Source organism: Talpa occidentalis, unplaced genomic scaffold, assembly GCF_014898055.3.
Source record: "Talpa occidentalis isolate TD23 unplaced genomic scaffold, MPIMG_talOcc4v2.1 talOcc4.10, whole genome shotgun sequence".
NCBI classification, from domain to species: domain Eukaryota; kingdom Metazoa; phylum Chordata; class Mammalia; order Eulipotyphla; family Talpidae; genus Talpa; species Talpa occidentalis.
The window spans coordinates 105,996,497-106,050,545 of NW_023600993.1; the positions used below are offsets into that span (position 1 = coordinate 105,996,497).

The 54,049-nt window shown below is 70.8% G+C and overlaps 5 protein-coding genes across 6 annotated transcripts; 3 read left to right on the top strand and 2 right to left on the bottom strand.

Annotated features, from left to right (window-relative positions):
- Window positions 1-4,181: 4,181 nt before the first annotated feature.
- LSM14B (LSM family member 14B) lies at window positions 4,182-10,759 on the top strand. Of its 2 annotated transcripts, XM_037501057.2 has the most exons (10): window positions 4,182-4,332; window positions 4,607-4,770; window positions 5,419-5,554; window positions 6,218-6,334; window positions 7,914-8,081; window positions 8,166-8,243; window positions 8,314-8,475; window positions 8,593-8,743; window positions 9,938-10,110; window positions 10,345-10,759. In XM_037501057.2, exons 1-9 carry the CDS (start codon window positions 4,206-4,208, stop codon window positions 10,107-10,109), a joined length of 1,275 nt encoding a protein of 424 aa, XP_037356954.1. In that variant the 5' UTR covers window positions 4,182-4,205; the 3' UTR covers window position 10,110; window positions 10,345-10,759. The 2 variants fall into 2 exon arrangements, with proteins under 2 accessions (XP_037356954.1, XP_037356962.1); XM_037501065.2 differs by lacking the exon at window positions 6,218-6,334.
- Window positions 10,760-12,798: 2,039 nt separating this feature from the next.
- Window positions 12,799-16,350, bottom strand: PSMA7 (proteasome 20S subunit alpha 7). The gene is made up of 7 exons (XM_037501076.2): window positions 16,166-16,350; window positions 14,525-14,651; window positions 14,146-14,270; window positions 13,635-13,757; window positions 13,365-13,484; window positions 13,066-13,128; window positions 12,799-12,939 (listed from the first exon to the last, which is right to left on the bottom strand). Exons 1-7 carry the CDS (start codon window positions 16,259-16,261, stop codon window positions 12,847-12,849), a joined length of 747 nt encoding a protein of 248 aa, XP_037356973.1. The 5' UTR covers window positions 16,262-16,350; the 3' UTR covers window positions 12,799-12,846.
- Window positions 16,351-16,684: 334 nt separating this feature from the next.
- On the top strand, window positions 16,685-30,068 carry SS18L1 (SS18L1 subunit of BAF chromatin remodeling complex). The gene is made up of 11 exons (XM_037501126.2): window positions 16,685-16,819; window positions 21,876-21,952; window positions 22,490-22,574; window positions 23,570-23,714; window positions 24,130-24,327; window positions 25,049-25,213; window positions 25,461-25,565; window positions 25,932-26,024; window positions 27,624-27,743; window positions 28,246-28,373; window positions 29,067-30,068. Exons 1-11 carry the CDS (start codon window positions 16,751-16,753, stop codon window positions 29,091-29,093), a joined length of 1,212 nt encoding a protein of 403 aa, XP_037357023.1. The 5' UTR covers window positions 16,685-16,750; the 3' UTR covers window positions 29,094-30,068.
- A 1,414-nt stretch (window positions 30,069-31,482) lies between these two features.
- MTG2 (mitochondrial ribosome associated GTPase 2) lies at window positions 31,483-39,157 on the top strand. The gene is made up of 7 exons (XM_037501138.2): window positions 31,483-31,954; window positions 34,290-34,471; window positions 35,072-35,219; window positions 35,367-35,482; window positions 35,819-36,037; window positions 36,117-36,255; window positions 36,833-39,157. Exons 2-7 carry the CDS (start codon window positions 34,295-34,297, stop codon window positions 37,225-37,227), a joined length of 1,194 nt encoding a protein of 397 aa, XP_037357035.1. The 5' UTR covers window positions 31,483-31,954; window positions 34,290-34,294; the 3' UTR covers window positions 37,228-39,157.
- Window positions 39,158-45,301: 6,144 nt separating this feature from the next.
- On the bottom strand, window positions 45,302-48,325 carry HRH3 (histamine receptor H3). Its single transcript, XM_037501100.1, has 3 exons — window positions 48,073-48,325; window positions 46,976-47,142; window positions 45,302-46,217 (listed from the first exon to the last, which is right to left on the bottom strand). Exons 1-3 carry the CDS (start codon window positions 48,320-48,322, stop codon window positions 45,303-45,305), a joined length of 1,332 nt encoding a protein of 443 aa, XP_037356997.1. The 5' UTR covers window positions 48,323-48,325; the 3' UTR covers window position 45,302.
- Window positions 48,326-54,049: the final 5,724 nt, after the last annotated feature.

Sequence of the window (54,049 nt, forward strand, 5' to 3'; positions counted from 1 at the left end):
CACGCGGCACTGTGTCTGGGTCCACCCCGAGCCCACTGACTCCTGCTGGGGTGGTTAAGGGTTTCTGGTGCGAGCGAGACGGACCTTCCCAGGAGTCAGGCACCCTTGCCCCGAGCTCCCCTTCTCCCCTGGGAGAAGGTCTCGGTTGCCCGCGGGGACCCACGGACTGCCTGCGGGAACGCTGGGGGTCAGGCTAGAGACAGGACTGGGCCCTGGGGCTGCCACTCTGCGGGCAGCCAGGTGGGGGCTGGCCTCAGGTTACCATGGCAACTACCTGAGACCCATCCTGTCTCCTCTTGCTTGGAGCTACCCACCCCGGCCCCGCCTCTCCAAGCACCAGCTGGGGCAGGGCAGCTGGTCTGTCCAGGGCTGAGCCCCGATGCTGCAGGCAGGCTGTCCAGGTGAGCATGGGGCTTGGATCAGGGCACCGGACGCTCCTGTGCACCCCCGGGCTGCGAAGAGGCTGAAGCAGGGCCAGCTCCACTGTCCCGGCACAGCAGGGAGCGCATGGGTGTCCAGGGCTGAGGATGCCAGGCCCCTCCTAGACCGTTGCTCCACGATCGCCGTCCTGACCGCCAGCGGCCCACGCCCCCGGCTTGCAGACGCGGCCAGAACACCACCGAGGCGTGTCTTCCCCGGGTCCCCTGGTGGGCTGAGGGCCTGCAGGAGGGGTGCCCAGGGGAGGGGCACCCGCAGGGGTACCCTGGGCTTCCCATCAGGGCCCCTGGGCCACGGGGACCCACTGCCGGCAGGAGAGCAGGATCTGGTCCAGCTCAAGCCTCCCACCAGGGGCAGAGGACAGGGTGCTCAAGGGGCACAGGAACGCTGCACCCTCCCCTCAGAGCTGGGCACACAGTATGGGGCGCTGGCCGCGGCCAGGCTCTTGCACTGGAACCAGGTCTGGGGCTGTGGGCACAGGCTGGCAGCGCGGCCTCCCGGCACCGGCACCTGTGCCAGGAGAAGCAGGCGTGGGCCGAGCTGGCAGCCCCTTTATGGCGGGAAGAAGACACCCGGGCACGCAGCGCGGGACGTACGGGACCCCAGGTGTGGTCCCCACACTGTCTCCAGGCCGTGCGCTTCCCCATGGAGTTCCCCTCCACCCCTTTGAGACTCCTTCGCATTACCTCCTGCTTGCCCCTGCCCTGGATGCCCCCGGCATGTGTCCCGCTCACTCCTGCTTTGGGTGCTCCCAGCATGTGTCATGGGGGCCGAAACCCACCCACCACCAGAGGCACTGCCCCCAAGGCCCCCCATCCATCCCTGGGCCTAAAGCCCTGCTCCCCAGGCCGAGGCGGGTGGCCTAGTGGGTGACCCCGAGGGTGGGAGTCGCAGCCTGCCTCGGCCCCTCCCACACGGGGTCCTCGCAGGCCCCCAGCACCCCTTCCTGTGGCCCTTCACTGGGAGCGCGCCCAGTTGCCAGCGAGACCGCCCCCCACTGGTCCACCCGCCCTCCCTCTGGTCTGTCCACACTCCCTGACGCTGGGGAGGGTCTGGGGCTACCCCTGCGGGGCGGGGCCTGGACTCCGGCTGGGAAGCATGGTGGTCCAGGCCTGTGCCCCTCACCCCATCTCCTGAGCACAGCGAGCCGGGCGGCGGCACCCAGGGCCCCGGGAGTGAGAACTGTGCGCCCGCCTGCTGTGCCTGCTGTGCACCTGCCTTCCCCTTCCCCTGCAACCCTGCAGTCCGGAGGGCGCCCCAGGCCCTCACGCTGACCTGGGGGCACGGCCACCACACCCTCCCGCCTCCGGGCCCCAGCACTGCCGGCCCTGGGCAGGGGAGGGGGAGGGGGGAGGTGGGAAAAGGGGGCAAAGGGCAAAGATCACAGAAGGCGTGACCTCGGCCCCACGACCCACCTACGTGCTCCTGACCCTCCAGGGGAGCGGCCTCGGGCCGTGGGCAGCCCCAGAGGGCCCGAGCTACGGGCATCCTGCCCCCTCCATCCGGCGTGGGCTCCCAACACCCCTCCCTGCTTCCAGGCCTGCCCGGAGCATCCCGGAGAGGACACCCCCAAAGCCCGCCTGCAGGCAGCGTCTGCGGGGCCTTCCTGGGGCCCTGGAGGAGAGGAGGGGCGGGCCCTACCACCTGGGACCCGGCACGCCTGCCCTGCTTTGTGCCCTCTAAGCGGGGGCACCTGAGCAATCGCACGCAGCCCCGGGTGCAGACGGTACTCACCAGCGGGTCTCGGCCAAGGTCCCCTCGCCTATGGCAGGACACTGGCCGTGTGACCCCAGCTGAGCAGGTGACGAGAGGCCCCGAGTCCTATCCGCAGCCGTCCCCACGAGGGACGCAGCGGGCGCTGACGACGCAGCTGTGGCGGCGGGAACCCGGCCAGCTGCCGGGCCCTGGCGCCTTCACGCGGCTCGGCCATTACCTTCCGGGGCCCTCCGGTGCAGCGGTACGAGGGGCAGGACGGCCATGACCTACACTTGGCAGATGAGGAAACTGAGGCAGGGAGTCAGCTGCCAGGGTTTCCCGGCTTCTCAGCTCACCGCGTGTGCACTCGCCAGTGTAAGGCGGTTGCTGAGAGGGGGGCACCGTGCGGCCCAGAAAGACCCCAACAGTGGGGGTCAGGTTCACATCCTGGTCCCGCTGCTCCCTTTCCCCAGTGCCCAGGAGTAAAAGGGCATCGCTGGCCTGCGCACCTCAGTGTTGGCAGCCTCTGCCCGGGCTGGGCACTTGCACACAAGTCGATGTCCCCAGGGAACCAGGTGCTGCACCCGGGGGCCTGGAGCGCTCTCTGGGAGGATGCTGCTCTGGCCTGGGGGGAGCCCCAGGGCCTTCCCAAGACAGAACCAGATCTTGTGTGTGAAGATGCGGCCCCGACCCCCAGCAGGTGGAGGCTTGTAGCTTAGAGCCTGAGACGCGGGAGGCCCGGTACCCGTAACCTTGGGTGAGCCACATTCTGGACCCGGAAAGCGGGGGGCAGATGCTCCCTGTCCCGGGGACTGTCAGGCCAGGCAACCGCTGAGGCGTTCGAGAAAGCGGGTCAGCGCCGGGTCCCCACAGGTGCGCCTGGGAAGGGGGCCCGGGCTAAGGGCAGCCTGGCCCACTCCTGCACAGGAGCCCCGAGCCCCGAGACAGGACGGCTGGGGCGGGCCCACTCGGGGGTGCAGCCTCTGTTCTTGCCGGTGCCACTTTCCAGGAGCCGAAAAGCAAACCTGGGGGGGACAGGAAAGTCTCGGCAGGCGGACCGCGAAGACTTCCCAGCTCTTCTCCAGCCCCGGCGGCCCCTTCCCTCCCCGGGCGCTGTGGGGCGCCGCGAGCCCGGGCGGGGCCGGCAGCCCGCCGCCCGGCGACGCCCCGTTCTCGCGGGCCCCGCTTTGCTCCGCGCTGCAGGGCGCTGTCCCCACCCCTAGAGCCGGTCCCGACCCCACCCGGCCCTGACCGGACCCGCCGGCGGGGAGGCGGCCGGACCGCGCGGGCAGAAGGGGGGAGCCCGGGGAGGGGGCCCGGGGGAGGGCCCGGGGGGAGCCCCGGGTCGGGCGGGGCCCCGGGGCCGGGGCGGGCAGCTCTTCCGCGGGGCCCCGCCGGCCCGGCCTAGTCAGGGCGACGGCCGCCCCCGCCCCGGGTGCCCGGCCCGCCCCGCCCGCGGCCTGAGTCCGGAGACGCCCCCGCCCCGCCCCCGGGGACCCGGCCGGCGGGCAGCCGCCCCCGCCAGCCGGCCGGGACCCCCGCCCGCCGCGCCGGGAGCCGCAGGCCGGGGCACCGGCGCCGGGAGGCCCGGCCTGGAGCAGGGGGGCAGGGGCCGCCCCAGCAGAGCGGAGGCTGAGGCCGGGGCCGGGCCGGGCCGGGCCGGGCGCCCCCGACGGCGCCCGCGCGCCCCGCCGCGCCCCGCCCCCGCGGTGTCGCGCGCCCCGCCCGCGCGGGGGCCGCCGGGAGCCGGGCGGGGGCGGGGAGCCGGGGACGCCGGGCCGGGCGGGCGGCGGCGCGCGCTGCGCAGGCGCGCGGCTCGGCCCCGCCCCCGGCGGGCGGCGCGGCCATCTTTAAAGGGCGCCGGCGCGGCGGCCAATGGGCGGCGGGCGTGCGGGGGCGGCGCGAGCCCCGGATGTGCCGCGGCGGCCCCTCCTCCCCGCGCTCCTCGCAGGCCGGTCCCGCAGGCCTCGGCGCGCTCCGCGGGCGGCGGGCGGCGGCGGCGGGCGCGGGCGGGCGGGCGCGGGCGCGCGGGCGGGCGGCGAGGCGGGGCCGGGCCCGGCGGCGCCGCCGCCATGAGCGGCTCCTCGGGGACCCCGTACCTGGGCAGCAAGATCAGCCTCATCTCCAAGGCGCAGATCCGCTACGAGGGCGTCCTCTACACCATCGACACCGACAACTCCACCGTGGCGCTCGCCAAGGGTAGGCCCAACCGCCCCGCCCCCCGCCCCCCCCGCACCCCCCCGCCCCCGCGCCCGCATCCCCCCGGCCCCCGCCGGCGGCGCCCTGGGCCTCGGGCCGGCGTCCAGGCCGCGGGGGCCGCGGGGGGCCCCGGGCGCCGGGGCGGCTGCGGGGCGGCCCTGCCCCGGCCCTTTGTCCTCGCCCCGGGGGGCGGCGCAGGCGGGGCGCCGGGCTGGGGGGCGCGAGCGGCGGGAGGCGGGGCCCGCGGCCGGCCTGACGCGCCCCCTCGCCCCAGTGCGCTCCTTCGGCACCGAGGACCGGCCCACGGAGCGGCCCGCGCCGCCGCGCGAGGAGATCTACGAGTACATCATCTTCCGCGGCAGCGACATCAAGGACATCACCGTGTGCGAGCCGCCGCGGGCGCAGCACGCGCTCCCGCAGGACCCCGCCATCGTCCAGGCAAGGCGGCCGCGCCCGGGCGCTCCTGGGGACGCGCTCCCCGCGGGGCCTGGCGCTCTCGCTCTCCGGGGCGTCCCGCCTGCGGCACATCAGCGCGTGGCGGCGCGGGGAGCACCTGGTGCTCTGGCCGCGGCGGGTGGGCGGCAGCGTTCCCGCAGGTGTCCGCTCCGGGAGGACGCCCGCTGTGTGGTCCCAATGGGCAGCTCCAGCCCCGGAGGTTGCTCTGGGGCTCTCTCTGGAGGGGCGCCCGGTCTGCGTTCTCCCTGGGAGGTGGGAGCATGAGAGACAGGCTGAGGGGTGCGCTGAGAGGCCCCAGACCAGGCGTTTAGGAAGCTGGGTAGGTTTCCCAAGGAGCTCAGGAAAGGACCACACCAGAGCCAGGTCTTGGGGATACCCACAAACGAGGGACCAGCTGGAGGGGAGGAGGAGAGTACCCCAAAGCATGCGGTCAGGGGCAGGTAAGCGGCAGGACCGAGCGGAGAAGGGCATGCCTGCTCTCGTAGCAGAGGCTGCGCCCTGGTGGCCAGCAGCCAGAAGTCCCTGGAGGGGGCAGGGGTGAAAGTGGACAGGCCTCCAAGTGCCCTGGCACGTCCTGGGAGCCGGTCTCCGTGGGCCCGCGCTGCGCTCATTGTGTGTCTCGCCGCTCAGTCTTCCCTAGGCTCTGCGTCGGCCGCCTCCTTCCAGCCCCACGTGCCTTACAGCCCCTTCAGAGGGATGCCGTCCTACAGCCAGCTGGCCGCCAGCTCCCTGCTCAGCCAGCAGTATGCCGCGTCCCTGGGCCTGGGTGAGTAGCCTGTTTCTCACGCACCTGCCACGAGCTCCCATGCCGGGGCTCCAGGCCCGATGGCAGGGCGGTGTTCTCATCCCTCTGCGCGGTGTGCTCCACGCCACTCGAGGCACCACCCGGTCCAGAGGAAAGAGCAGGTGAGCTGAGTCAGGGCAGCCTGCACGTGCCGGCGCGCTGGGTGGAGGCAGCAGCGCGTCTGCCTGGAGGGGGGCGGCCTGGGCCTGCGCCAGTACACGCCCAAGTCTGCAGAGGGGCTGGGGAGGGCCCACGGCTGCGGCTCATGTCCTGCCATCAGCAGCGAGCCTCCCGGGATGCAGCCGGGTGGGCCTCTGCAGCCTGCGTGCAGGGACAGCGTCTGCTCAGCTTGGCCTGGATGGTTTTGCCAGGTGAACGCTGGCGCTGGCAGGCGACCCGCGCATGCTCCTGCGTGCGCTGTGTGAGCAGCCCGAGGCGGCGTCCGCGGCCCTCCTCCCAGGCCCTGCCGTCTCGGCGGCTCACCCCAGTGACGGCGCCGCTCAACCTGGCACACTGTCTCCAGACAAGTTGGCGGGACAAGTGTCTGGGGAGAGATGCTTGGCCCTTCCCAAGCGGGGCGAGGATCGGCACCGCGTGACTTACATGTGCACTCTGTTTTGCTCTTTCTCCTTTATCTTCTTTTAGAGAAGTTGGTAAGCCCTCCAGCCTCAGCCGCAGCTTCCAGCCCTAGTTCTTCTCCATCTCCACAGCCTGTTTCAGAGCTTGACGTGTCCTCAGAGCCACGCCCGCTCACTGTCAAGGGTAACAGCAGTGGGGAGCTGCATGCGGTCTTGCCGGCCCTCTGAGCCAGGGGTAGACCACAGTCCGAGTGACAGGCGGAGCAGAGCGCTGGCTGAGGCTGTGCGGCCCATCAGCCTCCGGTTTCCGGGGAAAGCTTAGGAAGAACCAGTGCCATGTGCTGTCCTGGGTCTAGGGTCTCCTCTGACACGTCAGTGAGGGCATTCCCTCGGGCTGCTGGCTCCAGATCGGCTGGAGACTGCCGGGTGTGATGCAGAGGCCTCCCTGAGTGACGCAAGCACTGCTCTGCGGGCAGGGTGGCTCTGTGGCTAGCGTCCAGAACCTTGAAATAGGAGAACGGACCCTTTTAAAAAAGCGAAGGCCCTTTCACACTGGGTGAGGCCTGCGCAGAGCGCACGTGGGCAGGCTGCCGCTGGCTAGAACTGGCTTGCACCTCCTGCCACGGCCCCTACCTGCCGCGGAGTAGCGGCACCTGTGGGGCTTCTTGGCCTTTGCCGAATCCCCTGTTCTCACCAGGACCAGAGGTCACGTGCCCGCGGCTGGAGGTGGCATCGTGCTTGCTCTTGCTGGGCGGGTTGCCTGCCTTGGCCGGGCGCATGCAGTACAAAGCCTGGGGTGCGCCTCCGGGTCAAGGTGATTGCAGGGCCAGCACTCTGGGCCCCATCCAGTTAGCGTAAGCAGGAAGCACTCGGGAGACGGCACTCGGGTGCTGTGCTGACTGAGAGGACGGGTCAGAGAAGGTGGCTCTGGACAAGGCGTGGCCTCAAGGCCCTCGCGCGCAGCCTGCCAGGCCTTCCTTGGGCCCTGTGAGCTCTGGCTCTGCTCCCCTGAGCTCTCTCTGCATCTCCAAGTTCGTCTGTGTGAGGGGAAGACAGGCTGTCATCTCCGTCTGTGCTGCGCTCCCTCACGAAGGGCCAGGGCTCGTGTGTCGCAGATCTCCGTGCACCTCCCCGGGGCCTGGGTGTCAGCGCTAGATCTGGAACAGGACAGGCCTGAGGCGCTAGCCCAGCCCCTGCTGCTGCCTCTGGGGTCCCCCAGTAGGGCCCCCCAGCAGGTGTCCAGCATTCTCCCCAACTCAGGCGGGGCAGCCTCGAACCTTCAGCTCTCCACGATGGGCCTCTACTGTCGGGAGGCTCTTGGGCAGCACGTTCTTTGAAGTCAGCTCGCTCTCGTCATCCGTAGCCGCTTGTGTCTTAAGCAAAAGGGAAATTGTTTGAGCGCTTAATTTAGAAGACCCCAGGCTGGGCAGGACTTGTCCTGCGTAGGCCAGAACGAAACACCTCAGGTGGTGAATTCCCCGATAGCACAGGACCACTGTGCCCCTGGGGCTGGCACTTAAGCAGCCCCCGCACACCAGTGGATGCTGCCCTTTGGCCGTGGTTCCTGACCCAACCTCCTGCGAGTGTTGCTGGCCTGTTGCGGGCCAACATGGGGTGTGGCCGGTGGGGAGTGTTGCCTTCCTCTGCTCTCTGTGGTTCCGACCAGGAGAGGGATGGCCATGGTCGGGCGTGCATGTGGGGGGCATGGGCGGGGTGCGGGCGGCCGCCTCCTCTGTCTTTAAATGCGCCACCCACCCCGCCAGGAGCTGGCTTTCCCTCTGTCCCGGGCGGCAAGAGCCCCATGGTGGAGCAGGCTGTGCAGACGGGCTCTGTCGACAACCTGAGCACCAAGAAGCAGTTTCCAGGCAAGGGCGCTGCGGGCACCCAGCTCAGCGCCCGCCCGGCCCAGCCAAACAGCAAGGCCACCATCGGTACGTCCGTGTCCCATGGTCTGGTTGGAGCCTCCCGCCAGGGCCAGGCTGCCGGCGCCGGCCTCACTGTCCCTTGCACCCTAGACGCAGTGCAGCCGGCGGCGGCGCAGACACAAGGCCAGGTGAACGACGAGAACCGCCGGCCGCAGCGCAGGCGATCAGGTGATGCCCCCGCCCGACGTGGCTGCCCTCGCGCCCCGTGCGTGGGCTCACGCGGGCTGTCTCCTCGCAGGGAACAGGCGGACCAGAAACCGCTCCCGAGGGCAGAACCGCCCCTCGAGCGTCAAGGAGAACACCATCAAGTTTGAGGGCGATTTCGACTTTGAGAGCGCCAACGCCCAGTTTAACCGAGAGGAGCTGGACCGGGAGTTCAAGAAGAAGCTCACTGTCAGAGGTGGGGCCCGGCCTCCCTGGGGGCTCCAGCCGGGGGCGGGCAGCAGGGCTCAGGAGGCGCGGGGGGCGTGCGGGGTCCCGGGAGGGCCGCCCCCAACGCAGCACGCTCCCCATGCAGACGACAGGGCGGACAAGGGGGACGAGAAGGACGCCGCGGTGGTGGCGCCGAGCGACGAGGGCCCCGCCGAGGACGGCCGCGTGGGGCCCAGCTGCTACTACGACAAGTCCAAGTCCTTCTTCGACAACATCTCCTCCGAGCTCAAGACCAGGTAGGCTGGGCCCGGCCCCTGGGCCCTCCGCACGGGGTGCTGCCGCCACCTTGCCCCGGGGGCCGCCGTCCCGGGGGTGCCCCGGTGCTTCAGGCTGGCCTGGCCGCTGCGACCTGCCACACGGCTGTCGGTTTTCAGTTCTGGCCTCTCGCTTTAGCCCCTTCCTGCCTCTTGGCTGACCCTGCTGGGCCGCCGGCCTTTGCTCCCTGCGGCAGCTGGTCAGAGCGCCCTGTCCTGGCCTCCACCTAGCTGCTGGGGGCTCAGCACCTGGTGGGTGCTCAGGTATTGCCCTTGAGCACACTCGGTAGTCACCAAGCCAGTGGGCTCGGAGCTGACCCTTGGTGCCTGTGGTCTACGCCCCACGTACCAGCCACGTGGCCAGAGCCCCGAGCCCGCGGCAGGACGTGGGCCGGGAGGCATTGCTCCCACGCCGTGTCCTGGCTCGGGGGTGGCTGGCGAGGCGGGACTGTGGGCCACGGGACAGGCCGTTGAGAGGCAGCTTGTTCTCACAGAGTTCGAGTGCGGGGAGGAGGAGCCTGGGGTGTGGGAGCAGGGCCGGGGGTTGGGGTGATGACTGCTCTGAGCCAAGGGGCACTGTGGGGGGTCTCCAGCTGCCGAGTGTGTCTGGATGAGGGTGGGCAGACGGGGAAGCTGGGTGCCCTGCTTGGGGACTTGGAGGAGGGCGGGGCTGTGCGCGGGCTCTGAAGGTGGAGCTGAGTAACGGGGAGATGCTGAGTCCCTGGTGTGGGCTGCGGCCACGGGCCACTTGGGCTGTTTAAGGAGGCGGCTGCCTTGAGCGCCGGGTCGCCCGAGGGGCCCACAGGTCCAGGCACTGACTCGTCCCGGCGGGCGTGGGCAGCACATGCAGGTGGTACTATTTCCCCGCCACCACTGTTGGGCACTCGCTCGGCCTGACCCGCACCCCCTCACCCAGCAGCTACGTGTGTCCGCAGGGCTCTGTGCTCCGGGTCTCTGCCTGGGCTGCCCGGCCCAGTGAGCCGTGCGTGCTCCTGAGTTGCAGCCGGAGCTGCGCCTGCCTTGGTGACAGGCCCGAGGGTGGGTTGTGGGGCTGCGCTGGCTGGACTCTTGGGGGGCAGTGGCAGCCTAGCCCTGGCCTTTGTCCCCTGGCCTTTGTCCTGTCCTCCCAGGGAGGCCAGGGCCCGACTCAGGCCACCGTGTGATGCTGTGATTTAGTTCCAGGCGGACCACATGGGCTGAAGAGAGGAAGCTCAACACGGAGACCTTTGGGGTATCGGGAAGGTTTCTCCGTGGCCGTAGTTTCCGGGGTGGATTTCGAGGCGGCAGGGGCAACGGTGCCACTCGTCGCAACCCGACTTCCCACAGAGCGGGGACCGGCCGGGTGTGAGGTGAGTGGGGCTCCCGTGTCCGCTGGTGGGCGGCGTTGGCGCGGCTTGTCCTGCAGCAAGGAGCGTGGCCGCCGGTTCTCGCTGCAGGGGGCTGGGCTGTCTGCGCTGCCAGCGGGGCCTTGGCTGCCTCTCGGGCCCCAGCGGAGTCTGCGTGTTAACAGGCTGTGGGTGGTTCGTGTTGCGGTACCACTCCCCGCCCCAGCGCCCTCACGCGGCACCCTGTTCTCTCCGCAGGCCCCTGCAGAAGCGGCTTGGACGTGCACCTGGGCCGTGGGCGCCTGGGTCCCGCCCTGGAGGGGCAGGTCCTCGTCTCCCAGCCGGGAGGGCTCTTGTGCTGCGGCTTAGCTGGGACGTCACCGAGCTCCACGGACTGGCCTGCCAGAGCCGCGTGGCTGGGTGTGCACGGGCGGCCTCTTGGAGGTGTCTCGGCCCATCTTTCCTTTCTAGTTACGCACAACCTGGTTGTAAGGTTTTGATATTTTGCGGAAACGTTTTCCAGAGCTAAAGATTGGCTCTTACTTTGTGACTTTTTGAACGCTTTGATTTTTAAAGTGAAGTAGATCTCATTTGGCAGCCGTGACGCCAAGTGCATCCCTGCTGCCCGCTGGGCCCGGTGCTGTGGCCTGAGCCCACCGGGGGCGGGGGGGCGTGTCGGGGGGGGGGGGGGGCAGGGCACCGTGGATCATGTTGTTGAGCGCCCAGCCCGCCCTGACGGGCCCAGCCGGTCGCTCCCGGGGGGTGGCTCTGAGCCTGACTTCTACGGGAGGGCAGCCCGGGTCCAAGCCCCGGGCACAGTCCCCCCAGCCCCGACGAGGGCAACACTGGCCGGGGCAGGCACCGCGCAGAGGCGCGTGCACGTGGATTAAGCCAGTCGTCTTTCGCGAGGTCAGTTGACTGAGCATATTTTTCTCAACTGTAAATAGGTTTTGTGTTTGTTTTACAAGTGGGTGGGGGGGCGGGACATAAACTGGCTGCATGTAGGCGGGCCGGGTCTCTGGGGGAGCATGCGCCCGCGGGGCGGGTGGGCGTCGGCACCCCGTCACCACGTTCTTTCCGTATCGGTAGAAATTTTCCTTCTATTAAGTTGTTGTAAAAGCTTCGGTTTATTTTTGTAGGTCATTATAGCTAAGGCTTAGAATGTAGTCGTGGGCTACGCCATGGGAGTGGTGTAAATTGTAATTATAAATAAACATGCACAAACCTTTACGGCTTCTTTCTTTGCTGCTCTGGAGTGACGCGTGCACTCTGCACTCCAGTCTGGGAGCGTGTGGGAGGCCGTGACCTGGCCGGGCCCCATGGTCAGGGGCCTTTGAAAACCATCTGAGGGCTGAGCCCGTGTGGTCCACAGTGCTGCTTCTCAGACCTGGCCTGCGGCTCCAACCTGTCTCCACACCGACCTCCCGGACAGACCTCAGCGCCGTCAGAGCTTTAGGGTGTGAGCCTTTTTGGGCAACTATCATTGCTGGCCCACGAGGAAACCACCCCGGCCACAGGTGGCCACGGTGCTGGTTCTCCACCGGTGGGACTGGCAGTCACGACGCTTTGTTAAAATTTGACCCTTATACTGAGCTTGACAAGTGTGCGGGCTGCTGCCTTGAACAGTGAAGTGCCCATGTAAGCCTGGAGCAAAGCCAGGTGGCACCAGGCCTCTGCCAGCAGCAGAGCCTGTGGGCAAAGGAGCAACACTGCCCTTCTCTGTCCAGGGGCAGCCTCGGAGCGTAGCTGAAAGTGCTGCTGCCTGGAGCTGGCCAGGCGGTAGCTATGCTTGGGCAGCACTGGACTCCTGTCCCCTTCCTAGGAAAGGAAGCTTCAGGTGCACCTCGCCAGCCAGCCAGCCTGGGGGGGGGGGGGGGACTGCTAGAGCCCAGGGCCACGTCCACACACCTGTGGCTGACCCCAGCCTCCCTTTGGTTTTGCTGCTCGCTTCAAACTGACCTCAGGGCCACCCACAGGCAGTGGCAGGCGCAGGGAAGGTGGGGTGGCGGGGCGTCGACCTTGTGGGGCTCCTGTATCTTGGGGTAAGTGCCCAGGAGAACTGGAGCTGTTCGAGGACACTCCACGCCAACTGCCTGAGCGCCACCTGTTGCTCAGCTGACAGCTGTTCTCGGGGAGGTGGTGCCCAGCAGCTCCGCATGTCTGTGGCAGAGGCAGACGTCTTGTGGGGTGCTGTGGGCCACCTGTATGTCCCCTTGGGGGAAGCATCTGTCTTCTGCCCGTTTCTAGACACCGTGTTCCATTTTCGAGTCCTGAGTGCGCTTTGGCTACATGGACCTGCAGACCCAAGGGGTGGGGGCGCCTGCCAGACGCATCGGGCAGGTAAACCCGAAACCAAGCACGAGACCAGCCCTGAGCACGGCAGCTGCCGCATGGAGCTTCGCGCCAGCCTTGCCGTGAAAGTGACTCGTGCTGTGTCCTGACGGCTAATACCTGGGGTTCAAGAAGAAACGGGCGTTAGCCCACGTGTGAGGGGCCTCGGAGGCCCAGCACCGCGGCGAGGCGTGCCCTTCCGGGCCTGCCTGCACCTCTGGAGGCGCCGCGCCAGTGCTGGCTGCCGCTGAGTGCTGCGGTGGGGAGAGGCGTGCGCAGCCCCAGTGGGCCCCCAAGAAGGTGCTGTGCTCTCAGGACGGTTACAAAAGACGGGCGTTTATTGCGGGACGTGCAACCGTGACAGGCGTCCGGGTGGGACGGGAACGTCGCTCGCGATGAGCGTTCAGAGCCACAGCCGAAGACCTCCGCTCACGAGGCTTTCTTTTGTTTTTTCTTTTCATTTTCTTCTTTTTCTTTTTCAATTTCAGCAACATACTTCTCAATCTCTTCAGGATTCAAAATCTACCAATTGAAACATTTACAGTGAGCCCAGCCCACAGTCACCGCTCCCCCAGTGTCAGCTGCCCGGGCTCGGCAGTCCCCAGTCGGGGCGCCGCACTGCCCACCACTCAGGACGCTGCCCATCACCTTGAGCGGCTGATCCCGCCGCATCACAGCCAGCTCGATGTTCTTGCCTCCTGACTGGACCACCTGGGAGTGGGAGAAGAGCGCTGGACACTCCCGCCTCTGGAGCAGGGCGATCTGGCAGGGCGACGCGGCCACCCCTATGCCAGTGAGGTTTGGCCAAGCCGGCCCCACTGGCCCCGCCCGCTCTGGGTAACCCCGTGCTGGGCCCTGCCGACCCGTCCTCGCCGCCCGCTCTGCCCAGCCCAGCAGCCGGCAGGGGCGACTCCACAATCTCATGCTCTTCCCTGCCGCGAGCTTACTTCCAGGAGGGCCTTGATGACCAGTTTCACGGTCAGATCGTCCGTTTCGATGGCCTCGTCAGTGTAATTCTTCTCAAGAAACTCCCGCACCGACTTGGCGCCCCTGCCGATGGCATTGGCCTGAAAGAGAAGTATGAGCGTGGCGCAGGCCGCACTGGGGCCTGTGGTGGTGGGCAGACCCTTCCTGAGGGGCACCTGGAGACGCCACACTTCCCCCGCCCGCGCCCAGCTCCCTGCCCCAGCCCCAGAGCCCGTTTTGCTGGGACTCACCTTCCAGGCGTGGTAGGTGCCCGAGGGATCAGTCTGATAGAGGCGGGGGGTGCCATCGAAGTCGAAGCCTACGATGAGGGCAGAGATGCCAAACGGCCGGCGCCCGTTGCTCTGCGTGTAGCGCTGGCAAGAAGGGGCATGCATTAGCCAGTGGCGGGAGCCAACCCCAGAGGTCGTGCGCTGGCGGGGCCACTGAGGCACCAAGCCCGCTGCCAGGTCAGCGGCTATTCAAAGGGTAAAGTAACCAATGCTCTCAACCCTCCTCCGGCCAGGCCGTGTCCTGTCGGATGCCAAGCGCCGGTACACGGCAGCCACAGCCACTCCCGGCCCAAGACGGCCGGCCCATGCCCACCTGGACAGGACAGCAGCTCTGGCTGTGCGGCTGACCAGCCACTTGGACAAGAGAGAAGCAGTCACTACCCTGCAGGAAGGGAATGTGCACAGGCCTAGCCACCAAGCAAGGACGTGCCCCCATAATGGACACTGCTTGTGCCCATGCAGTGCCACCTACCTGCTTCAGGCTGGCGATGTAGCGGGTGATGTACTCCACGGTGACCGGGTCCTCCACAGTCAGCCGGTGGCTCTGGCACTCCACCCGGGCTCGGTTGATGACGATCCTGGCATCAGCAGTGAGGCCTGCAATGTGGCAAAGAGAACCTCGCCCGGGCCCCAGCTTGGTGCACTAGGCCCACAGGCCAGTGTCCTGGGCGCCCACCACCGGCCCAGACCCACACTGAGGCCATTCCAAGTCATGAGAGGGGAGCCCCGGGGCTGCTGGGACTGAGCACCTGCACCTTGGGGGGACGTGGCTCTTCTGCAGCGACTGGCACCAGAGGCACAACAGGCCCCGCCCTCTAGGCGTGGCCCCAGGGCCGGTGGTGCCCACTCACCCGCAAAGGCCATGCAGACGTTGTCGTCCAGGGCACAGATCTTGCGCACCGTCCGCTCATCCTGTAGCTTGGCCACCGACTTCTTCTCCACCCCAAGGACGACGATGTCTCTTCCCCGCACGCCCACCTTAAACCAAGAGCCTGTGGTCAGGCCCTGTGCAGGTGGGCACCCTGCTCCCAGGGGCTATCCCCGCAGCAGAGTGCCTGGATGCCTGCCCGGGCCCACACGGCGCGGCTCCCAGCGCAGCAGCTGGCATGTTTGTATAAAGGGCCATGGGCCAGGTCTGGAAGAGAGGCCCCCCGCCGGCTGGCTGCCCCCGTGCGTCCTGAACTCCAACACCCCCACCCCTGGCCCCCAAGAGCAGGACAGAAACGGTAGATCCAAATAGAGCCCCTCCTGCCCGGGAGTGGCGCTCGTCTGCCCTGGGGACGCTCGTCGTCTGCCCTGGGGACGCTCGTCTGCCCTGGGGCTGTCCCCAGCCCGGCTGTGGGACGCTGAGCCTGGTTCCTGCCTCCTCCGGCCCCAAGCAGAGCCGCGAAGCTTGTCCACAGGCCTGGAGCCAGACCCGGGGCGCGCTAGCTGCAGCAATGCTGATCTCAGGGAGCCCCTTGGGGAGTTTCAAAGCCTCGGGATGCTTTCCTGGCGGGTTAGGCAGGTAAGGCATGGCGGCAGCAGAGGGAGGACTGGGGGGCAGGGACCTTCTTCTTTGCTCTGGGCTTTCACTTCAAACAGACTCAGACCATGAGCAGCCCCCGGGCGCCGCTGCTGCTCCCTGCCCGGCCGCCCTGGGGTCTGGCCAGCAAGGGGACGCGGTGCGCGCCATGACCCGGCGTCCAGGAGAGGCCATCAGGGTCCGCGCCAGGCAGTCAGACCAGAGGGAGCACCGGGCCCCCCCGCCCCCCCGCTCACTGCTTCCCCTCGGGGGGGATCCCCCAGGTGGGCGCGGCCCGGGGTCACGCACGCCCTTCCTCGAGGAGCACGTGCGGGGCGCGAGGGGCCGGCCGGCCGCCTGCCCGCCCCTGCGCCTCCGCCGCGCGCCCCACCCCGCGGCCCGGGCGGCGCGCAAGATGGCCGGCTGTCCCCCCCGGGCGCCCGCCCCGGCGCGCCCGCAGCCCGGCGGCGCGCTCACCCCACGGCCGGCGGGACAAAGGCCGCGCGCAGCTCCCCGCAGGGCGCCGCCCGGTCCCCGGCGGGCCCGGCCCCAGGAAGCGCCGCCCTCTGGGCGAACCCCGCGCGCCCCGGCCCGGGCCTACTTCCCGGCCCGCTCCCCGCGCGCCCGCACCCCGCGGCCTCCGCGCGCCCCCACCCCGGGGCCTCCCCGCGCCCCCACCCCGGGGCCTCCCCGCGCCCCCAACCCCGGGGCCTCCCCGCGCCCCCCACCCCGGGGCCTCCCCGCGCCCCCACCCCGGGGCCTCCCCGCGCCCCCAACCCCGGGGCCTCCCCGCACCCCGGGGCCTCCCCGCGCCCCCCACCCCGGGGCCTCCCCGCGCCCCCACCCCGGGGCCTCCCCGCGCCCCCAACCCCGGGGCCTCCCCGCGCCCCCAACCCCGGGGCCTCCCCGCACCCCGCGGCCTCCGCGCGCCCCCACCCCGGGGCCTCCCCGCACCCCGCGGCCTCGGGGCCCGGGCCGGCGCGCTCACCGCGGTGGAGCCCTTCTTCACGGCCTCCTGCGCGTACTCCACCTGGAAGAGGTGGCCGTCGGGCGAGAAGACGGTGATGGCGCGGTCGTAGCTCATCGCGGCGGAGGCGCGCCCGGCCGAGTCCCGCCGCCGCCGCCGAAGCGCACACTCACGCCGCGCGCGCCCCCGACGCCCGCGCGCGCGCCCCCGACGCCCGCCGAGGTCGCGCCCCCCTGCGCGGCGGCGTCGGGCGGCGTCGCGGCGTCGCGGCGTCGGGCGGGGCGGGGCGGGCGCGCGGGGCGGGGCCGGGCCGGGCCGAACCACCGGCGGGCGCGGGGGGGGCGCGGCGGGGCGGCGCGGCGCGGGCGCGCGGGCGCGGGGCGGCCGCCGGGGGGCGGCGCGCGGGGCGCGGCGCGGGGGCGGGCGGCGCGCGGGGGGGCGCGGCGGGCCCGGGGGCGGCGCGGCGGCGGCGGGGCGGGCGAGCCCACGGCCCGGCGCCCCCCGCGCCCCCGCCCTGCCCCCGCGCCTGCGGAGAATGAGCCGCCCGGGCCGCCGCGCGGGGCCGGAGAGCGAGCCCCGCTGAGCCGGGCCGAGCCGCGCGCGACCATGTCGGTGGCCTTCGCGTCCGCCCGGCCGCGGGGCAAGGGCGAGGTCACGCAGCAGACCATCCAGAAGGTGGGCGCGCGGCGAACAAAGCGGGGCCCGGCCCGGCCCGGCCCGCGCCGGCTTTGTGAGGGGGCGGGCGGCCGTGCCCCGCGGGCTCCCGGGCGGCGTCGCGGGCCGGGCCGGGCCGGGCCGGGCCGGGCCGGGCCAGCCCGGGGCCGCGGCGCGCGCGCACCCGCCGCCCGCAGACGCCGCGGGGGCTCCGGGCGCCGCGCCCCGCCTGCAGGGTCCCGGCCCCGAGCCCCAGCCCCGACCCCGGCTCCGAGCCCCGAACCCCAGCCCCGGCTCCGAGCCCCAGCCCCGAACCCCAGTCCCGGCCCCGAGCCCCGACCCCGAGCCCCAGCCCCGACCCCGGCTCCGAGCCCCAGCCCCGAACCCCAGCCCCGGCTCCGGGCCCCAGCCCCGAGCCCCAGCCCCGAACCCCAGCCCCGGCTCCGGGCCCCTTACCCCAGCCCAGGCCCCGACCCCGGCTCCCAGCCCCGGCCCCGAACCCCAGCCCCGACTCCGGCTCCGAGCCCCAGCCCAGAACCCCAGCCCCGGCGCCGAGCCCCGACCCCGGCTCCGGGCCCCTTACCCCAGCCCCGGCCCGAGCCCCGACCCCGAGCCCCAGCCCCGACTCTGGCTCCGAGCCCGGGCCCCGACCCCGGCTCCCAGCCCCAGCCCCGAACCCCAGCCCCGGCTCCCAGACCCCGGTTCTGCGCCCCGAGCCCGGGCCCCCAGCCCCCGAGCCCCTGCCCCAAGTCCCGGCGCCGTGCCCCCGGCCCGAGCCCCGAGCAATAGTCCCCGGCCTCCAGACCCTGGTCCCTGGGCCCCGACCCCAAGCCCCAACCCCCAGCCTCTGAGCCCAGCGCGCTGGGCGGCCCAGCCGACGGTGCCTTCGGGCCGGGCCCGCGGGATGCTCCCTGGCGCCCTTGGGGCGGCCCCGTCTGACAGCTCGGGGACCAGCTCCCCCGCGCCTCCCTGCTGGGGACGCCAGCCCTCGGGCTTCCCGGAGATGCCGCTGCCTCGGCCTCGGAGCGGGGCCGCGCGCCGCCCATTGTTCCTCCTCAAGACGGCGGCGGCCCCCGGCCAGGAGGCCCGCCGATGCCCGGGCTGGGGGCACGCGGGTGGGTCCCTGCACCCCACGGGCTGCTCTTTTCCTGAGGGGCCCCGCCCTGAGCCCCGCGGTCCCCTCACCGTGCAGCGAGGCGGGGGCGCGGCGACGGCAGCCTCGGCCTGTTCGGGGGCTGCGTTTGCCGGCTGTTGGGCAGGGGCGGCTCGGGCCCACAGGGCCGGTGAGGCCGGGACTCCTGCCCTGCCCGGGCAGCGGCGCCCCCGTCGCCCGGGAGGCCCACCGGTGCCCGGGGTGTCTGAGCCCTGCACAGGTCGGGGCGAGGAGACCCGCAGGCGGGAAGGGCTGCGGCAGCCAGACTCATGTGCCTGGGAGGCGCCGTGGTCGGGAGTGGGCCCTGGGGTGTGGGGGTCGTGCCCCGGAGCCCTTGGGAGCCACTGGCCAGACCCTGCGCCGCCACCGCCTCCCGGGGCCGCCTGCGTCTCCTCGGCACTCCTGGGCTCGCGCGGCCGTCCGGGTGTTGGCGGGCCGGGGCTGCAGGCGCTGGGTGCTCTCCGCGGGGTCCCGCGCCCTCAAGTGCTGCTCGGGGCCGCAGTCCCCCCCCCCCCGTCACAGGTGGGGGCCGTGGAGCCCCGTGACTGTGCTCACAGAGGCCCCGCCCCAGACCCCCACGCGGGCCGGGCGGGGCCGGCATTCGGGGGTGACCGTGCTCTCGGGAGACTGGGCCGCCACTGGCGCTGCGCTCTGGGAGGACCGCGGGCCGTGGGCTGCCGGGGACCCCGGGGTGGAGGAGGACAGTGTTTCGGTCACCCCAGAGGTCCTGGCTGTGCGGGACGGGGGCAGGCTGGAAGGCGCGGCCAGCCCGTTCCCTCTGTTCAGTGTGGCCTGGCCCCGGCCTCCCGCTGGGCTCTCCAAAGCAGGGGCTGTCGGTGCCGCCCGTACAGGACATTCACTACGGGGCACCCACCGGCGCCCTCTTGGGTTCCGGCCCCCGCCTTTCACACTGGCGTCCTGGCCTCTGGGGGCGGGGTGGGGGTGGCTCCCGGCTGGGGTGCCTGCACGTAGGCCAGGGACCCTGAGCCTGGCCTTCCAGCTGCTTCCCGGGTCTGGTGCTGCAGGCCGGGGTGCAGCGGTCTGTTCTCCAGCCTCGGATGCGCTTGGTGCGGGGGGTGGGGGCGCCACGGGTCAGGATCAGGGTCAGCCCAGGGTCGTGGGAGAGGGCAGGGCCGCTGCCCGCCGCTGTGGCCAGAGCTGCGAGGTGACCAGCACGGCCCTGGGCCCAGCCTCTGGGGGGAGCGGCGGGAGCCAACCTGAAGCCCCGGCGGGCTGGCACTGTGTGCTGGCATGCCCCCCCGCTTTGCTTGTTCGCGGGGCCCCGTGCAGGGGCGCGCAGCAGCCCGCTCCTCCCCAGGCCACCTGTGGGTGCACTTTGGGGTTGAGACCCTGCCCAGGCTCATCCTCTGGGGTGGGGGGCGGGTAGCAGGGCTCGGGGTGCCCTGCGCCTGCCCCCGCGCGCATCCGCCTCCGTGGGCCTCCGCCGCGGCTCTCGTGGAGTTCTGCGGCCTCACGCACAGCAGCGCTCTGCGGCCGGGACACCGGCGCCCCCGCCCCAGCCGCTGGCAGGGTGCTCCCACAGCCTCTGAGGTCGCAGGTGGGAGGCGGGAGGGGCCTCTCTGCCCAGGGGCCGCCCCCCGCCAGTGGCCCCCGCTGGTCAGAAAGCAGCAGGCCTCTGTGGAGAGAACAGCCGGCGGGGCCCTGAGAGCCCCTTCCCGTCCGCCTTGCAGCGGGCCCTGCCCCTCACCTGCGTCTGACGCGCCCCCTTGGCGAGGGCCGGGCCGTGCAAGCCCCTGAGCGTCCACGTCCGACATCTCCCGCCCGCCTCGGGCTGGGCCTCAGCACAGGGACGGCGGCTGGACGGGCGCGTGTGCGTGGGGCTGTCCCTGGGGCCCGAGCCCAGCGGGGAGAGCCCAGTGCGGGGACCAGGCAGCCAGTGCTGCCTCGAGCAGCGGGTGGAGGCGCCTGTGCGGTGGCGCGGGCCCAGCGGCTCTGCCCTCACACCTGCGCAGGTGCGGCCCCCCCACCGCGCCCCCCTCAGCTCTCCTGGGGCCCCTGGGGCCTCGCGCCAGGCCCCTCACTGCTGCCCCAGTGCCGCCTTTGCCGCTCACCTGCCGTGAGAGAAGGTCAGCGCCGAGGTCAGGCCGGGCCGGGCTCCCTTAGCATCCCTTTGAAGCGATTCCAACCGCGTGTGATTTTTCGCGCGTGTTCCAGGACGCTGGCGACGCTCAAGGGGAATAAAAATCTGCACCTGCCCGCGTGACCTCTGACCGCAGAGGGCGGGTCTCAGGGTCACCTGCACACAGCACCCGCCCTCCCTGTCCCAGCGGGCCGGCCCGCCCTGTGCCCGGGGTGGCCTGCTGCCCGTCGGCGGGCTGGACATGGAGGCTGAGGTGCAGCGGCTGCCGTGCCCCAAGTTCTCGCGTGGGGGCTGCGGTCTCCCCCGCTGTCAGCCCACATGCCCACCTGGGCCTCACGGACTCAGCTGGCCCCAACCCCGAAGCCCGCCTGACACCAGCATGTTGGGCACAAGGGCACGGTGCTGGCTCAGGCGGCGTCGGGAGGAGTCTCACTCTCACCCCGCAGCCCGCCCGGCCCGCCTGCAGCTGGCCAGGGGACAGGTTGCGGCCGTGGGGGAGAGGGGCTTGCGGCAGCGGGAGGCCGGTCTCCCAGGCTCCTGTCCTGCAGGACGCCACCCCCAGCTCGGGTGGGGTCCTCTGGCTCGGGGCTCTCCCTCAGGCGGGCCCCCTCTGCTCTGAAGCACCCCCGGGAGCAGGCCGCCCCTTGCGGGTGCCGTCTCTGATAAAGGTCCTGGGGTCGGGCCCTGCCTGGAAAGGGTCGTGGGGTTTGACCTGCATCCCCACAGCTCCTGGGAGTGTGGTCCCACCCAGGGGCTCTCAGGATGGGGGTGTCTCCCCTCTGGGGAGCAGGCTCATGCTCCTCTGGCCCCCCATCTGCCGCAGAGGACAGGTCCCCCTCCTAGAGCCCACTCGCCGCCCAGACACCCCTCCCTCGGCTCCGAGAAAGCGCCTCCGTGGGGGTCCGGGCCTGGTGCCTGGGGGTCCGTCGGCTGCTCAGCCTGGCCTCGGCCTCGGGATCTCTGGCGTCCAAGGACTCTCTGGGCTTGGCTGTTCTGACGACTTTTTTAATCGACAGTAACTGCTTTTACGTCCCCAGGTCCCTAAGAGCCGTGGCGTTCACTGTAATTTTCAAGTTTAAGTTCTTTATAAGTCAAAAAAAAAAATGGAAAAAGCAAACGAAACTGTGTCCTCCCGGCCTCCGTGTGGGGCGGCCTCTGGGTTTGCCTCCGCGGGGCAGAGGGCGCTGTTTGGCCCCTGCGCTGCCCTCCCGGCCCCCCTCGGCCCCCCTCGTCCTGCAGAGCGGCTCTCAGGGCTCTGTGGCCTGCAGGACACGAGCTGCTCCCCCGTGCCTGCCCAGGTCGCTTTTTTTTTTTTTTAAAGATATATTTATTTATGTGTACAAGAACCGGGGTACAGGCCAGAGGTACAGGGGGTGAGAGGATTCCCCAGAGACAGAGCGGGGAGCAGAACAGGCAGATGTACTGAGATACACTGCTGAGGGGAGTGGCGGGGAGACAGAGGTCTGCTGCGCCATGTGGGTAGCATCCTGGCTAGGGATCGAACTCACGCTGCAGAGGCTGCGGACAGCTTCATAGGTTGCGTCTTAACCTTTGCGCCACCGGGGAGGCCCCCAGGTTACTTTGACTTGGGGGGCTCCGGGTCCTGGCATCTTCTGCCCCCTGTGGGTGGATGCCTGCCTCGTGGCCAAGGGCCCTGGGAGGTGGGCCTGCGGTGGTCAGGCTGGTGGGGCTGGCCCAGCACAGAAGGGGCTCAGCGCGGGAGGTGCTGAGGCTGCACCGAGCAGTGGTTCTGTCGTTCCACGTGGGGACACGCGACACCGAGTATCTTGCGCGTCTCACGTATCTTGTCTGCTGTTGCTCAGATGCTGGACGAGAACCACCACCTGATCCAGTGCATCCTGGACTACCAGAGCAAGGGCAAGACGGCTGAGTGCGCCCAGTGAGTGTCCCTACCTGTCCTGGCCAGTGGCCTGGCTGGGGCCGCGTCCCCAGGGGCTGTAACAGTGTGACCCCCAGGGAAAGGAGGCCAGGTTCTCTGTCCCACCTGAGGACGGGGGCTGAGCAGCAAGGGGCTAGGAAGGGCGGGGGCGCCTCACCGGGGACTTGCACCGGGGACGAGGGTGGGGGAGGCCGGGTGTGTCCGGGTCCCGAGGTGCTCCTCTCCAGGGGGTGCCTTAGCGGGGGCGGTGGAGGCACAAGCTTTCTGGCTCAGCGGCCCTGCTTGGCTGGGCGTTTGCCCATGGGGGTGGGGGGGGGCGACTTCGGGTGTTTCACTTGGGAACTGCCCCGTTTCTTCTCCCCGCCGCTCGCTATGCTACGAAAGCTGCTTTCTGCTGAAGGTCTCACGCGCTGAGGGTACGTTTGGTCCTTCTGTGGCAGACGGCAGCACCGATTCAGAGCAGGCGGGCTGGCGCCCGGGCGAGCCTTCTGCGCGGAGCAGCCGGGGCCCACACCTTGCTGTGCTTCTCGCCCGCAGGTACCAGCAGATACTGCACCGGAACCTGGTCTACCTGGCCACGATCGCAGACTCCAACCAGAACATGCAGTCCCTGCTTCCCGCCGTGAGTGCCCACGGGGGCTGGGGGGTGTCCCGTGGAGTTAGGCCAGTTGTGGCAGCAGGTGGCCGGGAGCTGGGCTCCTGCCAGGGGGAGGGGGGCAGGACGGGGCCCGGTAAGGCTGCAGCATCTGCTTCCTTAGCGGGCAGATGACCTGAAGGACCCAACCTGGAGGGTGTGGGCAGCGGGCCTGAGGGTGTAGGGTGGCGGGGCTCTGCAGTGTGCCTGCCTGAGCAGACACGTCTCTCCTGGATGCCACAGACATCAGCGTGACGTATTATTTTCTGTTTGACTTTTTCAAATGTAACCCCCAGTTACTGCCGCCAGGGCAGGGTGCCCTGGGGCTGCTCAGGCCTCCTGGTGGGTGAACAGGCAAGGACGGCCTCACGTGGGGCTGGCCCTGCTGACCAGCTCCAGGACATAAGTGTCCCCGCTGCCCCTCCCTCAAAGGCGGCACCACGCGTGCCAGGACGTGCCTGCTGCACCAGCGTGGGCCCTGCGTGGGCTGCAGGTCTGGGCACTAGTCGTTCTTGGCGTCTGCCCCTGGGCAGCTGCTGGCTGGTCAGGTCTGGGAGCTGAGTGCAGTGGCCCCTGTTCGCCTGTCTCTAGGGGATAGAGGAGAGCAGAGAAGGGCATCGCACAGGGGCACCTTGGGAATGCCCATGCACCGGTGTGGGCACTGGTGCAAAGACCCTGGTGCAGGGTGGGTCCAGGGTCGTCCACAGGGACAATAGAGCGGGATGGTGGCTACAGCCTGGTGGCCTGGGGAAGGGAGAGGGGACCCGACTTTGAACCCCCAGGCGCGTTGACAAGCTTGGCGCGAACCTACCTTCTGGGAGCTGTGTGTGCCCACCAGGCCCCTGTGTGTCCACCCCGCACTCGTGGTAGCAGCGGTTGACTGGGCATCTGCCACGAGAGGTGGTGCAGCCTGGGATCACCAGGCCCCCGGCGGCCGCTGGGTGGGTGAGTTAGCCATCCCGTAACCTTCCTGTTTGTCGCAGCCGCCAACTCAGAACATGGCCCTGGGCCCTGGAGCGCTGTCGCAGAGCGGCTCCGGCCAGGGCCTGCACGCCCAGGGCAGCCTCAGCGACGCCATCGGCACAGGCCTGCCCCCGTCCTCCCTCATGCAGGGCCAGATCGGCAATGGTGAGTGGCCTGAGCGCCGGGGTCGGGGTGGGCTCGGGACTCGGGGCTGGGGCTTGGCTGTGGTGTCCCCGCCGCGGCAGTCCCGGCTGGGCCAGCCCAAGCGCACACACGGCCGGTGGCACACAGGCTAACGCCCGTCTTCCAGAGCCTTCGTGTTCTGATGTGGGCAGGTGTGGCCGCTGGAAGTCAGAACTGGACCTTCTAACCGGATTTCTTTGAGTCGGGAGCTGTTACTGGCCTCCTGGAATGGCCGTCCTGGGCGGGTCAGCGCTGGGTGGGTCAGTGCTGGGTGGCTCTCTCCCCACGCCGCTGTCGGAGCCGGTCTCCGCAGCGCAGCCAGGCCTGCCCCTGCCACAGGTGGTCCTGGATGGTCTCAGGCCCCAGCCCGCGCGTGACACCCACCCGCCCTCCACAGGGCCCAACCACGTGTCTCTGCAGCAGACGGCACAGAGCACGCTGCCCACCACCTCCATGAGCATGTCAGGCAGCAGCCACGGCTCGGGGCCAGGCTACAGCCACTCGGGCCCCGCCTCGCAGAGCGTGCCCCTGCAGGGCCAGGGCACTATCGGCAACTACGTGTCTCGGGCCAACATCAACATGCAGTCCAACCCAGGTACCGCCCCGCCTGCCCCCGGGCTGCCCTTCTCCTCACCGTGGTGTGGGCGGGCTGGGGCGCTGTCTGGCTCTGCCCCTGGGCCGGGCAGTGTCCAGCTTTGGGGGGCTGGGATGTGCCCTGTGTCAGCCTCAGGGAAGGTTCCAAGCGGGGGGCAGCGTGCGCCCTGCAGGGTGAAGTGGAAGGGGTGAAGGGCCGGCCGGGGCCTGAGCTGGGGAAGTGCTGGGCCTCAGCGAGATGCCCGAGTCAGACACAGCGGACCGCAGAGGCGCAGTGCAGAGAAAGAGGATGTGGGGGTCCTGCCCTTTCCTAACATTCGTTACCTCCTGAAAATGGTCACATTTTGGATATATTGAGTCAAATAAAATACATTCTTAAAATAGATTCCACCTGTTTCTTTTTGCTTTCTTGATGGGCCCACATCCTGTTCTGCTGGACGGCTCTGCGCTCGGGGTCCGGGCAGGGGTGACATGCTGGACAGGCAGTGGGCACCCCGGGGCCCGAGGGCCGGAGTGGGCGCGAGGCTGCAGGCTTCTGGGGCCGCCGTGCGGGCCGGGGCTGGGAAGGTGGGGCTGGCGGCACAGGCTGGCGTTTCCTGGGTGCGGCAGACAGTCGGCCTGGGGTGGAGGTGCGCCTCGAGGGGCGCGGGGCCTGGAGCAGGCAGGGGTGGCGGTCAGCGCCGGGAGCGTCTCGGGGTCACCCGGCTCTGTCATGTCGCCAGTGTCCATGATGCACCAGCAGGCAGCCTCGGCGCACTACAGCTCGGCGCAGGGCGGCGGCCAGCACTACCAGGGCCAGTCGTCCATCGCCATGATGGCCCCGAGTGGGCAGGGCGGCGGCATGATGGGGCAGCGGCCCCTGGCGCCCTACCGGCCCTCACAGCAAGGTACTCAGGACTGGCCGCATGCTTTCAGGACTGCGCCCTTCCGGGGGCCCTGTGGGGACGAGCTCCCGTCCGCTGTGGGGGTGGCGGCAGGGCCTGGACTGTAAGTTTGAGGTCCGGGGTGGGGGGTGCTCTCAGCAGAAAGCCCCCCGGCCCCAGGGGGAGGGCACGGCCGGGGGGCTGGGGACAAGCCCTCTAGGGGTGCCCTCTGTGGGCAGTAGGGCCCGGTGACGCTGCCGTCCGCCCGCAGGCTCATCCCAGCAGTACCTGGGCCAGGAGGAGTACTACAGCGGCGAGCAGTACGGCCACAGCCAGGCCACCTCGGAGCCCATGAGCCAGCAGTACTACCCTGACGGTGAGGCCCGCCACGCCTGCCACGGGCAGCGGGGTGAGGAGGGGTCAGGCCTTGCCGGCCCTTCCCCGCCCAGTGCTCCCTTCTGCAGTGACTTCCTTCTCAAGGCGTCTGTGTCCCAGGGTTTGCGGAGGGGCCATTTGGACTGGTCCAGAAGGATGGCTGGGCTGGGGGCTGGGGAGGACCCCAGGTGGGGCACTGGCCTGAGCCAGGGCCAGACCTGGGTGACCAGTTGGGGATGGGTGAGCCCAGTGCACCCCGCCACATGCTGCTGACGGCCTGGGAGGGTCATGGCCCAGAGGGCCTCGGAGCAGGCCGGGGTGGTGCTGTGCCCATAGCTGGCCACTGATGCCGCTGCCGCCTGCGCAGGGCACGGTGAGTACGCCTACCAGCAGCCGTCCTACACGGAGCAGAGCTATGACCGGTCCTTCGAGGAGTCCACGCAGCACTACTACGAGGGCGGTAAGGGCTGGGGGCCGCGCTTGGGGCCACAGCACCCCACACCCGGCAAGGGCAGGCTGCGCCCTGGCCTGTCCTGCCTGCGTGTGAAACGGGACAGGGCCTGTGCGGGATGGGGGGACAGGCCCGCGTGGGGTCCAGCCCCCTCGGCAGGAGGCCAGGCGGAGCCCAGAGCCCCCGACCCAGAGGCGGTTCCTGCGGGGTCAGGGCTGGCCCGGCGGGGTGTGCCTTTGCCGCGGGGCGCTCCTCGGCAGGCTGCTGGGGTGGGCGCCAGGGGCGGGTGCGGCCATGGGCTGGGACCCCCGGGCGCGCCCCGCTCGGGGATGGGCCTGTGCCTGGAGGACACCCCCGCACGCAGGGCCCCGGGGCCCCCTGGTCTGCAGCGGGGCCGCAGCCGGCGCCAGAGGCTACACAGGCGGCTCCTAAATGCGGCTTTTCCGTGGCTTTTAGCAAAGTTTGGTAAAAACCCAGAACGAAATTTGCCATTTGAGCCCCTCCAAGGGCGCGGCCAGGGCCGGCCGCACCCATGTCTCCGGGGACGGCCCGCGGCGCCCGCCCCCCTCCTCTGCTGAGGGCGGAGCCGCCCTGCGCGCCCGTTGGAGCCCGCAGCCCCGTCAGCCCCGTCCAGCCCCGTCCGCCCCGTCCGCCCTGGTCAGCCCCGGTCAGCCCCGTCAGCCGCGGTCAGCCCCGTCAGCCCCGTCAGCCCCGGGCTCAGCGTGGGGGCCTGGTCCGGGAGCCCGGCCGGGGCGGGGCCTCGGGGGGCGGTGTTGGGGCGGGGGGGGGGGGGGGGGGGGGCCGCAGCGGGACGGTGTTGGGGCGGGGCCGGGAGCGAGGGGTGGGGGGGGAGGCGGGGGGGGGAGGCGAGGGCGGGGAGGCGAGGGCGGGGCGGGGCGCGACCCTCCAGGGACGCGCTGAGAGGAGCCCTGCGGCCCGAGCCGCGCCCCCCCCCCCCCGCCCGCGCGCGGAGAGGCTCGGCGACCGGGCGGCGCGCCGGGCGTGGGCCCCGGGCCGTGGGGCTCTCCGCGCGCGACCCCGCCCGGCCTCGGGCTGCGCTTGCCGTGCCCGCGCGTCCTCCCACGTCGCTCTTTCCCGCACACCCGAGCCGAGCCGTGGCCCACCCGGGCCCGGCACCCCCGTCTCCGGGGGCGGGGGCGGCCGGGCGCCCCCACCGCGGGTCTCTCCCAGCTCTGGGGCGGGTCCAGCGCCGGGGCCCAGGCCACACCAGCTCCTGGGGCTGCAGAGGTGCCATCCGCCACCCCCTCCTGCCTCCCTGGTCCCCGCACCCCCCGCAGCCGCCCGAGGAGCCCCCTCCCTAGGAGGACCGTCTTTGGGTGGGGCTCCAGGGGCCACCCTGCGCTCGCCCACCCGCGGCCCTGACAGAGCTCGGGCACCGAGGGGGTGAAGCCCAACGCGCCACACTGGCCTTGTTGCCTGGTTTTAACTCCTTCGTTGTGTCTGTCTGTGTTTTTGTAAGGTAGTAAGGAAAAGTGTAACTGGGTGTGAGTTGTGAAAAAGGAGGCGGTAGCCGTGGTCTGGGGACTCCCGCGCCCCCACCTCTTACGCCATGCGGGAAAGCGAGCCTGTGTCTGCTTCGCTCTGCAGGGAACTCGCAGTACAGCCAACAGCAGGCAGGGTACCAGCAGGGCACGGCGCAGCAGCAGGCAGGGTACCAGCAGCAGTACCCCAACCAGCAGAGCTACCCGGGGCAGCAGCAAGGCTACGGTAAGAAGGGAGCAGTAAGAGGGGAGCGTCCCTGTGCGCCCCACCCCACCCAGCAGGGGGCTCAGCTCACTGTCCTTGGCGTGTGTGCAGGTTTCCAGAAAAGCCACAGGCACAGGCTCCCCTCGTGGGGTGTTCATTCCCTGGGTACGCTCACACACAAGCCTGCGCAGGTCTTGCTGCAGGCCAGCTCCGCTTCCCCAGACCCCACCTTGCTGCTTCACTCCAAAGCCTTCGGGAAAGCCCACCAGCCGGCCCAGATCTGGTCCTGAGGGTGCGCCCTGGGGCTAGGGCACGAGCCCGCAGGTGGTGGTGGTGGTGGTCCAGCGAGGAAGCTGCAGCTGCCACCTCGCAGCAGGACTAGTCAGGGCCTGTGTTAGGCAGCAGCTGGTTCTAGGGCCCCCAGGGAGGCCTCAGGCGCTGGCATCATGGCTTAGGCTGGTGCTCCGGGCGCTGGAGTTGGGGGCCGGGCCCCTGCAGAGGCTCATGGCTCGCGTTGTTCCAGGCCCGGCCCAGGGAGCCCCCTCACAGTACTCCAGCTACCAGCAGGGACAAGGCCAGCAGTACGGGAGCTACCGGGCATCCCAGACGGGCCCGTCCGCCCAGCAGCAGCGGCCCTACGGCTACGAGCAGGCAAGCGCTCCAGACAGCCCCACACCCCAGCAGCCCCGCAGCAGCCCCACGGTCAGAGAGCCAGTCAGGCAGCCATGGGCTTCCACACTCACACCGGGGCAGGCGCAGCCCGGGCCCACTCGCACCCCTGCAGCTGTGCCCAGTGGTTCCCGCGCAGGGTTCTCGGTGCCCAGCACGTGGCACCACGGGGACCATGGATGCCAGTTGCACCTTCACAGCCAGCCAGACAGTCTGGGGGCAAGAGGGGAAAAGCGTGGGGGTGGGGCCTGGCTGCAAGGCAAGGGTTTGCCCTTGCTGGGCAGGACCAGGGCCCTGGAGAGGGCGGGGGGGAGGGGCACAGGCCAGTGTGGGGCTCTGGCTGTAATACAGGAGGCCATGGGAGGAGAGAGGCAGCCAGGTAGGCACTTGAGAGGCTCCACCCTCAGGGTTTGCTGGATATGGGGTGGGCGGGTGGGGTGGCCCCAAGGGTGCCGGCCTGGGTGGCCACAGTGTTTAGGGGACTGTGGGGAGATCGGGTGTGGAGAAAGCGAGGCCTCTTAGCGGGGACTCTGAGGAGCTAGGGGCCCCCCCGCCGTGGGTGCAGCGTGAAAAAAGCCCACCAGGCCCAGGGGATCTGGGCCAGGGCTGAGGCTGCAAGGGAGCTGGCCCCACGTGCAGCCCCGGCCAGTCACTCTGTGTCTTTCTGTCTTCCAGGGCCAGTACGGGAACTACCAGCAGTGAGGGTTGGTGCCCCGCTTGGAGCCTGTGGCAGCATGTCCACTGGGGACGCGGCCGGCGGCAGTTGTGATGGACTGCGCCCGCTGGCTGCCCGCCCAGTGCAGTGCCTGCAGGGGAGCATGGCACTGCTCGCAGGGGTGGCGAGAAGCCGTGGGGCGCGTGACACACTTGGTGCTGTGTATAGTATTGTATGTCCATGCAATGGAGAGGCGGTCTCATGTGTCCCCCCTTCTCGATGTTTCTAGCTAGCTGTAGGGTCCTTTTGTCATCAGAGTAGCCTGTGTCCAGTGCTGGGGCCTGTCTACAAGATGCCATAGTCCACGTCACACAAGCAGGCCTGGGGTCTGACCCTCTCCGTTGGAATGTGGGCTGTGAGCGTGTCTTGTCACTGGCTCTGCAGCAGCTGGACACTGCAGCCCCTGGACGACAGTGCCTCCGTAGGGGCTGGGTCCTGTCTGTCACACACAGAAAATGATGTGTGAGCGTCCTTTGGATGGAAAGGCCTGGGACGGTCCCTTCCAGAGCTTGCTCCTTAGCTGTGTCTCTCGCCAGTTCTGTTTTTCCCAAAAGGTATATATGTTTTTGTACAAGAGGGATCGTGACCATTTCACAAGACATGACGCGCCGGAGGCGCGGCCAGCCTCCCAGGAGAGGTGCCCCTGAGGGAGCGCGTCTGGGGCATTGCTTTCACCGCGGACCTTCTTTATGTGACAGTCACTTCTGGGGTTTGGATATTTAATATCCCCGATTCTACAACTTAGAATCCTGAGGCCAAATTTTCCTATCGGCTGGCAAGTTATTTATTTTATATTATTTCTTCCAGGAACCTACTTGTTCGGATCTCCAAGCAAGCGTTCCTTGTCTCTCTAGGGAGACGAGGAACTCGCGTGTTACTTTGTAAAGAGCCCCCGCCCGCCCCCGCGTCTGCTCGCGACGCTGTCAGCCGAGGCGGCGCGTGGCCCCCGCGCGGCGCGTCTCATTCAACCCTGCCAGACGCTGGGACGCCGGCCGGGAGGCCCCGTCGGCCGGGAGGGGCGGTCCGCGAGCCCGGGCGCCTCCTCGGAGAAGGGCTGACACCCCGCCGGGGCCTCCCGGGAGCGGGAACCCGCTGCCGGCCCGCGGGGGTGTCCCGGCCGGCTTCCACGGTGGCCGCCTGCGGAGCCCGGGGCCGGCGGCTCCTCAGGGCTCCGGCGCGCGGGGCCGGGCGCTGCGCGGGGCCCGGGGGCCTGGCGGGTCCCCCTGCCGCCGCGCGACGCGCGCCGAGCCCGCGCGCCGTGGCCGTCCGCTGCGGAGCGCCGCGCCAGTCTGTACATTTCCCGCCGCTGCCCGGTCTGGTGTTCGTGTGTTCGGGGCCGGCGGCGCCGCGAGCGCGGGGGTCCGGCCAATAAACCGCTTCTTCTCAGCCGCGTGTTCGCTCCTGGGCCCGCCCCGGGCTCCGCGCGCGGCCGCGGCGAGGCGGCGACGTCACGCCGGGGGCGCGGGGCGGCGACGTCACGGCCGGGCGGGGCGGGCGTGGAGGGGACGTCACGGCCTGCGCGGGCGCGGGGAGGCGCGCGCTCTGAGGGCGGCGGGCGAGGTCGTGGCCCCGGGGCGGTGGGCGGGGCCGCCACAGCCCGAGGGGCTCGGGCCCCGGGGACGCGCGGCGCCTGCGCGCGCACACCTCGCCGCGAGAGACGGAGGTCCGCTTCCGGAGGCGCGGGCGCGCAGGCGCACGGGGAAGTCGGTGCGCAGGCGCACGGGGGGGGCGAGGGTCCCCGGAAGTGGCCCTCGGCGGGCCCGGAAGCGGCGTGACGTCGAGCCGGTGAGTGCGGGCGCGGGGCCGCCCCCGGTGCTGGGGGCCCGGCCCGTCTGCGAGGCGTTCGCGGGCGAGTCGCGCGTGGCCGGCGGCCGCCGAGCGGGACAGCCCGGGGCGCCCCGCGAGGGAAGCGGGGGCCGGGCCGTGCCGCGCCGGTGCTGGCCGCGGGGCTTCCCGAGGACGCGGGCGGACGGGCGTCGCCCCGGCCCCGCGCGGGTCAGGACGTGCCCGCGCCCTGCGAGGCCCGGAGGCCCGGGGCCCCGCGCGTCGGAGTGTCGGGGCGCACATTTCCCGGGGTCCGTCCGCGCCGCCCCGCCCCGCCGGGCGTCCCCGAGCCGGTTGTGGAGCCGCGGGGCCGCCTCGGGGGCGGCCGCGCCTGGTGCTGTGCGCCCCGCGGGCTCCTGTCCTCCCGCGCGGGCCCCGCCGCTCCCGTCGCCCACACGCCCTCCGGCGCCGGCCCTGCTGTCCGGAGCGTCCGCCTCGCGGCGGCGGCGCAGCGGCGTTAACCGTTCGGGGGCCCCGCGGCCTGTGTCGCCTGCGGGGGCGCAGCGTCTGCCCGGGCCCCGCGGTTCCCAGGGCCTCCTGCCCCTGGGTGGGCGCCCTTTCCCCCGGGCTCGCGGGGCCCCCTCCGTCGTCCGCAGCCCGTTTCCTTGGCGCTGTGTCCGCCCCGAGGTGAGCGCGGGGCCTGGGCTCTGGCCCTGTCAGGCCGTCGGGTCCGTCACATCTGGTCTGGCCGCCGCCGTCTTTCTGCCGCTACGACCGCGGCCACGTACGCTTTGAAAGACCGAAAAGGGGCGTGATCCTTTCCCTTGCCCCAAGCTCGTGCCCTGTGCCCACTCCCCCCCCCCAGCCTCCCTAGCGCCTCCAGCATTGGCTGCCTGTGGGGTGGGGTGCTCCCGGCCCCTCCCGTCCCACGGGTGCAGGGCCGGGCCTGGGCGAGGTCCTGGAGCAGAAAACGTCGCGTCAAAGCGGCGCTGTCCAGGCCTGCTGGTGGTCAGGTGCCGCCCTGGCGCCTCCGTCTCGGCAGGTGCGCCGCGGGCACATCAGGCCCTCACGTTAGGGCAGCCGGGTAAGAAGCAAAAGATGTGCCTTTTCTGTACATCACAAAATAAAGTTATTGAAAAAGTAGGTGTTGGGCTGTCCTGGGTCATCAGCTCCCGCTGCCCCAGCCTCACGCCCCAGCAGCGCAGAGGAGAAGCCGGGGAGGCGCGGCAGCACCAGGCATGAGGCTGCCCTGCGGGTCTCCCCGATGCCACGGGGTCTCTGCATCCTCACCCTGGCCATCCAGCCAGCGAGCGGCACTTTCCAACACAAGCCCTGAATCTCCTTTTAGGGTGACCACAAGAGCTTTGTGTGTCCGGGGTTCATAAAACAGAGTGTGAAGGTGGGGCCCACTGGGACGCTTGAGTGTGGTCACGCCCTTGGGCCACCCAGCTCAGTCCAGTCTGGAACGGTTACGAGGAGCGGCCACTGCAGCTCAGGTGGCCGCAGGGAATTCTTTCCCAAGGGCCATGTCTGGGTTTGGGGCACCAGTGGAGGCGGGGGTGGGGGGGGGTGTGTTTCTGGCCAGCGGGCTGGGCTCACATAGGACGTTTTCTTTAAAAAGACCGAGCAAGTAGGGCCTCCCTGGTGGCGCAAGGGGTTAAGCACCACACTATGAAGCAATCCTCGGCCTCTGCAGCACGAGTTCAATCCCCGGCCGGTCAGGGAGCAACCCGCATGGCAAGGCAGACCTCTCCTGTCTCCCCGCTGCTCCCCTCAGCAGTGGATTTCGGTCTGTTTGCCTGTTCTGTTCCCCACTCTGTCTCTGGTGAATCCTCTCACCCACCCACCCGCCTGCACCTCTGGTCTGTACCCCAGTTCTTCTATGCATAAATAAATAAATCTTTAAATAAATTTGAAAAAAGACTGAGCAAGTAAACGCACATTGGAGAGGAGGTCCTGACTGCCTGGGAGTGCAGGGACAAGCCCAGAGCCAGGAATCTGAGGGCCCAGGTGGGGTATGGCTGGGTGGGCGTGGCCTGATCCTCCTCTGCCCTGGGGTCTGACTCCAGCTCCCCTGGATGGAGCAGCGCGCCTGGGAGGAGCCGCTGTTTTCATGGTTGCCATGGGGGCAGCACCAGGCCATTCTGGACCCTTCAGAGCAGGAGCACCCAGGCTTGGCAGGCTGGCGGGCTGGGGTGAGGACGTAGCCAGCCTGTTGGCAGCATCACCACACAGCAGAGCAATGGTGGAGCAGGAGGCGGGCGCCGAGGTGCACCGGGAGCTCAGGGCTCTTGGTCCCCCAGGAGGCTGAGCCAAGATGAGTCTTGGACAGAAACCGAAGGGTGGCTGCAGTGGCCGAAGCGCCTTCCAACCCAAGAGGCTGAGGAGCTGGGACCCCGGGTGGCCGGCCTGCCTCTGGGGGGGTGTCCCTGTGTGCGTGCCGGAGGCCACGTGCCCGGAGACACGGGGTGACATTCTCCACGAGCTCTGGGGTCTCTGCCAGTCTGCGACCCCCTCTAAACCCGTCTCTGCCAACAGCCTGTAAGAAACTCCCTGGGGGCAGGGCCCCGGCAAGCAGTGCCCTCTGATCCTCCTCCTCTGCCCGACTGATGACAGTCCCAGGGCAGAGGTGCGGCTCTGGGGGCTCCCTCAGAGTGTTCCCTTTTCAGGAGCATCGGGCGAGGCAGAAGCCTTGTGAGGAAGCGGTGGGCTCTGCTCTCCCCGCTGCCTTGCCCCACAATGGCGCCCAACCTGCCATCGTCCTCCGTGTGTTTGGTGCTTACACGCAGCAGGGACAGTGGCGCTGAGCGCGGCCAGGCCATCCGGCGCAGGGCTGGGCCTGGCTGCTCCCCAGCGGGCATGACTGCGCCCCTGCACACGCACTCGAGTTAGGGACACTTTCAGGGATTTAGGAGGCTGAGATTTCCTCTTTGGTGCTTCTTTTATTTTTCCTTATTTATGCACATAAGAGCTGGGTTGAGAGGACTCACCAGAGACAGAGTGGGGAGCAGAACAGGCAGATCAACAGAAACCCACTGCTGAGGGGAGCAGCGGGGAGACAGGAGAGGTCTGCTGCGCCCTGTGGGCAGCTCCCGGGCCGGGGATGGACTCGGGCTGCAGTGGCTGCCGGTGTGGTCATAGTGCTGAGACTCAAGCCCTGCGCCACCAGGGAGGCCCCCTCTTCAGTGTCTTTCCCGTGGCACGTCTTGTGTGGCGGGAGAGCTGGTGGCCCTGCATGTGTGCTGCAGCCGCCTCGGCGGTGTGGGCTGGTGGGGCCGCCCCTGCGCGTCTGCGGACGGCAGGAAGGCGGAAGGATGTTGCGGTTGGTTTGTTTAAAGAACCTTTGTTGCTGCCCCGCGGCCGCCGGGCGAGCCCGCCCGGTCCCGCTGAGGCCTGGTTCTGCCCTGTGACCTCTGCAGGAACCATGATGCCATCCAGGCTGTGCTCTACGCAGTGGCGGCTGGCGGTCGGGGGCCCGGGGCGCCTGCTGCCCAGCCGGCTCCTGCTGCCCGCACCCCCCAGACTGCTCTCGGGCAGCGGCGCAGACTTCGCCAAGCACCAAGAGCCGTGCCGGAAGAGGCAGCTCTCTGAGAAAAAGCTGGTGAGACTTTTGAACTTGCCACGGGGTCCCTCCAGGGATGGGGTGCTTGGCTCCCAGTGTCCTTGCCGGCACTTGTCCCGACCCGGTGATCGAGACGCACTCTGGCCACCAGCCGGGCGTGGGCAGCTCTCTCCTGCAGGCCCCCCGGGGTGAGCCGGCCTCGTGCCCACAGCCTGTGCCCTGGTCCAGGCCCGTCTTCACTGGGACCTGGCCTGCCAGCCGTGGTCGGCCTGTGGGTGTCGGGTCCCCAGACCTTCCGTGGCGAGCACGACAGTCTTCCCGAACATACAAGAAAAATGCAAGAAGATACGCGCCTGTGACCTGCTGCGTGTCCGCCTGGGGGGGCTCCAGGCGCCGCCCTGCCCCTCCCCGGGGCGGCTCCTCGCCAGCTCTGGGGCGCGTCCCCTCCCGCGGGGCCTTCTCCCGCGTGGCGCTGACGCCGCGGTTCCCCACGTGGTGGCGCCAGAGAGCCCGGGTCCCTGGCCTGGAGACACCCCGCCCCGCTGACGGGGGCGCCCCCCCCAGCGGCGGTTCCTGGCCGCGGCGGGACCTGGGGCGCCCCTTGTCCTGCGGCGGCCGGTGACCGGCTGTGCTTCGCAGAGGCGGCACTTCGTGGACCAGCGGCGCGTGCTCGTGCAGGGGGGCGCCGGGGGCGCCGGGGCCAGCTGCTTCCACAGCGAGCCCCGCAAGGAGTTCGGGGGCCCCGACGGCGGCGACGGCGGCAGCGGGGCCCACGTGGTCCTGAGAGGCAGGTGCCGGGGCCTGGGCGGGCGGGCGGCCCGGGCCGGCTTGTGAAGGAAACCGGGTTCGGCTCCGTCAGGGTCCGGCTGCGGGACCTGCGGGGCACGAGGGGCAGGGGCCGGCCGCAGGGCCTGATGCCCACGCGTGCCCCTAGTCGACCCGCAGGTCAAGTCGCTGTCGGGGGTCCTGTCTCTCTACCGGGGCGCTGCCGGCGAGGACGGCGGCAGGAAGAACTGCTGCGGGCGCGGCGGGCCCACGCTGTATGTGCGGGTAGGCGGGCGCCCCTGGCCGGTCTGACTTCGCCCCAGCTCCACGCGCAGTCAGGACGCTGGCTCTTTTGCACAGAGGGCGCCTACAGAGCCCCCCCACCCCCCAACCCGCACTCTGTTCCCTGCCCCCCTGGGGCCCGCCCCCCTGAGCTGAGCCCACTCCCAGGTCCACCCGGGTCCCGGCCTCCGCGCCCGCCCGCTCCAGCAACTGTCCTCGGCCAGCCCTGGGCGGCACCCTGTGGCCCTGCCGGGCCTCCCCTCCCCCGCCCCCCCCAGCTGGCGTGGAACAGCGGCCCCTCCCGCTCGCCTGTGCTGATAAACGCACCCCGACCCCCAGGTCCCCGTGGGCACCTTCGTGAAGGAGGGGGGCCGGGTGGTGGCTGACCTGTCCCGCCCCGGTGACGAGTACCTTGCCGCGCTGGGGGGCGCCGGCGGGAAGGGCAACCGCTTCTTCCTGGCCAACGACAACCGCGCCCCCGTGACGTGCACCCCCGGGCAGCCCGGGCAGGAGCGAGTCCTCTTCCTGGAGCTGAAGACGGTGGCGCACGCCGGCCTGGTGGGTGCCGGGGCGGGAGGGGCAGGGCGGGGCCTCGCTGTCCTGCAGACCCCTGACCAGCCGCGCCCCCCCCTTCCAGGTGGGATTCCCCAACGTCGGGAAGTCCTCCCTCCTCCGGGCCATTTCCAACGCCAGGCCCGCTGTGGCTTCTTACCCTTTCACTACCCTGAAGCCCCACGTCGGCGTCGTCCACTACGAGGACCACCAGCAGGTCGCAGGTGGGCGCCAGGCGTCCGGGTCGGGAGCCCAGCCCGGCGTCACATGGGTCTTTTCCTAACCGCAGGCCAGACCAGCTCGGCTCCTGGTTTAGACGACTGGTTCTCCTTCGAAATGGGATTCAGGTTGCCGCCCACCACCCCCGCTGTCCGCAGGTCACAGCTCGGGAGCAGAGTCTAGGTGTCCCACCCGAGGGAACGCCCCTTCCCGCCCGTTCCTGCGGGGGCTGGGCGCGTCAGTCCTGTCGACAACGTGTGATTTAGAAGCTTTCCCTGTGTGTCTCGAGAGAAGGCAGTGTTTTCGGGAAGATAATGTGCCCATTAGAAACGGCAGCCTGCGGAAGGCCGCGTGTGGCGCCTTGTGCTCGCGAGGCCGCGGCGCTCGGGTTAGTGACAGGCCGTGCGCCGCCACTTGCCTCTCCTGAGCCATTTCATGAGGACTCTGGAAGGGCCCCTTGCTGGGCCGGCGGGCGGCCCGCCTGTCACCCGGACGTTTCAGGGCGTTCTGCAGAGGGAGGGTGCAGGCTGGCGGGGCTGGGCGGGCTTGGGGGCCGGGCTCTCAGACGGCGTGTCCCCGCAGTGGCCGACATCCCGGGCATCGTCCAAGGCGCGCACCAGAACCGGGGCCTGGGCCTGGCCTTCCTGCGGCACGTGGAGCGCTGCGGCTTCCTGCTCTTCGTGCTGGACTTGTCGGCGCCCGAGCCCTGGGCACAGCTGGCGGACCTGCGCTTCGAGCTGGAGCAGTACCAGGCAGGCCTGTCGGCCAGGCCCCACGCCATCGTGGCCAACAAGGTCGACCTCCCGCAGGCCCGCGCACGCCTGCCCGAGCTGCGCGCCCGCCTAGGGCCGGGGGCCATCGCCCTGTCGGCGGCCACCGGGGAGAACCTGGAGGCACTGCTGCAGCGGCTAAAGGAGCTGCATGACCAGCATGTGGCCACCGAGCTGGGGCATGGCCGCCAGCCACTCCGGTGGTAGAGCCTGCCCGCTGGTCTGTGTGCAGCCGCCCAGGCTGCCTCCCTGGGGTGGCTGGACCCTCTCTCCGGGACAGCTGGCTGCGGTGCGGACAGTGCTCATCGCACCACACTGCCGGGCAGGCAGGACTCGGCTCCGCAGACAGCACCGGGCCCGTGTCCACACGTGCCAGGCAGCCTGTGGCCTGGACTCATGCCGCAGCCATGGGGGTCCTCTGCTGCCAGAGGCCAGAGCCTGGGCATTGCTGGCAGAGGGGCCTGGGTGCCACCGTCTGGAAAACAGCAAAGCCGGATCCTCACCTTCATCGGCAGCTGCGGGAAGCCCCTGCAGCGTCCACGTCACGGCCCGGTGCACCCAATATCCGACCAGCCGAGCCGTCTCTGACGCGTCTGCCCATGCGGCACTGCCCCCGTGGGTGGCCAGGGCGCACCAAGGAGGCGCAGACCGCCCGCTGGCCCCCACTCGACTGTGAGGAGTCGGCAGAGGACGCAGGACCAGGCGTGAGCTGTCCTGCTGCCCAGAGACCCTGCAGGACCCTCCAGCAGAGCTTCTCGCATGGCCTCCTGGGGCTGGCTGGGAGCTCGCCCGCGCCCGGGTCCAGGGCCGTCCTGTCTCCCCCTAGCAGATGGAGGGTCTCCCTGCGGGCGAGCTCAGGCCACCGGGTGCTCTGGGGGTTGGGCCAGCCGCGGGGTACAGCCTCGCCTGAGCTTTCAGGGACAATTCAGTCTTGATCTGACAGGGGATCTGTGGCTAGAAGAGTCCTTTTACCCAGAGCTTTATTTTAATGTCTTGTAATTTCAGAGGTCCCTGTGTTCTAGAAACCAGAGACGGGTTGCATTTATTTGCTTTCTTTCGTAGCGTCCACAAAGGGCTCGGTGAGTGGGTCTGCGGCGCCTTAATTACCCGGCCCTTTCATCTTTGTCCTGGGCTCCGCCGCTCAGCTTGGGGTGGGGGGACACGCAGGAGGCCTCTTCCAGCCTGACCTCATCACAGGACCCAGGGTGGGGGCGGGGCCCTGTCCTGTGCACTGGACCCCGCAGCCTCGGGGCCTGGCCTGGGAAGGTACCCGCTACGTATTTGGGGGTGAACACGAAGGACGGTGGTGCCGGCCCGTGGCTTCTTCGCACTGTGGATGTATTGCAAGGGGCGTGGCGGCCTGGCTGGCTTGCAGAGAAGCAGCAGCCCCGCCTGCGCCCCCACTCCCGCACGTTTCTTCAGCAACCGGGCTCTTCCTGAGGCTGTTTCCCCCCGTTGGTCTGTCAGGGGCGGCTCCCTGGCGTCACCTCGCCCCCAGGCCCGGTCTGGGTGTTATCCGGCCACCGGCTGCCCTCCCCATGCACAGGTGGTCTGGCTCCGGGGGCCCCGCGGTGGGGGCGTGGGCTGGCTGTGTGGGTGTGGGTTCCGGGCCCTGGTGCTGTCGCCTTGCCTGGGATCCTCCCCTTGCTGGGCACTGCCGGCCTCGCCCCACCCCGTGCAGGCTCCAGCAGCGGCTACCAGATGCCCTTGGGGGTCCTCTCTGTCCCCCACATCCTCAAGCCTCGGGTGCCTGCAGCCTGTTCCCGCCAGACCCCGCAGCAAGCCCTCCTGCGGCTGCCTCCTTCCAGGCCACCCTCGCGCCTGCTGCCTTGCCGCTCGGCCTTCCTGGAGATGGGTCTGGCGCTGAGGCCTCAGCTTCAGGATGTGTGATTCCCCGAGTTCCTCAACCCTCTTCCCGCAGGCCTGGTGTCCCCCCACCAGCGTCCTGTCTGCTTGCTCCCAAGACAACCCCTGGCCTTCCACAGTGCTCCTGAGGGCCGGAGCCCACCCCTGCAGGGTGCACCCTGACCCCTTTGGCTGGCACTCAGAGGCCCCCCTACCGTGCTCCTCCCGTGGTCCTCGTGCCCCGCCTCCAGCCCCGCAGGAGCAGAGGAGCCAGGGCAGGAAGACCCGGCACTCAAGCCCCGGCTGCTCTCTGCGCTGGCCTGGAGGGAGGCTCCTCCTCGGCCGTGCTCTGCCGGCCCCGCTCTGAGTGGGGCCCGTCTCCGGGCCGCCCCACGTGAGCAGTGAGGCCTGTGGGGCCCACGCTGGGGCCTGACGGCTGCCCCAGCCCTGCTGGTGAAGCTGGACCACCCGCCCTGGATGCCCACGCCGCACCCTGTCTGGAGCGGCCCCTCCGCCTGCGCGGGCAGCATCCTTGCCCCCAGCTCCCTCTGCAGAGGCCGGGCTGGTCAGCGCCGCCTGCGGGTTGCCCATGCGTAGTGCCAGCGTCCCGTACCGGGTAGCTTCAGCGCCGGTTCGCGCAGCCCTGTGGGCGTTCTCCTGTTCTCCGCTGTCGGCCGCCGCAGCCCACACCACGCCGGTGCGCACCGCGCCGTCCTCTGCCGCCCCGGCCTTGCAAGCCCAGTCCCGTGGCTCAGGTGCGCCCACCTGTGCATGCCCACGCCCTGCTGCAGGGGTCCGCCACCAGGCGCGCATTTACTCTGATGGCGGGAGGGTGGACACGCCTGAGACTTCAACTTGCCCTACGCCGTGACAAGGCCCTGGCCGGCTGGCCGCAGGCGGAATCGGGCCCTGGCCGTGCCCTCCTGGAGGCTTAGGGGAGACGCCGCCATTCCTCTGGGTGGCGTGGGGTCTGGGGTGCATCCAGCCCCTAGCCTCTGTCCTCCCCTGCCTTCCCACATCACCGTGCCCCCCAGACACCCTCGATCAGGGCAATCTCAGGTCGAGACCCAGCAGTTCCGCTTCGGCAAGGCCTTGCCTTGGTGCTCCGGCGGCTTGAATCTCGGCATGACGCAGCCAGTCCAGAGCCTTCCCGCCTCACCCGGCGCCCCTGAGAAGGCGTGGGGGTGCCTCCCCGCCCATGTCCCTGCCCCTGAGAAGGCTCGAGAGGGTCCCTGATGGGGTTTGGGTCTCGCAGCGAGAGCAGCACAGGACCCGGCGCCCGTCTCAGCAGAGCTGGGAGGACCGCTTGTCTCAGCGGCCTGGTCGGGAGGGTGGGCGCCCCTCCTGCTGCCCCGACAAAGGGGGCAGTCTCCTGGCAGGACAGCCTGGGTGGTGGCCACCTGCCCGGACCCGCCAAGCTCATCCAAGGACAGTCCTGGGGGTCAGAGGCCAGGCGAGCCCTGGGGCCCACACTCACCTGTGCTTCACCCCAAGGCCGCAAGGCCCCCCGAGTTCGTACCCTTCCACCAACTGCACTGGGGGGCCCGGCAGCCCCTGCCCCTCCCTGAGACAGTGGTTGTGTCCCCGGCAGTCCACCCCACCTGGGTCCTGGGGGCCATGTGGCGATGGAGGCACTTGAATGACCCAGGAGACACCATGGGGGCTGGACGGGCCCAGTCGCCGCTGCCCGGCAGCCTCTGTCCCCGGCACTCTGGTCTCCCTGGCGGATGTCTGGGGTCCTGGCAAGGTCAGGGTCGTGCTTGGGGCTCCGCACGGCGGCTGAGCAGCGGGGCAGATCCGCCGGAGTCCCGCTGGTCAGGCCTGTGCTCCCCGGGGGTGGGAGCGGCCGGCGGCAGCTCCCGGGCCGGAGTCCAGCGGACTGCTGGAGGGCCCGCCGCCCCGGCTCCTCGGAACTCTGCTGTTGCTGGACGGCCCACCCTGTGCCACCCGACCCGGAGTCGCCTCTGAAACGGGGCTGCTGGGCTCCGACGGGGGGCCCGCGAGAAGCTGGGTCTGGAGGGTTTGGGTGTGGAGACGAGTGACAGCAGGCTCCTCGCCCCGCGCCGCCTCCCACAGCCCCTCGCTGCACCCTGCTCTCCTCCCCGCTTCCAGGGGGCGTCTTCTGTGCCCACCCAGGTCCGTGCAGCCCCCCACTGGCTGGGGTGGGACACCCAGTCTGTCTGGGACCCTGCCCAACAAAGACTACGGCGAAGGCTGGAGCCAGGTTGAGGCCTTTGTGGGGCGCCCTCTGGGGGCGGGGGCCATAGACTCGGGGTCCCGGCCTGATCACTCTACCCCCAGAGCCCAGTGTGTGAAAGCAGCTTTCCTACCAACGACCATTATGAAAAACTCACTAACAACTAACTTGTGTCTCCGTTTTTATTCATCAGGACCCGACCTCCCGTGGTCAGGTGTGGCCTGTGCCCCCAAGACAGGTGCCCGTCAGGGCTCAGTTCACACCCCCCCCACACACGGGCGGCGGAGGGAAGGGGTGTTCAGTGGCTCGTGGAGCAGAAAGGTCCAGGGTGCAGCGTCAGGTCAAGCTGGATCCAGGCCCCGGCAGCACCAGGAAGTGCTGGGCTTGGCTTTCCTCTGCTTAGGCTGCACCCGCGCGCCCTGCGGGGGTGACCTTCCCGAAGACGAGTCCTGTCGTAGGGGGCCGTCTTCCCGGGTCCCAGCCAAGACCCGGGCTGCTGCTCCTGGCTGGTCAGGGCACCTGCCTCTGGGAGCCGAGCATGGTGTCCCCGACCGCCCAGCTTGTCCGGGCCTCGGCTGTCCTGGAAGCCGGCGGGGCTGGACCTCAGGGGTGAAAGGGGTCGTTCTCCAGAGAAGAGGAGGCGGGTGGCTGGGGTCGGGAGAAGGGGCAGGCCAGCGTTTCTGAGCCTGGTGACGCCCCTGCCCGTGGCCCCCGAGAGCTGAGAGCATGGGCAGCGGCGTGGACGGGGAGCAGTGCGGGAGCTTGTGCCACAGCCTCTGCCTGCGTCCGCCTCAGGAGGCGGGGCTGATGGTGCCTGCCCGGGTGAGGCCGCCTGAGTTCAGCCACAAGCACTGGGGCCAGGCCTGGAGCAGAGCCGGTGGGAGCTGCCGCCCGTGCCTCACCCCTTGCCGCCCTCAGGCACTGGACACCCCTCCAGCCTTGGGCCAGCCCCTCCGTCCTGGTGCCTACTGCCACGCAGCCTGTCCTACACAGCCAGGCCGGCCTCCGGCTCCACCCCGCCCCGCCAGGGCTCAGCCTGGCCCTCTGCCCGAGCGGACCCTCCGCCGGGACACCCAGGCCCCGCATGGCTAGCCCGCTCTGGTCATCGGCGGTACCACAGGCCTGGGGAGGGCCTCAGGGGTGTTGGCCAGCCCAAGGTCACAAAGGACGCACGGCTCTGCAGGCGTCCCCCCAGCCCGGCCGCGCCAGACCCTGTGCTCGCTCCCAGCGGGTGAAAGGGAGACGAGGGTCTCCCCCAGGGGACCTGCTGCGGCACCCGGCGGGCAGCCAGGGGTCAGCCCACCTGCCAGGGGCGCAGCGACGGTGCCGTTGCCGTGGGGCAGCTCAGGATGCCGCGGGCCTCGGCTGCGACACCCGCTCGCTTGCTCGGGCCAGCCTGGGCCCCGGCTGTCCCCAGGCCCCTCCCACTTCCCGCCTGACCTGGGCTTTGGGCTCCAGGTCCCTCTAAGCGCACCCCCACCCCGCATTCCTGACAGCAAAGGTGATTTCCCTCCTGACAGCACCCTAGGGCAGCCGGGTTCTCCTGCGCCCCGCCACCCTGCAGACGACGGGGGTAGCCCCCGCGGCACCCGGGGGACGCCATTGGAGGGCCCGCTCTGGGCCAAGGCAGGCGGTAGGGGAGCCTGCCAGCCTCCGCAGCCATCTCGAAGCTGCAGGGTGGGGGTATCTGCCCTATGGGGCACCCACAGGTGCTCCCTGAGGTTGGTGAGAAGTGCTGCCTCCCGGCCAGGCCCAGCCCCAGCCCCGTGTCAGGTGGGAAGAGGGCACCACACGGCCACCTCGTCTCATGGCTCCAAAGTCCTCCTGCTCAGTCCTGGCCCCCGGAGGTGGCCAGTAGCTCGGTCTTCTGCAGGATGGGGGGGTGGCCCACTGGTCACCCTAAGGACTTAGAGTCTTTGATCAGGCCGGGAAAGACCCCCCCCCCGGCATGTCCCCAGAGCCTGTCCCCAGGAACACTCCCGGAGCAGCACTGGGGTGCGAGGTGTCCAGACACAGCCAGTGGCAGCCCCTGCTGGCCCTGCACCCCTGTTCCTTGAGGACTGTCCCTCGGCGCTAGCTGCCGAGGATCAACCGTGGCTCTCTGGGGTCCCAGCTACCATGTGTACCAGGCAGACCCCACATTCTGGCACTGTCAGTTCTTTAGGCAGCCTCTGTCCCAGCCTCATGCCCCTCCAGTCACCGCACCCCCAGGCCTCCACTGTTAGGTCCAGCTGCCTGCACAGCCCAGCTGGGTCGCCACCTACAGGCAGGCCACCCAGACTGCACCCTGTGCAGAGGCCTAGGGCTCTCTCCCCAGAAGCCTCGTTGCACTCAGAAGCAAGGCTGTGCTCCTTACTTTGGCCCTCAGCCTCGGGTCCCCTGCCCGGCCCCCACCCTGCCCTGGGGCTCTGCCTCCTGCCCCTTCACCTCCACGCTCCTCCTTCTGGCCGCTGCTCAGGGAGTGGGTGTGGGGGCGAGAATGAGACGTCGCCCCTCACAGGCTCCCGACCCCCTGGCTTCCTGCGGGCCACGTCCCCTTACTGCCCCCGTGTCCTCCGCCATGGCGTCGGGCTCACCCGCAGCCGGCCCCCAGCGCCGCGCCTGGCATGCGTGGGCGCCGGCGGGGCCCGGCCAAGGTCTCTCCTCCGCGTCGTGGCTGCAGGCCGGGCCCCAGCTGACTCGGCGCCTTCCTCTCCTCCGTCCCTGCGCGAGCGGGGAGCGGGGAGCGGCGCTTCCAGAGATTGAAGGCACAATTGCTTGAAAGCCTGTGCTTTTATCCTCCAATTTGCAGCCATTTAGCAGGGCCGGGCGAAGGGGCAGCCAGGGCCCCCGCACGCTGTGGCTCGGCGCCCACCGCCGCGGAGGCCGCGTCCTTTGTCCTCGCAGACGGCTCCTGGCTGCCGGGTCAGACGCCGCGGGCAGCCTCCGGGGTGGGGAGGGCCCCCTGGAGCCCCGGGGCCCTGCTCCCGCCCCTGCCCAGGCCCTCCCCGCGCTGGTCCTCTCGGAGCACCCGTCTGGCCCCTTCCAGTGCCGGGCCTGGCAGCGCAACGCGGCGGGGGCCGTCTGGGGGGATGGGGAGACCCTGGCGTGAGGCTGCGCACACTGTCCCCTCTGCAGGGGTGAGCGTCGGGGGACCCCCACCCAGGGAGCTGGCGGGGCCAGGCGGGGCCGCGGTGGCTGGGCGGGAGGGGAGGCTTCCCCGGGGAGGGGGCAGGGGCCGCCCACGGGGCTCCCTGAGGTGGGGTGGTCGCTCCTGCATGGACCCGGCCTGGCTGAGGGCCAGGGTCCTGCCCCCGCACCACCCGACACCCTCATCCCCTCCCCTTTGCACACGGAAGGGCGGCGGGGGGGAGCGGGGTAGGGGGCACAGGCGGCCGCCCGGGGTTGGAACGAGCCCTTGCGCCGGGCGCCCTCCCCGCGTAGGGAGGCTGCGGGGCTGGGGCTGCTGGGCGGCCGGCCTGGCGGTGTCGTGCACCCCGGGGCCCTCACTGCGCTCGGGCGTTAGGCCTGCACCCCACTGAATCCTCAGGAATCAGCACCAATAGAAAAATACGCTTTACTGCGACTCGGCCGAGGGCGGGGCATGCAGAGCCCCGCGGGGGGCCAGGGCAGGGGAAGGGGAGCCCCGCTCCGGGCCCCACCTTGGGACTCGGGGAACAGCGGCCCGCGGCGGGCGGCCCAGGAGCTGGGGTCCCTGCTCCGGGCAGAGCAGGGTCCGGCCACCCGGGGCCAGGGCGGGGGGCGGGGGCAGAAGCAGCCGCGCGGCGGCGCAGGAGGAGGAGCAGGAGCAGGAGGAGGAGGGGGGCGAGGGCGCCCGCACCTGCCCGGCCCGCCTGGCCCGCCCGCGCCGCCGCAGCTCCGTCTCCCGATCACTCGCCAGGAACGTCAAGTTCACGGCCGTGTTTTCTTCCTCGTGTCTCCCCGAGACGCCCGGAATGGAAAAGCGGGGCAGGGCCTCGAGGTTCCTGGGGGCACGTGGCACTTTGGGGGACAGAGAGTCAGAGGGTAAAGAGCTGGGCGGCGGCAGAGGGGGGCTCGGGCTGGCTGGGAGGGCGGGCGCGGGGCGCCGCGGGCAGGGACAAGCGAGCACTGGCCTGGGGAAGAGCCGCGCGTCGGGGGGCTGGGCGGGTGCCGGCCTGGCCGTCTCCTGCGGGCACCGGGGGCGGGGCAGGCCCCGTGTCCTCCCGCCTGCCCCCCTCGGCAGCTTGTGGCCCGGGGAGGCTGCCGCGGGCAGGGCGGCTCACTTCCAGCAGTGCTCCAGCGAGCCGTGGGGCTGGACCTTGAGCTTCTGGGGGCACAGCAGCTTGGCGAAGGCGCGGCGGAAGCTGTGGTGGCACAGCGGGTAGAGCACGGGGTTGACGGCCGAGTTGGCCCACAGCAGCCAGAAGGACGTCTCGTACCAGTAGTCGGGGACGCAGTGGCCGTGGCAGGCGGCGCGGATGATCATCAGGAGCGTGTAGGGGGCCCAGCACAGCCCGAAGATGCTGACGATGACGGCCAGCGACTTGGCCACCTTCTTGTCCCGCGACAGCCGGAAGCGCTGCGTGATGCTCTGCGACACCATCCTCATGCGCTTCTCCAGCGACCCCGACGACGCCGAGGGCTTGGAGCCCCGCTTGAGGGAGCGCGGCCGCTCCGTGCCCCGGGAGGAGCTGCCCGAGCTGGAGGGGGGTGAGGCCGCTGCGCCGGGCGCCGCCTCCCCGGCCTCCTCGGCCGCCGCGCCGCCCCCAGCCCCGTACCTGTGCAGCGGCACCGCCTCCCCGCACCCCTTCCGCCAGCAGCCCCAGCAGCCGGGCGCGGCGGGTGCGGCGGGCGAGGGGGGCGCCTGGGCCTCAGGCAGGGGCTCCGGGCCGGCCGCCTCGCGCGCCCCGTCCAGCCGCACACGGGTGCGCCGCTGGATGTTCAGGTAGATGCTGAGGTTGAAGAAGGTGACGCTGAGGAAGGGCGTGAAGAACTCGAGCGTGGACGCCGTGATGAGGAAGTACCAGTTGTAGAAGAACTCGGCATAGCAGTGGCCCTCGGGGATGGAGCTGCGGCCAGACAGGTACTCCCAGCTCAGGATGGCCGGCCCGTACAGCAGGAAGGCCAGCACCCACACCAGCACCATCTTCTGCACCGCCCGCCGCGTGTCGCCCTGCTGGGCCCGGTAGGAGACCTGCGCAGAGGAGCCGCGTCGGCGGGGAGCGGGCCGGGCCGGGCCGCCGGCAGCCGCGGGGCCCAGGGCTCCCCGGCGCCCTGGACCGTCCCCTGCCACGCTGCCCTGCCCCCCCCGCTGCCCTCCCCCGCAGTCAGCTGGCCCAGGACAGACTGTCATCGTCCCTGGTGCAGGGGCTCTGCCCGCGTGCCGGGCCCTGTGCTCGGCGGCTCTTGAAATCATCTCGCGTTATTTTCGCCAGGGCCCGGCCCGGCCCGGCCCACACCTTTCCAAAGGCTCAGGGGCCGGGAGTGACCTGCAGGTCGGCTGCTGGGGGAACGCTGCGTGGCCAAGGGGCATCCGACCCTGAGTCCCACGCAGGGGCCCCAGCAGAGGGCCCTGGGGTGCAGGGGAAGCCTTCAAGGAGGGGGAGGGCCACGCAGGATGCCTGGTGGCCGGGGCTCAGGGGCTGCTCACAGGGGAGTCGAGGAGCCGGGAGCTGAGGCCTGTCTCTGAGGCGCGCGCACGCACATGAAGGGTACCGCTGAGGGCCTCTGCCCTGGAGCCTTCCACAGCCTCGGAGGCTCCGACCCGCCTCAGGGTGGGGCCCGCATGACTGCCCACGCCAGGGCCAGACTGCCCCCGGCAGCCCCGGGACCATCCGCCACCCGGATGGCTGGCGAGGGGGTGGCTGCCTGGAAGCGGGTGTGGGCCAGATGTGAGGCCAGCAGGACTGAACCACCCCGCCGCCCTGCTGGACGCCCTCCGTCCGGACTCACGGCTCGGGTGACCGACAGGAAGCGGTCGTAGCTGATGAGCACGATGTTGAAGACCGAGGAGGTGCAGAGGAGATAGTCCACCACCAGCCACAGCTTGCAGAGGCCCCGGCCGAAGGGCCAGCGGCCGGTGAGCACGTAGGGCACGTACAGTGGGATGCAGAAGGCCCCTGTGGGAGCAGGGCCATGGTGGCCACGGCTGGACAGGCACCTGGCCACAGGCCCGCCCTGACACCGTGGCTGCCTCGCTGGGACCAGCCGCCCCCACCTCCTCCCAGGCACACCCTCTGCTCTGAAACTGGCCTTCAGCGGCTGCCCACCTCCAGCCCCCAGTGCCACCGGCACCCCTGGGCTGGGGAGCAGGAGGGAATGTGCACCCGCGGGACTCTGGGCCCCGGGTGTCCCCAAGCATTGATGGGCACTTCCTAGGCTTCTGTGCAGCCCTGCCAGTCCCCAGACGGAGGAAGAATTTTCTCCCTCTGCCCATCCCAGCGGAGCCCCAGCCCCCCCTTGTCTTTAGACGGCCTCCCGCGGGGGTTCAGAGACCCCGGAGCGCCCGGGCTGCCGCCCCCCGCCGCCCCCACGCGCAGCCCGCCCCGCGCGTCCGGCGGACGCGCCTCCTCCAGCCCCAACAGGTGTCTGGCGCTCGGCTCGGCCCCTGCGCGCCCCGCCCCCCGCGGCAGCCGCGCGCGGACACGTGAGAGCGCGCTGCTCCCCGCCGCCCCGCCGCGCCTCGCTCCCCGCGGCCCCTCCCCCGCCGCGGCTCCGGACCCCCGCGCGCGCCCCCGGCCCCCCGGCCCCCCCAGCGCCCTCGCGTCCGGAGCCCTCCGCGCCTTTGTTTGGCTCCAGCGCAGGGGCCAGCGCGGGGCGGCAGCTGCGCCCCAGCCTCCCGCGCCCCATCCCGCGCCGCCGCGCCCGGGACGCCCCTCCGCAGCCCCCGGCCCGCGCCCCGCCCAGAGCCGCGGGTCCCGGCGCGGCCGGACCCGGGAGGGCAGGGCCGGGAGGGGGCGCGGGCGGCGGCGCGCCGGTCCCGGGCAGGGCAGGGCAGGGCGCGCGGGGCGGGCGGGGCAGGGCGCGCGGGCCGGGGCCGGGGGCTTTACCCACGAGGAAGTCGGAGATGGCGAGGTTGAGCAGGAAGAAGTTGTTCTGGGTCCGCAGGCTCGAGTCGGCCACGAAGGCGAGCATGACCAGCGCGTTGCCCAGCACCGTGGCCACGATGAGCAGCGCCATGAGCGCGGCCAGCACCGCGGTCCAGGCGGCCGAGAAGCCGCGCGCCCCGCCCGCCGCCGCCGCCTCTCCGGCCAGCGCCCCCGACGCGTTCAGCGGCCCGTCGGGCGGCGCGCGCTCCATGGCGGCTCACGCGGCGCCGGGGCGCGGCGCGGGGCGCAGACCGCGGGCCGGGCGGCCGGGGGCGGCCCCGGCCCGGGGGCAGCCTGGTCCTCGCGGGCGCTCGAGCCGGCCGGGCTCCCCGCGGGGCGCCCGGCGCATGGTCCGCGGCGCGGGGCGGCGGGCGGGGGGCGCCGGGGGGCTCCGGGCCGGGTCCGCGCGAGCGGGGCCGGCGGCGCGACCGCGGCGCCCGAGCGGGGCCGGAGCGGGGTCCGAGCCGGAGCCGGAGCCGGAGCCGGAGCCGCCGCCGGAGCGTCCGCGGGCGCCGAGGCAGCGCAGCCGAGTGCGCCCCGCGCCCGGCCCGCCGCCCCCCGCCCCGCGCGGCGCCCCCGCCATTGGCTGCCGCCCTCGCCCCGCCCCCGCCCCGCCCCCGCCCCGCCCGGCGCCGGCAGCACCACGGACAGCGCCGCGTGCCCGCCGGCCGGGGCCGGGGCGCCCCGGGGCACCCCCGGGCCCGGCGGGCGGGGGTCGCGGCGGCGGCGGAGGGCGCCCCGGCCCGGCCCCCCCCCCGCCCCGGCCGCGCCCCGCCCCGGCCGGCCGCGGGCCCCGCGCAGGACCCCGGCCGCCCTCGGGGCCGCCGCCGCGGGGAGGCTGCGGGGCGGGGGGCGCCCGCGCCCGGCCGCGAACTCGCCCGCGGGACCCTCCCCTGGCGCGCGCCGGGAGCGGGGGGCGCGGGTGCCGGCGGGAGGGGGGCCGGGCCTCGGCGAGGGCGCCGCGGGGTCCGCGCCCCGATGTGAGCGGGCCTGGGCTCCGCGCCCCGCGGGTCGGGCCGGGCCGGGCCGGGCCGGCGCAGGGCCGGTGACCGGGCGCGGACAGCGCGGAGTTACATAAGGGAGCTGGGGCGCCGGGCCGGCGGCGGGGAGCGCGCCGCGGCTCCGCTCTGGGCAGCCCGGGGCGCAGGGGAGCGGCGGGCCGGCCGGGGAGCCCCGGGCCGGGGTCAGGCTGGGGGCGCACGAGGCCACGGGCCGGGGCGCAGCGGGGCGGTGGCGGCCGCGAGCGCGCCCGCGGGGAGGGGGGAGCACCGCCCCCCAGACACGCTCGCGCAGGCGGGTCAAGGACGCCTCCGCAGACGCGGCGAGACGGACAGACGCGCCCGCACGAGACCGCGGCCCCGGGCCCCGCGCCCCGCCGGCCGAGACGCAGCAGACAGCGCGGGGACCGGCGGGGGGAGGCGGCTCGTGCTGCCGGGCGCATCCGCGGAAGCCTCGGGAGGCCGCCCTGGGGGTGTCTGCGGGGGGGGGGCGGGGGGGGCGCTGCAGGGAGGGGCTGCAGAGGGACCCCAGACGCTGGGCTGGCAGGCACCCCGGCTTCAGCAGCGTCCGGTCATGTGGGAACTCTCCCCTCCTCCTGACCCAGCTGCTTCAGAAACTTTGCAGGGGGCTGCTGGGCTGCCCCCCCTCCTCAGGGCTGGGGCAGGGAGGAGCCCCCGGACCCCCACCCAGCCACGCATTGCTCCCGGGACGCTGGGCCTGCCGGGGGAGGGGCAGGGGCGGGCGAGTCCCCCTCCGAAAGCCCTCCCAGGGTGCCCGGCCAGCGCCTCCCTCCGCCAGCCCCCGCTCCTCTGGGGCTCTCCCTGCCTCTCCTTGCCGCCCGCAGAGTGCCAGGCTGGCAGACACCCAGGGTCAAGCACCTGGCGGAGGGCAAAGCCAGCCTAGGTCCTGGAGGCTGCGGGCACGTGACCCCCTGGCCTTCGGTGCCAGGCCAGGACTCACGGCCCAGGCTCAGCCAGCAGTCCCTCCTCCAGCGGCCTGAGCGGGCAGCCGGGCAGGGCTGCGTGGGCTGGGATGGGGCCAGGAGGGGGTCTGGGGTCCCTGGCCAGTTGGGAGCCCCAGACCCACCCAGCGTCCCCGTGGTGGGCAGGCACGGTGGGCTGTCCGGGGAGGGCTGGGCGGGCCTCTGTGTGGAGGACGCGCCTCTGAAGGCTCAGCAAAGTATGGGTCTCCTCATGGCTGCCAGGGTTCTGGAGCTTTCTCTGGTGGGTCTCGCTCCCCAGTACTTGGGTGAGACCAAGGCACTCACTTCAACCAGGCACAGGGGGCCCACTATGTGATTTGGGGGGTTGCCAAATCCCTCTGTAGAGCTCAGAGACCTCCCCCTGTATGGGCAGGCCCAGGGCAGGGAACTGGGTTGGCTGCAGGGTGACCGCAGTGGTGGCCGGAGCCCCAGTCAACTTGTGCAGGCTGCGTCGCACCCCTCCCTGGGCAGGTCGGCAGCCAGCGGCCACTGTGCAGAGCAGAGAAGCCCCCAGGCCACACAGTGGCCACGCCGCCCCGGCCCCGAGGCGGCAGACAGGCCACCCTGGGGCCTGGCCACAGCTGGGCAGGAGCCTGCTCCTCCTCGGGCTTCCTCCGGTGCAGTCGGGCAGGCTGGGGTGTGCGAGCGGCCCATGAGGCTGCATCTTGCTCCCGGCCTCAGACCTCTGGGTGTGCGGGCCCCGGGGCCTGGCTGAGAGTGGGCGCGAGGGCGGGCCCCTCCTCTCGGCCTGCCCCTGTCCTGGAGAGGGGCCTGAGCCCAGGTTTTCTCTTTGCTGAAGGAGCGGGCGTGTGGACTGCCCAGTCAGTGAGGACGCCACGCGCAGATGCCGGGCCAGCCACACCCGCCCCGGGGCTCCACGCAGGGAACAGCTTGGCCGCCAAGGACCGACCATCAGCACAATTTATCGAGGGTCTACTGGACAGCGGTGTGACGCCGGCCGCCTGCGGGAGAGCGGGCCTGTGGGAGCCCCATGGGGACGTGAGTGGCGGCCCGTGGCCGGCCTCTGGGGCAGTGTCCAGTGGGACCGGGTCCCGCCGGCGGCCTGGGTGGGGGGGCACACCTTGGGCAGAGCTCGGAACCTGGGCCTCTGCTCCAGCTGGGCAGGACGGTGGCCTAGGCCAGAAGGCCTGCAGCTTTGGGGGCAGTGGCTGGTGCCCAGGGCCGGGAAGGGGGACCTGTCCGGAGCCTGTTGGGGGACATGCAACCGTGGCGCCAGCTTGGAGGTTTCTGTGTCACATGGAAAGCCCACCAGAGGGCCCCACTGGGCGGGGGGCCACCCCAGAACTGACCTGACAGCACTGGGTGCCGTCAGGCCAGGAGCAGGGGCCCCACCTGCCGGCCTCTCTGGGGGACTGGACAGAGCAGACGGAGCCTGGGCCCAAGATGGCAGCCGCCTCATGGGGGACAGACTGCCCCTGGTGGCCAGTGGTGGCCGCACCTGCCTCAGGGGTTCACTGGCCTTGCGCCCAGACTGGGGAAGCCAGCCCTGGGGTGGGACGGCTCCCCGGCTCTCTCGGAGGCAGCACGGGCTGGGGCGCAGTTTCCCCACAGGAGCTCCTTGAGACCGAGTTGCCGCCTGGGCTCTAGGAGGTCGAGCCTGCCCAGGCCCGGCTGGAATCCTGAGCAGGGGCTCCGCGACCGGGCCCTGGGCGTCAGGGGCACCGGACCACCGGATGCTCCCCCGGGCTGCTGCCCGCACCCGGCTGCCCCAGGGCCGGCCCCTGCGCGGCCGGGTCCACCGAGGAGAGCGGGGGTTGGGGGTGCGGTGGCCCCAGGGTGGCGTCAGGGCACACACAGGGCGGGAGGTCCGGCTGTCACCGTCACCCCCCAGAATCTGCTCTTGCTTTCTCTCTTCCTGCAAGAACTCATTTGAATATGAAAATGCAGATCTTTCTTTTTTTGTTCCTCGTCTTTCTTCCTGGTGACATTCTGAGCCAGCTCCGGGTTAGCCCTGCCGTGCTCAGGGCCGGGAGTGATGAGGGCTCCTGAGGCCACTGATGCACCTGCAGGGCCAGGCTGGACGGGCAGGCCCAGGTGGTGGGCAGGAGAATGGGGAGAGTTGCTGTGGTTTGACCGCCAGTGACAAGGCCACCTCAGAAGGGGAGGGGCGAGGCCGTTGTGCCTCTGGGTGAACGGTCAGGGTGGGGCTTCAGGCACGGCTGCATCCAGGAGCTTCATTCCATCTGCTTTTTCCCTGTGTCCACTTCGTTCCCAGCAAGGACGGTCCCCCTGATCTCTTTGCTGCAGCTCCAGGTTGCTGTCCTGTCCTTCATTTCTCCCCAGAAGGGAGAGGGGAATGCAGCAGAGTTCCAGCATGAGCCCCGCTGGGATGGCTTGGCCAATCATGGCTAGCCTGGCCGTGCTGAGCCTGCAGCGGGGGCGGAGGCAGTATTATTTGAGCCCCACTGCTTTGGAGGGTAGTGGGGGGCAGGAAAGCCCTAATCTCCCTGGCAGCTCCCCTGGTGTCCTGTCCCTCAGTGGCCTCTGTGCTGCCCCCACGACGCTGTCACCAGCCAAGTCGAAGATGCCCAGGCATCATCCTGGAGCCAGCAGGCCCGGCGCTGGCAGCTCGTGGGTGGTGCCTGACGCCCCAGCCTCTGCTCTAGCATCCGTGCACCTGCGCCTGGCTGCAGGGGTGCAGGGCAAAGGGTGGGTGTGAGAGGGTCAGTGGAGCCCGAAGGAGGGGTGCGGCAGGCAGGCAGAAGCTGGCGCCTCTTCAGGGGCCACTGCTGTGTCGGGCTGGGGTCAGCACCCCCAGGAAACAGCTCAGCCCCCCTTCAGCCCCTCCTGCCTAGTTGGGCCGGGGCCCCTCCTGGGCCTGGCGGAGGGGGAGCTTGTCTAAGGGAACCACATGCAACGTCTCGGAGGTCAGAGGCAGCAGAGGTCACAGAGAGCCCCAGGGCAGTGGGGGTGATCCTGGCTGGTCCACATGGACCCCGAGGGTCATGGGCCTGGGCGGGGGAGGCGGGGGCAGCCCGGGGCTGGGGTAGCAAGCAAGAGGCGGAGGGAGCGCTGCACGTGGGCACCTGGGTAGGGTCTGCCTGGGGCCCCAGGGCCTCCCCCCAACTCCAGCCCACCCTGCCTCCCGGCCCTGGGCTGGGCACACCAGGCGCCCTGGGGGTCTGACCACCCTGCACGGCCCTGGGGTGAGGCTGGAGGCTGACAGCCTCCCGCCTGCCCTGCCCCACAGCCACCCAGGGCCTGGGTCGCTCCAGGCTTCCCCCTGTGGCCTGTGCTGCTCCCAGCCGCTGCCCCAGGCCCAGGCGTGGGCACCGCCAGCGTCTGTGGGCCCAGCCCCGGGCACATGGCGTGGATCCCGCGGGAGCCCCAGGGCGGCCTCCAGGGGTGTGCTTTGGGGCAGTGCCTCTGTTTACGCCCCGAGTCCCCTGGGCTCAGGGTGGCCCGTGGGAAACAGTCTGTCAGGAAAATAACGAGGCGCCGCCTGACTCAGAGCTGGCGCTGCGTAAGCTGGACGGCCGTCGAGGGGCAGGCGGGGCCGGGTGTGCATGTCTGGGCCAGGTGCGCGCAGGGGCTTCTGACGGAGACGGGGCCAAGGGGGCCGCCCTGTGTCCTGTCCCTGCACCGGGCACGTCATGGGAAGCAGGGCTGGGGCTTGTCCTGGGGCTGAGGGTCTTCGCTCAGGACACTCCCGCTGCGCGGTCGGGGTACCCGTCAGTGGCCCCATCCTCGCGCTTTCCCAGCTGGATGCTGTGCGGTCGGTGGCACTGAGGGAACAACTGGGCAGCCCGCTGGGGCCACCTTCCCGCGGCCCCGGGAGCACCAGTGGCTGGAGCCTGAGGGATGCCCGGGGCTCTCTGAGTCTGCCCTTGAGTGACTCACCCGTGTGCCATCTGGAAGGGTGGTCTGACGGGCACACCGGAGGGAGAGGCTGGCCCAGTACCCGCTGTCGGAGGGCAGCACAGAAGCCTGGGCCCA

Coding starts and splice junctions, on each gene's coding strand:
- MTG2 (XM_037501138.2), top strand. CDS start 34,295: ATGATGCCATCCAGGCTGTGCTCTACGCAGTGGCGGCTGGCGGTCGGG. Junction 35,220..35,366: donor GGCCCACGTGGTCCTGAGAG/GCAGGTGCCGGG, acceptor GCGTGCCCCTAG/TCGACCCGCAGGTCAAGTCG. Junction 35,483..35,818: donor GGCCCACGCTGTATGTGCGG/GTAGGCGGGCGC, acceptor CCCGACCCCCAG/GTCCCCGTGGGCACCTTCGT.
- HRH3 (XM_037501100.1), bottom strand. CDS start 48,322: ATGGAGCGCGCGCCGCCCGACGGGCCGCTGAACGCGTCGGGGGCGCTG. Junction 47,143..48,072: donor CATCTCCGACTTCCTCGTGG/GTAAAGCCCCCG, acceptor CTGCTCCCACAG/GGGCCTTCTGCATCCCACTG. Junction 46,218..46,975: donor TCCTGTCGGTCACCCGAGCC/GTGAGTCCGGAC, acceptor TCCTCTGCGCAG/GTCTCCTACCGGGCCCAGCA.
- LSM14B (XM_037501057.2), top strand. CDS start 4,206: ATGAGCGGCTCCTCGGGGACCCCGTACCTGGGCAGCAAGATCAGCCTC. Junction 4,771..5,418: donor AGGACCCCGCCATCGTCCAG/GCAAGGCGGCCG, acceptor CTCGCCGCTCAG/TCTTCCCTAGGCTCTGCGTC. Junction 6,335..7,913: donor ACGCCCGCTCACTGTCAAGG/GTAACAGCAGTG, acceptor CCACCCCGCCAG/GAGCTGGCTTTCCCTCTGTC.
- SS18L1 (XM_037501126.2), top strand. CDS start 16,751: ATGTCGGTGGCCTTCGCGTCCGCCCGGCCGCGGGGCAAGGGCGAGGTC. Junction 25,214..25,460: donor CTACCGGCCCTCACAGCAAG/GTACTCAGGACT, acceptor GTCCGCCCGCAG/GCTCATCCCAGCAGTACCTG. Junction 27,744..28,245: donor GGGGCAGCAGCAAGGCTACG/GTAAGAAGGGAG, acceptor GCGTTGTTCCAG/GCCCGGCCCAGGGAGCCCCC.
- PSMA7 (XM_037501076.2), bottom strand. CDS start 16,261: ATGAGCTACGACCGCGCCATCACCGTCTTCTCGCCCGACGGCCACCTC. Junction 14,652..16,165: donor TGAAGAAGGGCTCCACCGCG/GTGAGCGCGCCG, acceptor TCTTGGTTTAAG/GTGGGCGTGCGGGGAAGAGA. Junction 12,940..13,065: donor GGCGGGATCAGCCGCTCAAG/GTGATGGGCAGC, acceptor TTCAATTGGTAG/ATTTTGAATCCTGAAGAGAT.